At 39.0% G+C, this 72,089-nt stretch overlaps 1 protein-coding gene and 1 pseudogene across 1 annotated transcript; both read right to left on the minus strand.

Moving 5' to 3' along the window:
- Nucleotides 1–5,211: 5,211 nt before the first annotated feature.
- LOC129644521 (gamma-enolase-like) lies at nucleotides 5,212–37,851 on the minus strand (annotated as a pseudogene).
- A 3,625-nt stretch (nucleotides 37,852–41,476) lies between these two features.
- Nucleotides 41,477–42,279, minus strand: LOC129644986 (craniofacial development protein 2-like; the record flags this gene model as incomplete). Its single annotated transcript, XM_055570361.1, is given in 2 exon segments — nucleotides 41,477–41,844; nucleotides 41,847–42,279. Coding segments are annotated over 2 exon segments (801 nt in total), but the record flags the coding sequence as incomplete, so codon positions are not given.
- Between the last annotated feature and the right edge of the window lie 29,810 nt (nucleotides 42,280–72,089).

Here is a 72,089-nt window from a genome sequence, read left to right on the forward strand (position 1 = left end):
TTTGCTTCTCTTCTTTTCACAGCTATTTGTAAGGCCTCCCCAGACAGCCATTGTGCTTTTTTGCATTTCTTTTCCATGGGCATGGTCTTGATCCCTGTCTCCCGTACAATGTCACGAACCTCCGTCCATAGTTTATCAGGCACTCCATCTGTCAGATCTAGTCCCTTAAATCTAGTTCTCACTTCCACTGTATAATCATAAGGGATTTGATTTTGGTCATACCTGGTCTAGTGGTTTTCCCTACTTTCCTCAATTTCAGTCTGAATTTGGTAATAAGGAGTTCATGATCTTAGCCACAGTCAGCTCCCGGTCTTGTTTTTGTTGACTGTTTAGAGCTTCTCCATCTTCGGCTGCAAAGAACATAATCAATCTGATTTCAGTGTTGACCATCTGATGATGTCCATGTGTAGAGTCTTCTTTTGTGTTGTTGGAAGAGGGTGTTTGCTATGACCAATGCATTTTCTTGGCAAAACTCTATTCATCTTTGCCCTGCTTCATTCCGTATTCCAAGGCCAAATTTGCCTGTTACTCCAGGTGTTTCTTGACTTCTTGCGTTTGCATTCCAGTCCCCTATAATGAAAAGGACATCTCTTTTGGGTGTTAGTTCTAAAAGGTCTTGTAGGTCTGCATAGAACCATTCAACTTCAGCTTCTTCAGCATTACTGGTTGGGGCATAGACTTGGATTACTGTGATATTGAATGGTTTGCCTTGGAAACGAACAGAGATCATTCTGTTGTTTTTGAGATTTCATCCAAGTACTGCATTACGGACTCTTTTGTTGACCATGATGGCTACTCCATTTCTTATGAGGGTTTCCTGTCCGCAGTAGTAGATATAACGGTCACCTGAGTTAAATTCACCCATTCCAGTCCATTTGAGTTCACTGATTCCTAGAATGTCGACGTTCACTCTTGCCATCTCCTGTTTGACCACTTCCAATTTGCTTTGATTCATGGACTTGACATTCCAGGTTCCTATGCAATATTGCTCTTTACAGCATCGGACCTTGCTTCTATCACCAGTCACATCCACAGCTGGGTATAGTTTTTGCTTTGGCTCCATCCTTATGTTCACTGAACACAATTTACAACAGCCAAATCATAGAAGGAACTTAAATCCATTGGCAGAGAAATAGATTAAAAAAAAAAAGATTTGGTATATATACACAATAGAATATTATGCAGTCATTAGAAAGAACCAAATAATGTCACTTGCAGCAACATGGATAAACCTAGGGATTATTATGCTGAGTAAATAAGTCAGACAGAGAAAGACAAATATCATATAATATTACTTATATGTGGAATCTAAAAAAAAAAATAGTACAAATAAACTTACAAAACAGAAACAGAATCACAGATATAGCAAACAGACGTGATTACCAGGCAGGGAATGGGGGAGGAATAAATTGGGAAATTGGGGTAGTTTTCTTTACCGCAGGCTAGACCCGTTATTTTGGACTTTCCATTGGGTCCTAGGTACTTTAAAACTACTATATATAAAATATATAACTAATAAGGACCTGGACTTTCCAGGTGGTACAGTGGTAAAGAATCCACCTATAAATAACAGAAGATGAAAGAGACATGAGTTTGATCCCTGGTTTGCAAAGATTCCCTGGAGAAGGAAATGGCAACCAACCCCAGTATTCCTGTCTGAAATATTCCATGGACAGAGGAGCCTGGCAGGCTACAGTCCAATGGGACACAAAGAGTCGGACATGACTAAGAGACTAAACACAGACACACAAGAAGGACCTACCGTATAGCACATAGAACTCTTCTGTATAGTCTGTAATGACCTGTATGGGAAAAGGATCTTAAAAAGTGTGTGTGTGTGTGTGTGTATATATATATATATATGCATATAACTGATTCACTTTGCTATACAGCAGAAATTAACACAACATTGTAAATCAACTATACTCAAAAAAAATTAATAAAAAAGAAAGAAAAACAGGAAAGGATAAAACCAAGGTTAGAATTCTTTCCACATTATCCTTCTGCCTCCCTTAGTAAAATTCTACTATAAAGACAAAAAAAAAAAGAAGAGTCCATGATTCATGACTCAATGATGAGGGACCATCAAAAGGAAAAGTTAAATTGGAGAAACAACATCTCCCATCCATTGAACTGAAAATTCTCCTTTCCCATACTCAATACAACAAGATTCACTAAATAAAAGAAGATAAGAGAGAGATGCTCCAAATTGCCAGATATTTTCCTTTGATAAGGGGTATTTTTAGATAAGTGGAAAAGGACAGGGATGTTTGGGGCATAGAAGTGGAGACCCTGAGGGCAGGGAGGTCAGGTTAGAAGAAAAAGGAAATGTCACCAGGACACCCCCTCACACACACACACACACACACACACACATACACACACACACATGTTTTAAAGTACCTAGGACCCAGAGCAAAGTCCAAAATAACTGGTCTAGTGATTCCTGGGTTGGGAAGTTCCTCTAGAGAAGGGAATGGCAATCCACTCCAGTATTCTTGCCTGGAGAATCCCATGGACAGAGAAGTCTGGTGGGCTGTAGTCCGTGGGGTCGCAAAGAGTCAGACACGACTGAGCGACTAACACATACACACACTGTCTGCAGTAAAGAAAACTACCTATATCTACCAACTGTGGAATGCCAATTTTGGAGAGACTAAAGATACCAGCAAGGAGATCAAACCAGTCAATTCTAAGGGAACCCTGAATACTCATTGGAATGACTGATGCTGAAGCTGAAGCTCCAATACTTTGGCCACCTGATTCGAACAGCCGACTCACTGGAAAAGACCCTGACACTAGGAAAGATTGAAGGCAAAAGGAGAAGAGGGCAGCAAAGGATGAGATGGTTGGATGGCATCACCAGTTCAATGGACATGAACTTGGATGCACTCCAGGAGATGGCGAGGGACTGGGAGGCCTGGCGGGCTACAGTCCCTGGGGTCACAAAGAGTCAGACACAACTAAGCGACTGAACAACAACAAAAGATACCAGGTGGAAAGGGGAAGGAAAGTGTCCTGTTTTGTCCTATTTCCTCCCAAGCTGAGAGGCAGCAACAAAAAAATCAAGTGAAATGCATTTTAAAATTCCACATAGAGATCAATGGTATGGGCTAATGAGGCCAGGAAAATCAGCAAAGTCAGGACAGACTCCATGAGACAGAGAAACATTAATGTGACAGGTGGAGAGGGTAGAAAGTAGGAAAGCTGAGATAAAATAATAACCACTAAAGAAATCAAATTAGAGAGCAAAAGTTTCCCCCACCTAAAGATAGGCTTAGACAATTACAGGAAATTACCTCAGCAGTTTTACTAAAACTTCGAGTAACTAATAGTATAAATCTTACAGAAATTGCCTCAGTGATGAGAAAAAGTGAAGAAGCTCCCTGACTCATTTTGGAATGCCAATATAACCTAGAGGGCACAACTGGATAGTAAGAGTACAACAAAGAAAATTTATATCTGTTTCTCTTATGAGCACAGCTTCAAAATAGGAAGTAAATAATAGTACATCAAATTCAGTAGCTTCTGTTCAAAAATGAATGAGAAGGGTTATCTTACTGTTAAAGTTTCAGGTTTTTGTCAAAAGAAAGCAGCTATAATTTTAAAAAGAAATCAGAGGAGAAATTACAGTGTTTTTTTTTGTTTTTGTTTTTGTTTGCCAAACTGGCCCCAAACTCCATTTCATAATACCAAGATTCAAAGAATGCTTAAAGTGCATTTAAACAGGATTTTAAAGTATTGCCCAATGCTTCAATCACCATGATCTTATCGCAGCCAACAGGAAGGAGAAAAAGGGAAAGGGGGGCATGACCTCCTCATTGAAAGACACTCCTCAAAGTCTCACAGAACACATTCACTTACATATATTTTGCTGGAGTTTAATGAAATGTCCACCCTCAGCTGCAAATGCAGCAGGGACATGTGGCCTTTGTTCCAGGCAACCCCGTTCCCACTTAAGGGAGGAGATCTCCTCCTAAAATAGTTCTGTTTTTGAGTCACTCAGTTGTGTCCAATTCTTTGTGACCCCTATAGACTGTAGCCCGCCAGCCTCCTCTGTGCATGGGATTTTCCAGGCAAGAATACTGGAGAGGGTTGTCATGCCCTCCTCCGGGGGATTTTCTCAACCCAGGGATCAAATCTGTGTTTCCTAAATTACAGGCAGATTCTTTACCGTAAGCCACCAGGACTTCCCTCCTAATATAGATGATAGATAGATAGATGGATAGGAAGAACAGGAAAGCTAGGATTGGGAAGAGAGGGACAAATGTAGAGCCCCTAGGCACATATCTCCACCTCTGGACTGACCCAGGTTGCAGTGAAGGCTTTCAACACACACAGGAACCACCATCGAGGCCCTTTCTGTTACTCTTCTCATTTCAGCAAGATCCCCACCTCAAGCCATCTAGTAACCCATAGTCACAAGAAAACACAGACACACGGTCCCCTGGACTTATGCGGAAGTGATTTATTAACTAACAGGATGAATAAAAATAAATAAAAACATACATTTATTTGGAAAAAGAATTGGCAACCCACTCCAGTATTCTTGCCTGGCGAATCCCACGGACAGAGGAGCTTGGGAGTCCACAGGGTCGCAAGAGTTGGATACGACTTAGCGACTAAACCACCACCACCAAACACATACATAATCTTCGGCCAGGCTGATGCACACAGTCAGCACCTGCCTTCATTCTGCACTGTAAAGGTCCTGCATTCCATGCCACCTGGAGCCCAGAGAGCGGAGAGTGGAGGCAGTAGTGGTTGAAGCAGCCCATGAGCAGTGCAACAGGGCAGCCTGGGTGTCTGGAATGAAATTGCAAGCAGGATTGAAAGGAAGAAGTTCCAGGAGGATGAGCCAGGGGTTCCAAGTCTCCGACCAGGTAGAAGGATCACAGTATGCTGGGACATTACGTCCTGGAAACCAAGCTTCAGGCCCCAGCTCTTCTATGATTCTCATTCATGAGCAGATTGTACTTAGCCAGGTGCACCAGGCACCAGTATTGATCTGGCCTGTGAACAGTTCCCCCACCATATTGGCAATGAACGTGTCTTCAGTCTCTCCCAAACGGTGACTCATCATGACCCTCAGCCATTCTCCTGGGCTTGCACACTTGGATGGCTTTGGTGATCAAACTGATCTGCCTAAACTTCAGCCTCAAGAGAGACAACAAGATAGGCCCTAACAAAGTCCTGGTCCCCAGTGATGTATCAGTAAGACTTAAAGTCTCAAAGTCATATCTACTACCATGATAAAACTCTGAGGTGGCAATATTCATGCTGATGACAATCTTTTTGGTATAGCCAGCCTTGTCATTGGCTGCATTTACCAGCTCCAGGGCTTTGCTTGGAAGCTTCTGATCTCCAGAATTCAGGGGGCAAAGCCATGTTCATCTCCCACATTGGTGGCATCTTTGCCATACTATTCCTAGATGAGTGTGTGATAGACCTCCACCTTGAGTTGCATGACATCCTGAAAGCTCTCAGCACCCATGGGGAGGATCTAAACTCCTGTGTGGTCAGCTTGTTCCCAGCATGAGAGCCACCACTGATCATGTTGAAGGCACAGGCAGGAAAAGATCTGAGTTCTTGGCCAGCTGAGCAATGTGGTGGTGAAGGGGCAATTCCTGTTCAGCTGCCCCTGCTTTACACATGGCCAAGGGCACATCCAAGATGGCTTTGCCCACAAACTTGGCCTTGTCCTCAATCTCATCCAAGTTCAACATCAGGTTGTCCAGCTTCTTGAGTTCCATCACAGAGGGACGCAAGCTGAGGAGGGTGCAGATGATGGCAATGTTGACGTGGTCCATTGCCTTCAGAACACCATTGCTTTGCAGTTTGTCCCTATCCCTTAGATCCAGGGCCTCAGAGGTAACAGTGGAGGCTCCATTGGGTACTGCTGCCTGGAAAAGACCTGAGAGGGGAACGTGGAATGAGGAGGAAGACGGAGGACACTACAGTGACCAGAGCCTCCTTCAGCCTTCTAGCTCTGCACTCCTGTAGCCACATCCAGCCTTCTCCACATACTCTCCTTAATACCCACCCCTCCCCCACACACACACGGAGGCAGATGCACAAGCAGTGGCCTCCTCATCTGCCCAGTTGGAGCCCCACATGCACAAACAGGAACCCGAAGAAATGAGCTATGCAGGCAGCACACACAGTCCACACACACAGCACACACAGGGGGAAGAGGCAGGATGCATCTCCAAAAACCTGCTATTGTTTAGGGAAAGTTGAAGATGCATTTCAAACCATCAGTCCCATTCTTGGAACTAGAGAAACTCCCCTGCTTATGAACAAGAAACATAAGGAAGGAGAACCACACTAGCATTGTTTGTCATTGTGAAAATTAGAAACAACCTCATACGTGTCAAGGAGAATGGATTCTTTACACGAGGTATATTCAATAGTCATTCAATATCATATTACATAATGCTAAAATGAATGATCTCTAGATCATGTGTAAGGCAATATGTATCAAAACAGATACATCTCAGAAATGTAATGTAAAATCTGGTAGTATCTACACAAGCTTTGAAAATATAACACTTTAATGATTACCTAGGAGTCTGTTGAGGGGTGGGGAAGAGTATGTACATGTATATAAATGGAATAAAGTGTGAAAATGTACTTGAGAATGATAAATACAAGATTCATGATGGAGGTAACTTCTTAAAAATGAAGAAGGGAAATGGGATCTGGGAGTGTTACAAGAAGTACTTCAACTATATTAATGGGTACCCAGGGGTCTTTTTTGCTACTGTACTTGTCTGCTATCATTTAAATATGTCAGAATTACATATATTAAGAATTTACTGCAGCTGAATTTACTAGTAACCTGTAATTTTAAAGCTGCCTCTCTCACAAAAAGGCCAATACAATATTTGTTTCAAAAACATAATTTTTTGGATAGAGTATTATACATGTAAAGAGGTTTCCTGACTTATGAAACAGCTTCCTTTTAACAAACTCCAAAGAATATCCTTAAATTTCATTATGTAGCAATTCTGTTTAACCCCACCTACTTGCAAATTCTTGGGAAATACTTCCGTTGATATGAATTTAAAGATTTGTCAGTCGATAGTAATATGTAAATTATTAAAGGAAGAGTTAAATACTTACCCAAATTGTTCAGACAACTGGAAGAAAAAAATATGGTTAGTTCTTTTAACAAAAGTTTACCAAAATGTAATCATTTCAACTGTGCACACATTAACTGCTCTAACTGGCATGTTTATGTAATAACAGTTTGCTAATATAGTATTATTCCCAGGGGATGTGTTCCAAAAGCACCAGTGGATGCCTGAAACCACAGATAGTACCAAACTGTAAAAATACTGCTTTTTCTATATATACATCCCTTTGTTAAATTTACTGTTTAGGCACAGAAAGAAATTAACAATACTAACTAATAATAAAACAAAATAATTATATACTGTAATAAAGTTATGTGAATGTGCTCCGTCACTCAGTCAGGTCTGACTCTTTGCAACCCCATGGACTGTAGCCCACCAGGCTCTCTGTCCATGGAATTCTCCAGGCAAGAAAAATGGAATGGGTAGCCATCCCTTCTTCAGGGGATCTTCCCAACATAGGGATCCAGCCTGTGTCCCCTGCGTCTCCTGCATTAGTAGGCAGGTACTTTACCACTGAGCCACTTGGGAGCCAAAAAGTTATGTGAATCCCACTTCTCCCTCCAAATATCCTGTCCAAATTTAATGTCTTTTCCATCTTCACTAAGCACTTATCACACACGCCTGTGCCATAACTTCTGCAGTTTAAAGCACAACAGCAAAACTAGCACAAATTTCTTTTTCCTCCTTTCCACAATTTCATGGAGAATTGTTCTTACCATAGATTTCAGCAATCTCAGCATATGATTTTTTTTCTTTCCTTATTAGCTCAGAAACTTTTGCCTTTTCACTTGAAGAAATCACTTTACAGCTCCCCTTTGGCAAATCTGATACCAGCATCACTACTCTTGTGCTTGGGGGCCATAATTATCAATAAAGGAAGGGTTATTTGAACATCAGCACTGAGAAACTGCAACAGTTGACCTGATAACCCAGACTGCCTCTAAGTGACTGACTGATGGGAAGCATTGAACAAAGGGATGGAGCAGGTGGGATGGAGTGGGCTGGCGCAAGATTTCATCATGCTAGAAAAAAATGGGTACCATTTAAAACTTACAAATTGTTTACTTTGGGAATTTGTCATTTAGTATTTTCAAACTGTGATTGACAAGGGTTAACTGGAACCATAGAAAGTGAAACTGAGGATATGAGGAATATCTCTGTAACTCCAGTTAAATTCTACAGAGATTGCTACTTTCAACTTTACAATATTTGAGTAAAGGAAGACTCAATAAAATTTATCTCCTCCCCTCCTCATTTCTTGTGTGGACGTTAAGTTTTAATCTGTGCATGTACTAAGTTTTATGAAAATTATCAAACAAGGCATCTTAGCCAGTGGAAAAACCCCAGACTGAGGAGTGAGTAAGACTTGGATTTCATTCCAAGCCCTGCCACTCTCTAAATGTTTGACCTAACTTGAGAAGTTTCTCTATACTGAGTTTCAGCTTCCTTGTCTATTGAATTAAGATAACAATATCTTCCTTATAAAGTGAAGGATCAATGCATACACTCATGTGTAAAATGTAAACAATAGTCATACAACACATACCAGCAAAGTGGATTTTTAATCTAGAATATGCATTAATTATATTTTATGGGCTTCCCTTGTAGCTCAGTTAGTAGAGTCTGCCTGGAATGCAGGAGACCCGGGTTCGATTCCTGGGTCAGGAAGATCCCCTAGAGAAGGAAATGGCAACCCACCCCAGTATTCTTGCCTGGAGAATCCCATAGACAGAGGAGCCTGGCAGGCAGTCTATGGGACTGACAGTCTATGGGTTTGCAAGAGTCGGACACTACTAGGCACACACAGCAGCAATTATAGAAATATGTACATTTTATTTTTATTTTTAATTGAAGTATAATTGATTTACAATGTTTAAGATATACAGCAAAGTGATTCAGTTATACTTGAGACTCAGCTGGTAAAGAATCTGCCTGCAGTGTGGGAGACCTGGGTTCGATCCCTGGGTTGGGAAGATCCCCTGGAAAAGGGAAATGCTCCCCACTCCAGTATTCCGGCCTGAAGAGTTCCATGGACTGCTTAGTCAATGGGGTCACAAAGAGTCAGACATGACTGAGTGACTTTCACTTTCACTTTCGTGTATATATAATATATATTCTTTTTCAGATTCTTTTCCATTATAGGTTATTACAAGATATTAAATATAGTTCCCTGTGCTATACAGTAGACCTTTATTGTTTATCTATTTTATACCTAGCAGTGTGGGTATCCGTTATCAAGCTCCTAACTTATCCTCCCCACCTTCCCTCTTTGTTAACTGTAACTTTGTTTCCTATGTCTGTGAGTCTATTTCTGTTTTTAAATAAGCTCATTTGTATCATTTTTTTTCAGGTTCCATGGGAAATATGTAAAATTTAAAAGTACATTATTATTAGTCTACTGTAAGGTAAGTAATTATAGCTTACCCCTCCCACAAAGATAATTGATTTAATAGATAAATTTCTTAGGGTCTTATTGTTCTGCTATGCTGTCCTAGAAGCAAATGGTACAGAGGTGGAAAGTGATTCAGAAAAAAAAGGTCCAACTTTTAATTACTGAATTCTCTAGCAAGAATAGCCTGTTACTCCGACCAACACTACTGGACACCAATGAAACCCTTTCCTTTTTAAAGAATTATGGCACGTGATTGACTCCTTGCTTTTCAACTCTGAAAGATCATTCTGGAGATTTATTAGTGGCTGCTTGAGTTGACACAAGTACAAACAAGTAAGCTGTAAAACTGTTTAGGAAAAATATGACAAAATATCCAATGTATTTATTCTACAAATACTATGGGCAAGGCTCAGTGTCAGTGTCTGCACTGCTGGAGAGCTATAACAATGAAGCAAATATGAATATTCCCTTAAAACTTTAGATGATAGGAAAATGAAGACCATTTAGGTATTGCCATTTTTAAAGGCATACTTACAAATTTAGAAATATTTAAAAAGCAGGAGAAAGCAACTGGAAGAAAAATGCATTTTAAAAGATGGAGATAAATCAAAGGCATCGATTTGTTAAAGAGCCAAAGATAAAATGTTCCAGGAGTTCAGAATAAGGAGTATTACTTCCAGCAGAGTTGAGAACAGAGAAAGGAGGTATCATGGAAAATGTCACCAGGAAGATGGAATTGGAGACAGGAGAGGCAGAATTTGGACTTCAAACACAAGGTAAGCCATGACCTGCAAAAAGAAGCAAGTAGCACTGGGAGGTGAACAGAGCATCAGGGACATGGAGAGGTCATGTGTAAGAAGGATATTGAATCAGGCTTGCTGGCACAGAGGATAAATCAAGAGAATCTGTCAGAAATGGGGTCAGAGAGGTAAACTGAGGATGGATTTGGAGGTCCTCCAGTGCTACACAGAAGGGTCTTATTTTATATCACATACACAACTAACAGAAAGAGGATAATGCAAAGCAAAAATGGACAGGTGTGTTCTTTTACTGTGTCAGCACTAAATGCAAATATCAGAATCATCTTTGATTTCAATGTCACAAAGAAGCAAAACTTTTCCATGCATTTTGAAAAATCATTACAACAAAGGACAGGTGACTTAGCCTGCTTGAAATGTGATCAGGATAAAGAATTTTGCATTTTATTTTAACTTTTTATTTAGTTTTTTAAGCTTCTTAAACACATATTTTTATGCTTTTAATCCAGGGTGGAAAAGTTTTCCAGTATCTTTCTCCATGAAAATGATAAGATTTTCATACCTGATGTCTATCTGTAAAGAACACAATGTATTCAAAACTTCACTTAGCTTGGAGTGGGAAGGTTTAAGTACTGGGCTGTATCAATATTGAAAAGCTTTCAGTTGCAAGTGATAGAAAACTTCAATAAAACTAGCATAAAAAAGTAAATAAGGGGCCAGAAATGGACCAACCACCTCCACCCCGACCCTCTGCAGGTCTGTGGGTTTAAGAGGTGCAGAAAACAGCAAGGATAAACCCAGGAGTTTATCCTGGGTTTATCCTTGCTAGGTTTTTGGCGTCCAAAAAGAAACAAGCAGTAAAAAAAAAAAAAAAAAAAAACAAAAACTGACTGTGGAAAATGCCAACCAGGAGAATGAAATAAAGGGTGAAAAAGAGCAAGATGCTAATAAAGAGCCCTTTATCCATCCGTTTGTAAGCTGGTGGCTATTGCATACCTGGAGGAAATCATAGGCGTTCCCTGTTAAGCAGCGCATCCTACAGTACAGATGCATGACTCAGAGGCTTGGAGAGCCACAGGCAAGAATGAGAAAGAATTTGGAAAGGACTGGGGAGAAGGTGAGATGGCTGAAGGAAAAGCAGTTGAGTCATAGTTTGTGGGCAGTTAGCACCGATCCCACCCCCACCACACCCCCCAAACCCCACCCACCACATGTCACCATGACCATCTTAATTAGTTTTGCCACATGGCTTAAATACTGATGTTTTTCCTGAGGTTAATAGGGAGACACATCTGCTTCCTAAATATACATATCTGTGATGTGCTTTTCTTGTAAGACTTTGGAGTTACTTGTTTCTTGTAGGTCTCCTATTACCAACTTCTAATTGACTGTTGTGTTGTTGACCCAACCTGTAAGTTTCTGTTAGCAGGAGAGCTTTACCTATTGCATGGAGAGATCTTCATTGTATATTGCGAAGTCAATAAAGCAGTTTAATAAAGTAAATAAATAAGACCAACAAGGAGCTACTGTATAACACAGGGAACTATATTCAGTATTTTGCAATAACCTATAATGGAAAATGAGATATATATATATATATATATATATATATATATATATCTGAATCATGGCACTGTACACCTGAAACTAACATAATATTATAAATCAACTGTACTTCAATAAAAAGATTTAATTAAAAATTTTTTTAATTTTATTTTATTTTTAAACTTTACAAATTGTATTAATTTGCCAAATATCAAAATGAATCCACCACAGGTATACATGTGTTCCCCATCCTGAACCCTCCTCCCTCCTCCCTCCCCATTCCATCCCTCTGGGTTGTCCCAGTGCACTAGCCCCAAGCATCCAGTATCGTGCATCGAACCTGGACTGGCAACTCTTTTCATACATGATATTATACATGTTTCAATGCCATTCTCCCAAATCTTCCCACTCTCTCCCTCTCCCACAGAGTCCATAAGACTGTTCTATACATCAGTGTCTCTTTTGCTGTCTCGAGATGAGTTGGGCACGTACCGAAAAACTAGAAACAAATGAGGAAAATAACCAACTTTTAACCCCAAAAGCCATTGGTAAGTAACACAGGTATATATTTGCATGTTGAGTTTTCCCATGCTTGAGAAGATAACTGAAGTCATGAGCTGGGAGGAGGGGATAGGAGAGAAAAGCAGAGACTAATTAAGGGCACAGGAGAAGATGACATTGACAATCTTAAGCTCACAGAAGCAGCTGAGTTGTCCTCACTTCTTCCATTGTCAGGCATCAAGTAAAGAGTGGAAACAGAATAAAAGAATTACTTGCAAAAATAAAAAATAAACAGACATATAAGAATGAATGCATCCTATAACTAGAACTCCAAGGCAGACCATTTCTAAAATTGGTTAATTCAGCAACTCAACAGCATCATCCAAAGCCCCAGTGATTTCCCTTTCTGCTCTGTATCCTCAGCATGCCACTGGCCTTAGGGCTAATGCCCTTCATGGTGACAAGGTGGCTGCCTCAGTTCTAGGCAGCAAATCTCAATCAGCAAAGCCCAGCTGAAAAAAAGGAGGGCATCAGTCCTGTGTGGCTGATTTCATGAGCCATAAAAACTTTACACAAACCCTCTCAACAGACTTTCCCTCTCATTTCACTGGCTAATTGCCAGGAAGAATTCAACGCCTCTTCTTAAGGCTGAGACCAATCAGGATTAGGTCTGGGTTAATGAATCAGAGGTAAAAACCTAAAAAATTAGGATCAGCCACCAAGGAAGAGTGAATGGCCTTGCGTTGGCAACCAACTATGCATGCCGTATAGTCTACCACTCCATCCTGGATGACTGTGTGTATATAATGTTTAACTTGACATCCTCATCTGTAAAATAAGGAACTTTATTAGTTCTCTATGTTACTTTTCAACTTCCTGTTAATTATCTTGCAGGAAATGTTATTTTCCTCTTCCAAATTTTCTTCTCTTTATTTGTATTACTTGCTTTTTGTTGAAATTTAGGAAGTTGGTGGTTTAACGTTGCAAAGGCATTTCAGATAAGATTAAGATGAACAGAAAACAAAAAGGTAAAAAAATTTGCCATTTATACAGAAAAATGGCTAATTTTAAATATATTATATATATATATATATTCATATATACATAACTGACACTTTTACTTTTTATATATATAGATGAATATATATATATAGTTATATATGTTGTTGTTGTTTAGTCACTAAGTCTTATCTGACTCTTTGCAACCCCATAAACTGTAGAACCACCAGGCTCCTCTGTCCATGGGGTTTCCCAGGCTAGATTACTGGCATGGGTTATCATTTCCTTCTCCAGGGCATCTTCCCAACTCAGGGATCGAACCCGTGTCTCCTGCATAAACTACACTGGCAGGTGGGTGCTTTACCAATGAGTCACCTGGGAAGCTCATATATATGTGTGTATGTATATATATACGAAAAAAAATCCCTTCAAATTGGAAAGAAAAAGTCAAATTAAAAAATGGATAACGTTCATAGAGACACAGATCCTGAAAGAAGAAATACAAATGATTCTGAAGTACATGAAAATGACACAGTTTAGTTATAGTGAGAGCAATTCACATTAAAACTGCACTGCAACACAATTTTTTACCTGTTAGACTGGGCAAGAGTCAAAAACTTGGTAATGTCTTCTATGGGCAAAACTTCAAGAAAGCAGGAGCTGCATGTGATTCCTATAGAAATGGAGATGGAGAGACCTCTCTGGAGGGTAAGGAACTAATAGTACTCCACAAGACAAATACACATGCCCTCTAAGCCAGTGAAGAGTCACCTGATGCTAAGAGCCAATGCATTGGAAAAGACCTTGAGGCTGGGAAAGATTGAGGGCAGCAGAAGAAAGGGGCAACAGAAACGAAATGGTTGTATGGCATCATCAATTCATTGGACATGAGTTTGAGCAAACTCCAGGAGATAGTAAAGGACAGGGGAGTCTGGTGTGCCGCAGTCCATTGGGTTGCAAAGAGTCAGACACAACTGACTGACTGAACAACACCAACAGGTGAGCCAACAAAGTCAGTTTTAAAATATTGTCCCATATTGTATCTCTGGTAACAAGATGATTCATGGCAAAGTTATTTTTAAAACAAAATACTTGACTGAAAAGTAACCATACTCCAATAGAAATGAATAAAAAATTAACAAAACAAAATGCCTTTAACAAAAACAGATATACAACTTATAAGATTTAAAAACTTACTGTAGACAGCAAGGAAATGTAAAAAAATTCCAAACTAAGATGCTCTTTAGAAATTGGTTGACTTTTATCTTACCAGTAACATTAAAAATATTCACTCTAGAATAAAAAATACTTTTCTCAAACTAATAAAAATTAATAACCCCAAGTCATAAATAGACTACTGGACTCTCCTCTAATTCACACATCGCATCAACATGGCTTGTGAAATTCAAGAAAAACATTGACTTATAGAGATTTGGTTTAAAAATGAATGTAAAGCCCTTACCCCTGGTGATGTTAAAATATTGTCAGAAAAGCTTAATATCACCACAGTCAAGGGTCTCTGTTCTTGTGGTATCAGCAATGTTCAAAAACTTCCACTGAGTCTTACTTCTGTCCCAATGTACCTTCTCATCTTTGAAAAGTGATACCAAATAAACTAACAAGCATACATGTACTGTGAAAAAAATACTAGAAACATCTAAATATCTGTCAATAGAGGGCTGATTTAATGAATTAAATATACTGCATGGGTGCTTTAGTCACTAAGTCATGTCCGACTCTTGGGACCCCATGGACTGCAGCCTGCCACGCTCCTCTGTTCATGGGATTTTCCAGGCAAGTTTATTGGAGTGGGTTGACATTTCCTTCTTCAGGGGATCATCCTGACCCAGGGATCGAACCCAGGTCTCTTGCACTGCAGGCAGATTCTTTACCAACTGAGCTCCCAGGGAATACCTAATATACTGCATACATACAGAGAAATAATATGTCTGAGGAAAAGCAAAAAAAGGAAGACTGAGGTGCTAATATACTAATGTGTGTGTGTGTGTGTGTGTATATATATATAGTGAAAATATCTTAAAAGATGTACAGTTCAAAAGAATGCACATAATATAATATTTGCTCAAGAAAAGTAGAATGATATATACTATTTTTGTTTATATCTATTTATTTTAATTTTTATTTATTATTTTTGCTCATGAATAGTTTAAAAATGAATCATGTTGATTCCCAGTGTGAAGGAAAAGGACAGCTGAGATACAGAGCTGAGAGAAAACTTTTTTCACTGTAAGTTATTTTATATTTTTGAATATTTAACTATATAGATATATTGCCCATTCAAAGTTAAATAAAATGCTTTAAAATTATTTTGATAGAGGCCTCATAAAACTAAGTTTGCTTCAACATCTATCTCACAAAATATAACAATATTCATGATAAGTTGAAAAAACCTACAATATAAATTTCTATTCATGGAAAAGTAGACTTTTTAATTTAAAAAATATATATAAGTAGGGAGTTCCTTGGCAGTGCAGCAGTTAAGACTTCATGCTCCCAAGGCAGGCAACACAGGGTCAATCCCTGGGTCAGGGAACTAGATCCTACATGCTGCAACTAAGACCAGGCCAAATAAATAAATAAAGGCAACAACCAAAGAATATATAAGTAGATTTTTAAAAAATATTTGCTCAATGATTATTATTGCCTGTTCCTAAAAATTATGCTTCTGGGGCAGTTGATAGTTTATAATTGTGAGCATCTGGAAACTGATTATGTATAGAAAATCCAAACTTTGGTATCCTGCAATCAGCTGCTGTGGCGATCATGTAGTTCACTCTCAAGGAGCCACTTCAGGGCAGGAGATGAGCCAATACATTTCCTTATTTCCTAATTCATCTGTTACAAACCAACAGAATATGACTGCTGCTGCTGCTCCTGCTGCTAAGTCGCTTCAGTCGTGTCCGACTCTGCGACCCCATAGACGGCAGCCCACCAGCTGTCCGGGGATTCTCCAGGCAAGAACAGTGGAGTGGGTTGCCATTTCCTTCTCCAATGCATGAAAGTGAAAAGTGAAAGTGAAGTGGCTCAGTCGGGCCCGACTGTTAGTGACCCCATAGACTGCAGCCCACGAGGCTCCTCCATCCATGGGATTTTCCAGGCAAGAGTACTGGAGTGGGGTGCCACCACCTTCTCCTAACAGAATATGACAAGGCCCATGATAAAGATCAAACCTCAGCTTCACCTGTATCATTATGGAGATTGGACTTTCTTTAAAGATGAGAATCAGGACCAAAATTTAAGCAGTGCATATATCTATTTTGAACACTGGGCAATAAGAAACTTCCATGATTTTAGCTACAGTAAGCTATTTGAGGAAACTATGATAGCAGGAAGACTGTCCAGAATAGCCAGCCACTGCCAGAAATGAAACTCCTCCTGTACATTTCTGATTGCATCCCATGGAAATAATTTTTTGACTTCATAGCTTCCCATACATCCGTCATATCCTATTTACAATAAGTTCATTTCTAAATTATATACACTGACTTCTTTAGTAATAAACTATGTATAAAACCTATGAAAGAAATAGCAAAACTTTTTAAAAACCAAAAGATAAACACCTATAAAAGTTTTAATATTTCCTTCCTACACTCCAGGATCATGTACTCCTTGTGGTACACACAATCTAACATAGAATATAAAAATATTAAAACTCAGTAATTTTCTCATATTTTTCACACTATGAGAATTTTTCCTTGTGAATATAATTATAATTAATATCTGTACCCCATCTATTTGCCATGAAGTGATAGGACCAGATGCCATGATCCTAGTTTTCTGAATGTTGAGCTTTAAGCCAACTTTTTCACTCTCCACTTTCACTTTCATCAAGAGGCTTTTTAGCTCCTCTTCACTTTCTGCCATAAGGGTGGTGTCATCTGCATATCTGAGGTTACTGATATTTCTCCCGGCAATCTTGATTCCAACACGTGTGCTTCTTCCAGCCCAGCGTTTCTCATGATGTACTCTGCATATAAGTTAAATAAGCAGGGTGACAATATACAGCCTTGACATACTCCTTTTCCTATTTGGAACCAGTCTGTTGTTCCATGTCCAGTTCTAACTGTTGGTTCCTGACCTGCATATAGGTTTCTCAAAAGGCAGGTCAGGTGGTCTGGTATTCCCATCTCTTTCAGAATTTTCCACAGTTTATTGTGATCCACACATGGCAAATAGATGGGGAAACAGTGGAAACAGTGTCAGACTTTATTTTTTTGGGCTCCAAAATCACTGCAGATGGTGATTGCAGCCATGAAATTAAAAGACGCTTACTCCTTGGAAGGAAAGTTATGACCAACCTAGATAGCATATTCAAAAGCAGAGATACTACTTTGCCAACAAAGGTCTGTCTAGTCAAGGCTATGGTTTTTCCAGTGGTCATGTATGGATGAGAGAGTTGGACTGTGAAGAAAGCTGAGTGCAGAAGAATTGATGCTTTTGAACTGTGGTGTTGGAGAAGACTCTTGAGAGTCCCTTGGACTGCAAGGAGATCCAACCAAGTCCATTCTAAAGGAGATCAGCCCTGGGATTTCTTTGGAAGGAATGATGCTAAAGCTGAAACTCCAGTACTTTGGCCACCTCATGCAAAGAGTTGACTCATTGGAAAAGACTCTGATGCTGGGAGGGATTGGGGGCAGGAGGAGAAGGGGATGACAGAGGATGAGATGGCTGGATGGCATCACCAACTCGATGGACATGAGTTTGGGTGAACTCCAGGAGTTGGTGATGGACAGGGAGGCCTGGCGTGCTGCAATTCATGCGGTTGCAAAGAGTCGGACACGACTGAGCGACTGAACTGAACTGAACTGAATATCTGTACCTGAACCAATAAGATGACTTATTTACTACCACCCCCCACAAAAAAAGAAAAAGATTTCACGGGACTTCCCTGGAAGTCTAGGGGTTAACATTTTGCATTTCCAAAGCAAGGGGAAGGGTTCAGTCCCTGGTCTATGAACTAAGATCTGACATACAGCACAGTTCAGTTCAGTTCAGTTCAGTCACTCAGCCGCGTCGAACTCTTTGAGACCCCATAGACTGCAACACATCAGGCCTCCTTGTCCATAACCAACTTGCAGAGTTTACTCAAATTCGTGTGCATTGAATCGGTGATGCCACCCAACCATCTCATCCTCTGTTGTCCCCTTCTCCTCCAACCTTCAATCTTTCCCAACATCAGGGTGTTTTCAAATGAGTCAGCTCTTCAGGTGGCCAAACTATTGGAGTTTCAGCTTCAACATCAGTCCTTCCAATGAACACTCAGGACCGATATCCTTAAGAATGAACTGGTTGGACCTCCTTGCAGTCCCAGGGACACTCAAGAGTCTTCTCCAACCCCACAATTGAAAGTATCAATTCTTTGGCACTCAGCTCTCTTTATAGTCCAGCTCTCACATCCATACATGACTACTGGAAAGACCATAGCCTTGATGAGACAGACTTTTGTTGGCAAAGTAATATCTATGCTTTATAATATACTGTCTAGGTTGGTCATAACTTTCCTTCCAAGGAGTAAACGTCTTTTAATTTCATGGCTGCAGTCACCATCTGCAGTGATTTTGGAGTCCAAAAAAATAAAGTTAGCCACTGTTTCCCCATTTATTTGCCATGAAGTGGTGGGACTGGATGCCATGACCTTTGTTTTCTGATTGTTGAGCATTAAGCCAACTTTTTCACTCTCCTCTTTCACTTTCACCAAGAGTCTCTTTAATTCTTTTCATTTTCTGCCATAAGGGTGGTGTCATCTGCATATCTGAGGTTATTGATATTTCTCCCAGAAATCTTTATTCCAGCTTGTGTTTTATCCAGCCCAGCATTTCTCATGATGTACTCTGCATATAAGTTAAATAAGCAGAGTGACAGTACATAGACTTATTGTACTCCTTTTCCTATTTGGAACCAGGCTGTTGTTCCATGTACAGTTCTAACTGTTGCTTCCTGACCTGCATACAGGTTTCTCAAGAGGCAGGTCAGGTGGTCTGGTATTCCCATCTCTTTAAGAATTTTCCACAGGTTATTGTGATCTACCCAGTCAAAGGCTTTGGCATAGTCAATAAAGCAGAAATAGATGTTTTTCTGGAACTCCCTTGCTTTTTCCATGATCCAGCAAATGTTGGCAATTTGATCTCTGGTTCCTCTGCCTTTTCTAAATCTAGCTTAAACATCTGAAAGTTCATGGTTCATGTATTGTTGAAGCCTGGCTTGGAGAATTTTGAGCATTACTTTACTAGCATGTGAGATGAGTGCAATTGTGCAGTAATTTGAGCATTCTTTGGCATTGCCTTTCTTTGGGATTGGAATGAAAACTGACCTTTTCCAGTCCTGTGGCCACTGCTGAGTTTTCCAAATTTGCTGGCATATTGAGTGCAGCATTTTCACAGCTTCATCTTTTAGGATTTGAAATAGCTCAACTGGAATTCCATTGCCTCCACTAGCTTTGTTTGTAGTGATGCAGCACAGAGTGACCAAAAAAATTTTTTAATTCATTAAAAAAAAAATGATTTCATGATTCTGAACCACACAGAAGGCTGTCTTCTATGTGTTTTGAATGAAGCAATGATTAAGAACTCATTATTTTTTGTCCTTAAGGAGCATGGAACTCAGAAGGGATGTTGCAATCTATCCTTTTATGTAAAATCTACATTGCCAGGAACTGACAACTACCATACACTCAAATTATTTGTAGAGGGCAAATTAAAAGTTATTTCAACAGGAATCTTCTAGAAAGACATGACTGAAGAGGCTAGGTTACACCTTGGCTTTGAATAACAAGGAGCTTCTCAACAAATGGAGATGAGTTTGGGCTGGTCATGGTAGGCTGTGACTCTGTTCTACTTGGGGAGAAATGCAAGAGCAATATGGCAGAAGGATGTGGAATATTCAAAGGACAAGGAGAGGTGAGCTGAAAGTGTGAACTGGGAGTCATATTGTGAAGGACCTTGAATTGCTGGCTAAGGATGTTGGTGTTTACTTAACACTCATTAAAAAGCTCTGGAGAAGATGTGACAGAAAGAATTTTAAAACAAGAGTTAGGAAGCCCAGTTCTAACTTTACTTACAGTTATTTGAGATCAAGAAAATTAATCATTCTAAACCTAGTTTTCTTTCCTAGATGAAAGCTTCTTTCATCTTTAATATTTTATGATTCCTCAAGGACTTATGAGTTTGCTTTGCTGTGATCTGGAATCCGGTTAAAAGTTCAGTTCAATTCAGTCACTCACTCGTGTCCAACTCTTTGTGACCCCATGGACTGCAGCATGCCAGGCCTCACTGTCCATCACCAACTCCCAGAGTTTTCTCAAACTCATGTCCATTGAGTCAGTGATGCCATTCAACCATTGCATCCTCTGTCGTCCCCTTCTTTCATTCCCTTCCGAGAACCCCATGAACAGTATGAAAAGGTTAAAAGTATATCTTAATCCAGAGGAGAGTAATGGTGGCCTACACTAGGGAGGTGGCAATGGAAGAAGGCCGTGGTGTCCACAACACTGGAACAATCACTACTCTGCTCTAGGCTTTACTTCAGAAATTTTCCAAATGACACTAGGAAGGAAGAAAGAATATGAATGTCATTGCCAAGATCATACCCTAGGGCATAATGAGTAATTGGAAACAAGTGGATAGGACAGAGAAATGCAAGAGGATTCAAAACTTGTTAGCCTACATTACCAAGAGAATTTCAGGACCATTAACAGAGAAATTTGCATTTTAAAAGGAAACTATTTTAGGAGAAGGAGATGAGGACACTTTACAGCCTTTTGAGGTTAAATATATAGGAGATTGTCCAGGTCAAGATGTCCAGTAAAAGGACTTCCCTGGTGGTCCAGTGGTTAAGACGCTGCTCCCATGCAGATGGTCCACGTTCATCCTTCGTTGGGGAACTAGATCCTGTGTGCCACAATTAAGACCTGGTCAAATGAATTAAAAAAGAAAAATAAATAAATAAACCGGGGCAACTTTATTAAAAAAAAAAAATCTACCAAGAAGTTGCTAACTTGACATTGAAATGATAGATTTGAGAGTCATGCCCCCAAAAAGGAAAATTCAAGATGAGAATTACAAGTAAATGTTTTCAAAGGGTTCATGAAGACATAAGAAAATGCCCAGGAAACTATTCTCAAGTGGAAAAAAAGTAATATATATATTTCGGTTGCAATGTATTTAAATATATGTTCCTAGATAAAAGGTAAAAACAAAATGATCAATATATTATCATTCCATCAACATTATTAATATATGAATGAATTTTATCCATTTTCTTCCAGTGTTCTATAATGAACATGTTATTCTTATAAACAGAAAAGAAAAACAGTAAAAAAGAAAATGCAAAAATAGAAGTGATAATCAAATTTTCTGTTAAACCTTGATAAGATTTTTAACATAAATATCTCTTAAAAAAGAGCTCTGTTTCAAAAATCCTTCTACTGACTAAAAAATCACACTTTACAAAAGTCCAATGGACACAATGCAAGAATCAATTTTCTCAAGGCTACCTGGTTCCAGTTATAAACAATAAGCTGGGAGGGATTGGGGGCAGGAGGAGAAGGGGACGACAGAGGATGAGATGGCTGGATGGCATCACTGACTCGATGGACGTGAGTCTGAGTGAACTCCGGGAGTCGGTGATGGACAGGGAGGCCTGGCGTGCTGAGATTCATGGGGTCGCAAAGAGTCGGACACAACTGAGTGACTGAACTGAACTGAATGACAGCTCTCCCAGGGCCACGTGGATATAAATAAAAACAGAATTTATCCATGTGATGTCATGACTAAAGAGACCAGACAGTGACAGAAGCAAAGAAGAGGTCACTCCTTACGTATCATTTAGGTGAAATTAACTCAGGTACCAGGTGCTTATCTGTAATTTCTTCACCCAGTGAGAGTGATCCCTGGGTCAGCCTAGACTGCTGATCCCACATCAGAGGCACTAGAGAGTAATGTCCAGCTGAGTACTGGACCTAGCCTAGAACAGGCCTCCAAAAAGAACTGGAGTTGCACCGCAATTGACTTTCTAATATCCTCTCTTGTGATCTCTCCAGTGTTCTGGAAAAAAAAACATAGCCTATGTAAAGGATCACAGGCTTTGAAACTACAAAGACTTGGATTTAAATTCCAATGCCACCATGTGACACTTATTATATGCCCTTGGACAAGTCATTTAACCACTTGAAACTGGATTTTTGCATCTGTGGAAATAAGGAGAGGGAATTCCCTGGTTGCTCAGTGTTAAAGGATCTGCCTGCCAATGTAGGAGACACAGGTTCAATCCCTGATCCTGGAAGATCCCACACACCGCAGAGCAACTAAGCCCATGCACCACAGCTACTGAGCACGTACTCTAAGGTCGGGAGCCTCAACTACTGAAGCCTGTGCACCCTGGAGCCACAAGAGAAGAGAGGCCACTGCAATGAGAAGCCTGCACACCTCAGCTAGAGAGCAGCCCCTGCTCTCCACAACTAGAGAAAGGCCCGAGCAGCAGCAAAGATGCAGCACAGGCAAAAATTAAATGTATATATATTTTTAATGAGGGGAGAAAATTTTACCACAGGAGATAATCATGATAATTAACTGAGATAACTACATATTGATACAAATATAACTGTATCAACTCAGTGCTAGTATACAAAGAAGTCTTGTATTTAGGTTCTCTAAAGAAGCAGAACCAACATGAGACAGATGATTGATAGATTCTTACATACATACATACATGCATACATAGTTAGATACATAGATACAAGGATAAATACATAGATATCAATACATAGATAAATACATAGATAGATAAACATATAATCAACAGATATATTCATGGAGAGAGAAAGAGTATGAAGATTATGGAGACTCAGAAGAGCTGATGGTATAGCTCCAGTCAAAACGCCAACAGACTTCAGACTCAGGAAGAGCCAATGTTTCAGTTTGAGTCCAAAGGCAGGAAAAGACTGATGTTCCAGCTCAAGCATCAGGTAGGAAGAGATCTATCTTAATTGTCAGGGTGTTAGCCCTTTTGTTTGATCCAGGTCTTCAACTGATTGGATGAGGCCCACCCACACTGGAAGGACAATCTCCTTCACTGAGTCCAAAGATTCACATGTCAATCTCATCCAGAAATACCTTCTCTCACACACCCAGAATAATATTTGACCAAATATCTGGGCACCTCATAGGCCAGTCAGGTCAACACATAAAGTTAACCATCACTGCAAGATCTTAGTGGTTCACAAGGAGTATTCATTCTTCTTAGACAATGGCTACCACAAGCATGATCTGACAGCAGTGGCAGACATGCATGAGAACATGCCTATTTCATGTACAAGTCATATAAGCATCCGTTCACATCACATCTGCTAATATCTGAGTAGTTCAAGCAAGCCACATGGCAAGCCCAACATTCATAGAGCTTGGAAATATACCCACCTCTGGTAGGAGAAACTGCAAAGTCACAGAACAAAGGGCTTGAATGCAGAGAATAGAAAAATTGTGGGCAAATGATATGATTTACTATGATAACCCAGTGCCAGGCACATGTTAGATATCCAGTAAATTTTATTTGTATGTCTTTCCCATTTCCTCCATCCCAGTTCCACTTGCTGTTTCCCAAGAATTTTCTCATTCCTCTTTGCAATGTTCCATACTGAATAAAAATATAATATTTTAAAGAATTAGGATAATGGTATTAATAAGAAAATGCTCGTTCACTCTATGGAAAGTTCCATGTACTAGCCAAGATGCTTCCTTAACTGACCCACAGTATCTGTTAGTTCACGGCCCTGAGAGATTGTACAATCAATTAGGAATGTATCACGTGTATAAGTAGTTTACATCCAATTCTTCAATGTGCCCTACTTTGCACTTGCCTGTTTCAAATTTCACCTGCTGTTATTTTGCTCATTTAACTATGTTTGTTCCACAATTATCTAATCTTTTTAATATGTTCTGGGAGTCTTTAAAGCTCTGTTCTCATCTTTGCCCTGACTAAATAATTTATCATCTGGCACGTCAACAGTCTGGCCATTCTGCCCAGCTTGTCAGAAACTTCTTTGAAAATATGAACATTTCAAGTCCCAGTGTAGAAGGCATGGATGTTGTACAACTAATTTTGTTGCAAGCTGTGACCTGCCTTTTTCTCTTCCTTGTTTTACTAATCTCTCAGCTCATTTTTAAATCCATAATAGAATTTTACATCTCATCACAATGCTGCCCGTTTCTTTGTGTACTTCTTTCTGGAACAAATATGAAGATCTTATCAAGATGTCAACAGTCACAGTGAATAACTTAGAGCAACATGAAAATCATTCATAAAGAACTGAAAGTTTCAGGTGGAATTTTAATCTTTAGAATCCAATGTTTAACGTGAAGATGGGTATTTAACCCTTAAGATATGTTCTTTCAAAGGAAGAACATTATATTTGTTGCCTCTTCTAGGATCTCTCAGGGCTTCCCAGGTGGCTCAGTGGTAAAGAATCTCCTGCCAATGCAGGAGCCACAGGAGACACAGGTTCTATCCCTGGGGTGGGATGATCCCCTGGAGGAGGGTGAGGCAACCCACTCCAGTGTTCTTCCATGGAGAGAAGAGCCTGGTGGGTTATAGCCCATGGAAAGAGTTGGACATGACTAAGCAACTGAGCAGGCACACTGAATCTATCAGGATGTATAGACATGCTCAGGCACTTCATTTTATTTTAATTCTCACCACAACCTTACTAGATTTTTACTGCTATATCTTGTTTACAGATAAAAGAAATGAGTTAACCACAAGGACTTGACCAGAGTGGTCAGCAAAAATGTGAAACTCCCAATGGTGGATTCTGAAGTCTATCTTTCCTCTAAACCTCATTTAATGCACTTAATAACTCTTTCTCATTTGTCCGTCTATGACTTTTAGTGATAAAAATTCTCACCATCCCACAGATATATTGGGTATTAAATTTCAAAAATGAATTCAAGCAAGAAGACAGAACACAAGTTGTTTCAAACTATACTCTTCCCATTAAAAAGAATATATGCATATATATGTATATATATACAATATATATGTACACACACACACACACACACACACACACACACACGTATATATGGCTTCCCTTATGGCTCAGAGGGTAAACAATCTGACTGCAATGCAAGAGACACAGAAGATGTGGGATTGATCCCTGGGTTGGGAAGATCCCCTGGGGGAGGAAAATGGCAACCCATTCCAGTATTCTTGCCTGAAAAATCCACAGACAGAGGAGCCTGGAGGGCTACAGTCCAAAGGGTCACAAAGAGTTGGACATAACTGAGTGACTAAGCATGCACACAATATATATATCTGTAAAAGTGAAAGTCGCTCAGTCCTATCTGACTCTTTGAGACCCCATGGACTATACAGTCCATGGAATTCTCCAGGCCAGAATACTGGAGTATTCTTATCCCTTCTCCAGGAGAGATATATATATATAGATATAGATATAGATATAGATAGATAGATATAGATATAGATAGATATAGATATATATATAATGATCTACTATGGGAGTCTTTCCCTCCCAATTTGAAAATCAATCATTTATAATATTAAAATCTATTCAGGAAAACTATCAGCTTGATGCTGCTGCTGCTGCTGCTAAGTTGCTTCAGTTGTGTCCAACTCTGTGCAACCCCATAGATGGCAGCCCACCAGGCACCCCCATCCCTGGGATTCTCCAGGCAAGAACACTGGAGTGGGTTGCCATTTCCTTCTCCAATGCATGAAAGTGAAAAGTGAAAGTGAAGTCGCTCAGTCATGTCCGACTCTTAGCAATCCCATGGACTGCAGCCTACCAGGCTCCTCCATCCATGGGATTTTCCAGGCAGGAGTATTGGAGTGGGGTGCCATTGCCTTCTCCGATCACCTTGATATCAATCTCCAAATTCACTAGGCTATTTCTTGTTCTCATTGTATACTATCTCCAGATATTTTTAGTCATACATTCTTATTAGTAAAAATTTTTGCATATCTATCTTCAAAACAAGTTTATTGATTTACACATCATTTACCTGGACTACTTTGATCCACATGTTATATGTTTCACAAAGCTGATGTTTTTCTTATTTTTAGAGAACACATGTAACAAAGTTTTAGTATCTTTTCCTCCACCATTAAGTGAGACGAAAGATAGTTAGAGACCAGTGCTAAATTGTAAGCTTCTTGAGGTCCTCAATAGAATCTTATTTGCCTCTGACTTTGCGAGACTGCATGGCCCAGAGGATATGTCCAAGGTCAGTAGCAGCAACCTTGAGGAGATACCCTACGTTCAAGGTAAGAGAAACCTCAGTAAGATGGTAGGTGCTAAAAGAGGGCATCAGAGGGCAGACGACTGAAAGCACAATCACAGAAAACTAACCAATTAATCACATGGATACAACCTTGTCTAACTCAATGAAACTAAGCCATGCTGTGTAGGATCACCCAAGACGGACGGGTCTTGGTGGAGATTTCTGACAAATGGTGGTCCACTGGAGAAGGCAATGGCAAACCACTTCAGTATTCTTGCCTTGAGAACCCTATGAACAGTATGAAAAGGCAAAAAGATAGGACACTGAAAGATGAACTCCCCAGGTTGTAGGTGCCCAATATGCTACTGGAGATCAGTGGAGAAATAACTCCAGAAAGAATGAAGAGATGGAGCCAAAGCAAAAACACCACCCAGTTGTGGATGGGACTGGTGATAGAAGCAAGGTCTGAAGCTGTAAAGAGAAATATAGCATAGGAACCTGGAATGTCAGGTCCATGAATAAAGGCAAATTGGAAGAGGTCAAACAAGAGATGGCAAGAGTGAACATCAACATTCTAGGAATCAGCGAACTAAAATGGAATGGAATGGGTGAATTTAACACAGATGACCATTATATTTACTATTGTGGGCAAGAATCCCTTAGAAGAAATGGAGTAGCCATCATGGTCAACAAGAGAGACCGAAATGCAGTACTTGGCTGCAGCCTCAAAAACAGCAGAATGATCTCTGTTCGCTTCCAAGGCAAACCATTCGATATCACAGTAATCCAAGTCTATGCCCCAACCAGTAATGCTGAAGAAGCTGAAGTTGAATGGTTCTATGAAGACGTACAACACCTTCTAGAACTAACACCCAAAAAAGATGTCCTTTTCATTATAGGGGACCAGAATGCAAAAGTAGGAAGTCAAGAAACACCTACAGTAACAGGCAAATTTGGCCTTGGAGTACAGAATGAAGTAGGGCAAAGGCTAACAGGATTTTTCCAAGCGAACGCACTGGGCATTGCAAACACCATCTTTCAACAACACAAGAGAAGACTCTATACATGGACATCACCAGATGTCCAACAGCAAAATCAGATTGATTATATTCTTTGCAGCCAAAGATGGAGAAACTCTATACAGTCAGCAAAAACAAGACCAGGAGCTGACTGTGGCTCAGATCATGAACTCCTTATTGCCAAATTCAGAATGAAATTGAAGAAAGAAGGGAAAACCACTAGACCATTCAGGTATGACCTAAATCAAATCCCTTATGACTATACAGTGGAAGTGAGAAATAGATTTAAGGGCCTAGATCTGATAGACAGAGTGCCTGATGAACTATGGACAAAAGTTCATGACACTATACAGGAGACAGAGATCAAGACCATCCCCAAGAAAATGAAATGTAAAAAAAGCAAAATGGCTGTCTAAGGAGGTCTTACAGATAGCTGTGGAAAGAAGTGAAAATAAAAGCAAAGGAGAAAAGGAAAGATATACCCATTTGAATGCAGAGTTCCAAAGAATAGCAAGGAGAGATAAGAAAGCCTTCCTCAGTGATCAATGCAAGGAAATAGAGGAAAAGAATAGAATGGGAAAGACCAGGGATCTCTTCAAAATATCAGAGACACCAAGGGAACATTTCATGCAAAGATGGGCTTGATAAAGGACAGAAATGGTATGGACCTAACAGAAGCAGAAGATATTAAGAAGAGGTGGCAAGAATACACAGAACAACTGTACAAAAGAGATCTTCATGACCCAGATAATCACGATGGTGTGATCACTGACCTAGAGCCAGACATCCTGGAATGTGAAGTCAAGTGGGCCTTAGAAACCATCACTACGAACAAAACTAGTGGAGGTGATGGAATTCCAGTTGAGCTATTTCAAATCCTGAAAGATGATACTGTGAAAGTGCTCCACTCAATATGCCAGCAAATTTGGAAAACTCAGCAATGGCCACAGGACTAGAAAAGGTTAGTTTTCATTCCAATCCCAAAGAAAGGCAATGCCAAAGAATGCTCAAACTACCACACAACTGCACTCATTTCACATGCTAGTAAAGTGATGCTCAAAATTCTCCAAGCCAGGCTTCAACAGTACATAAAACATGAACTTTTAGATGCTCAAGCTGGATCTAGCAAAGGCAGAGGAACCAGAGATCAAATTGCCAACATCCCCTGGATCATTGAAAAAGCAAGAGAGTTCCAGAAAAATATCTATTTCTGCTTTATTGACTATGCCAAAGCCTTTGACTGTGTGGATCACAATAAACTGTGGAAAATTCTGAAAGAGATGGTAATACCAGACCACCTGACCTGCCTCCTGAGAAGTCTGTATGCAGGTCAGAAAGCAGCAGTAGGAACTGGACGTGGAACAACAAACTGGTTCCAAATAGGAAAAGGATTACATTAAGGCTGTATACTGTCACTCTGCTTATTTAACTTCTATTCAGAGTACATCATGAGAAACACTGGGCTGGATGAAACACAAGCTGAAATCAAGATTGCCAGGAGAAATATCAATAACCTCAGATATGCAGATGACACCACCCTTATGGCAGAAAGTGAAGAGGAACTGAAAAGCCTCTTGTGGAAAGTGAAGGTGGAGAGTGAAAAAGTTGGCTTAAAGCTCAACATTCAGAAAACTAAGATCACGGCACCCGGTCCCATCACTTCATGGCAAATAGATGGGAAAACAGTAGAAACAGTGGCTGACTTTATTTTGCGGGGCTTCAAAATCACTGCAGATGGTGACTTCAGCCATGAAATTAAAAGATGCTTACTCCTTGGAAGAAAAGTTTTGACCAACCTAGACAGCATATTAAAAAGCAAGAGACAATACTTTGCCAACAAAGGTCCGTCTCGTCGAGGCTATGGTTTTTCCAGTAGTCATGTATGGATGTTAAAGTTGGACTATAAAGAAAGCTGAGCTCCAAAGAACTGATGCTTTTGAATTGTGGTGTTGGAGAAGACTCTTGAGAGTCCCCTGGACTGCAAGGAGATCAAACCAGTCCATCGTAAAAGAGATCAATCCTGACTGTTCATTGGAAGGACTGATGTTGAAGCTGAAACTCCAATATTTTGGCCACCTAATGCAAAGAGCTGACTCATTTGAAAAGACCCTAATGCTGGGAAAGATTGAAGATGGGAGGAGAAGGGGACCACAGAGGATGAGATGGTTGGATGGCATCACCAACTCAATGGAGCTGAGTTTGAGTATCTCTGGGAGTTGGTGATGGGCAGGGAGGCCTGGCGTGCTGCAGTCCATGGGGTCATGAAGAGTCGGACACAACTGAGTGACTGAACTGAACTGAACTGTGAGACTGAGCACAGACCTGGACCATGTTAGGCATAGAATTGAAGCTTGTAGGATTAACAATGGATAAGAGAGCTAATATTTTAGGAAAACATCAGAGCCAAGCCTTTCTTACACTTCTCTAGCTTCAGAAAGCTAGAGACAAATATCTGTTCAGAAAGCTAGACAACAAATATCTGTTGTCAAGGACATATGAGACCTTACATTCTTTCCCCAAATATGAATTTTCTCATGAAATGAATCTGTCTTGACACCATAACGGTCAGATCTCCATTTTAAGATAAAATGGTTTCTAGGAAGGGGGACTGACCTGAGACTTTGACATTTAATTTCAGCCTTTTTACTGGCTTAATTCATGCCTTTGCACAGGTCTCTCCATCCCTCTGAATCCCTTTTGTATCAACTATTAGAGAAGCTTAGAATATATAATTGTGAATATCTTTCCAGCTATACCCAACTAAGAAGCTGCTTGTAATTATTTTCTTGAAGAGGAGTTATATAGCATTTTTCAAAGATTTATGTAAATACTTAAAAAAATAAAGTTAATTGAACCAGTCTAATACTGAGAAAAGTTGTTCTTTCTTCTTTATATTCTTAAGTAAAAAAGGAGATAAAGCCCAGAGACAAGAAAGGATGTGGCTAGGTACAAACATATGTGTTGTAAGAGATACCATCCTTCAGCAACTCCCACGTAAACACAATGTGTATAGATTCCCAACTCTGTTTCCCCACGAGGCTTACCTTTTTGGTAGAATCTCTAAGGAGAGATAAAGACAATCAATTTAAGGCTAATGAGTGATGCAGTAAGAAACAAGTCATAAATTTCTTTATGCTGATCTGTTTCTGTTCAAGAAATGGATGCAAGTTGATTAAATTAAAAAATGCTATTATAAGAAAAGACCAAGAAGGGTGGAGGTTGGGAGAGAGACTTTTTCTTAGAATAGTTGAAAATTTCCATATTCAAAGAAATAACATTTTATTTATATAATTAAATATATCATGTAATTCCTTCTGCCAAACGTACACTGTATCTAAAAATTGTCTCTTGGCATTTTGTCAGACTCTGATGTTTCAAAGACTACACTAATGTGAAAGGATGAAATAAGTTATACTGAATGAATGGAAAATTCTACCATCAGATGGCAATTTTCTGTCAGAGATCTGCCCTTTATCTCCTAAATTAGATCTAGTTGCCTTCCTAGAAATGGCAACCCACTCCAGTGTTCTTGCCTGGAGAATCCCAGGGACGGGGGAGCCTGATGGTCTGCTGTCTAAGGGGTCGCACAGAGTCAGACACGACTGAAGTGACTTAGCAGCAGCAGTAGCCTTCCTAGAAATAAGCATTCTTATCAGAGACTAAAGCAGTCCCAAAACAAAAGAGAACGTTTAAATACTCTAGAGTTTAATGAAGCAATCTTCTGACTTCCCAATATTTATTACTTTGACAGAAAGCAAAGCACATATGGAATATAGATGAAGTAAAAGAGTGTACATTTTTAAAATCCTGTTTTTTATTCTCCATGCAATGGTTTGCATAAGGAAACTCCACAGTCAAATGTTCTCTCTAAAAAAGGCTGCTCTTTTACAGTCTCCTGGCAAATAAAGTGGATTGGGGAAGTTTTTCCTGGTTTAAATGTTGCATCCTTCACAGGAGCAGTTCTATGACTTTTCTTCCCATTCTACAATGTTTCCCACCAAGGATGTAAAACTCAGAGCAAGAAATTTCCAAAGCCAGCTTTTGAACTTCTACTAATAGCCATAGGCTCTCAGGACATCATTTGAGCATGGATAAGACAAAATTATCCTGTCTTTATATACTCCCTAGTAGCTCAGTCAGTAAAGAACCTGCCTGCATTGCAGGAAACCCAGGTTTGATCCCTGGGTTGGGAAAATCCTCTAGAGAAGGAAATGACAGAGGAGCCTGGCAGGCTATAATTCATGGGTGGCAAAGAGTCAGACATGATTTAGTGACTAAACCACCACCATAACATCTCCTTTGTATAGCTGAGTATACTGAAGCTCAAAAAAGTTACATAACTTGCCCAAACGCAGACAGACAGCAAATGACCACCATCTGTTTACCCCAAAGCTCACTATGTCATAATAGTATGTGGACAGCCTGCTTATCTTCTGGGTTTCCAGCCTTGTTTTCACCTTAACAGTGACAGAATAAAACATAATTTCTCTAGACACTCCTCTTATTTCATACAAGATAAATACTTTATTGTTGTTGTTGTTTTGTTTTTTTTTATTTTGGCCATGCTGGGTCTTCACTGCAGCACACAGGTTTTCTCTAGTTGCAGCACGTGGGCGTCTCGTGTTGTGGTGCGAAGGCACGATAGCATTCAGGTTCAGCAGCTGTGGCGTACAGGCTCACCAGTCGTGGCACATGGGCTTAGCTGTCCTGCAGCATGTGGGATCGTAGTTCCCTGACCAGAGATCGAACCTGCATCCCCTACACTGGAAGGTGTATTCTCAACCACCAGACCTCCAGGGAAGTCCCAAGATTAATCCTTTACTCTTGATTTGACTTTACATTGTGGGCTTTTTTAAAATATTTTAAATTAAACACAACTCTTTTTCCTCTAAAAACAAATCAAGCAAAGCCATGCTTCCTTAATGAATCCCACACCCACAAAATGTTGAAACCAGGAAGTAAGCTACCCAGATGTATAAAGAAACCCACTCTAGCAATAACTTTCTCCTTAAGAATTTATGGTGTTTTCATATCTATCATCTCATTCCTTACAACATCTTTCTATAAAACTTAATTACTGCATTTCATGATTAGTCATAGTTTCCAAAGACTGCTATTTCTAAACTAGCTCATCCAAAGAACCTCCAGGAGGAGAGAAAGATTTATTTCATCATCTTAGATTTAGCACAGTTTTTTCCTAAATAAAAACAACTGAAGGGTGGAGAGTATACATTCTAGTCGAATATAATTCTAACCCATACTTACAGCCCAGTGGCTTTTTACAAAGGAGTGCTTCTTTCCATTCTGACACTACTGCCTGCTCTCTCCTCTCCCTCATTTTCCTTAAAGAAAAGTTGGGGAGATTCTAGAATCATGATCAAGTGAATTTCTCCATAATGTTTACAGCATGCAATGCATATACACGTGCACATGTGCCTATTTGTTTATTTATTAGAAAAGCTACAATATTATGTCATAATTACAATATTGTGCTCAGGTGCTCAGTTGTTCAGTCGTGTCCAACTCCTTGTGATCCTATGGACTATAGATCACCAGGTTCCTCTGTCCTTGGGATTTTTCAGGCAAGAATACTGGAATGGGTTGCCATTTCCTCCTCCAGGGTATCTTCCCAACCCATTGATGGAACCTGCATCTCCTGAATTGCAATATTATGTCTTCTTTATTAACGCCTGGTGATTCTGCAAGCCCAGGCAAAAAGAATTTGTGTCATTTTCACTGGGATTCCACAAGATGTTAATTTCTCACAATTTTCTTTTCTTAAAAACTGGTGACTAGGGACTTCCTTAGCAGTTCAGTGGCTAGGACTTTGCACTTTCACTAGTGAGGGCCCAGATCCCACAAGCTGCACAGTGCAGCCAAAAAAAAATTTTTTAATCCCCCCAAAAATTAGTAAGCAAAGCAACACTTGCAATTATACAGAAAGAAATACTGATACCATACCTTTAAACATAACTAGGCCAGTAATTAGACTCCAAGTTTGATAATGAAATTAGCCTCGGGTGGTTTCACAGGTACCCATCTCATTCAACATGTCTTTAACCAGTGCCGGCATTAATTTTCGTGGCATTTGCTAGCTATTCACTGCAGCAAGGGAAAGCAATGGAAAGAGGTATCTTCAGAATCTCAAAAGTAAAAGGACACTAAAACTTACCCAAAATGCACAATTGTGGCCCCCTTTGTGGATCAGACTTACCTGGAATAAGAGGTCTTATTATGGTGTCCAAATATCCCCTTTAACTACCTGAAAGCTTTCACTTTTGTACAAAGGATGAGTAAAAAATAGATTTTCACCACTCATTATTTAACCTTATTATCATGCAGAAGATCACACTGATGCAAATTACCCACACTGGTACCAACTCATCAAGCAATGTTGCTCTTACTATGAAACACATATTCCACCCCTTTGCCAAAAAGCTGTCCCTGTGATTAAAAAGGATTCTTAGAAAAAGGAACGCAATCCACATTGAAAACGAGAACTATCACTGAGTCTCCAACCTTTTCTTTTTCTCAGATGAGAAAGATATGAATTGAGAAATATCTTTATTTTCTTCCAGACAACTATCAAACAGGGCATCAGGGAGAAGATGCATAGAGGCCTCACATGGAGAACTTCTTTAATTTGTATTGAACATTGTGATTATCACCAATGAGTTCACAGGTGATACACAATTTCTCTCTGTATGTAACAAGCGGTGCTGGGCAACAAACACTCTGTCGTCCTAAGACATGTATTAGTTTGCTTGAGCTGCCATAACAAAGCATTACAGATTGGGTGACTTAAACAGCAGAAATGTGTTGGCTCACAGTTATGGAGGCTAGAAATCCAAACTTAAGATGTCACCAGGGTTGATTCCATTGGAGAAGCAAATGGCAACCCACTCCAGTATTCTTGCCTGGAGAATCCCAGGGACGGGGGAGCCTGGTGGGCTGTCGTCTATGGGGTCGCACAGAGTCAGACACAACTGACACGACTTAGCAGCAGCAGCAGCAGCAGCAGCAGGGTTGATTCCATCTGAGGGCTCCAAGGGAGAATATGTCCCAGGCCTCTTTCCTTGGTTTTAGATGGCTGTATTCTCCCTACATCTCTTCATATTTTTTTACCTTTATGTGCACTTCCATGTCCAAATTTCCCCTTCTTAAGAGGACACCAGTCATGTTGCATTAGGGCTCACTCTAATGACCTCATTTCAACTTGATTATCTCCATAAAGATTCTATCTCCACATACAGTCACATTCTGAAATGACAGGGAGTTGGGACTTCAACATATGAATTTAGAGTGGACATGGCTTAGCCCATAATGAGACACTGCTAGCTAAATATCATGCACAATTTAGGGGAACTGTGCCATGTCTTATGCAGCAAGTTATTGATTTTGATCATCACCTAATTTTAATAAGAATCTGGTACAGATTGTTGTTCAGTCGCTAAGCTGTGTCCAACTCTTTGGGACTCCGTGGACTATAGCCCATCAGTCTCCTCTGTTCATGGAATTCTCCAGGCAAGAAGACTGGAGTGGGTAGCCATTCCCTTCTCCAGGTACAGATAGAGGAGTTCTAAATAGCATAAGATCCCAAATTCTGCCCTCAAACACTAACCAATTTAATTTAGAAACTGGATACACACACAAAATAAATAACAATACAATGTACTTGTGATGAAGAGTAAGATAAAATTTTATAAACTGAATGATACTTTCATTTCCTTTTTATTTTAGTTATACATTTATCAGCACAACCAAATGTTTGAGCAACAGCCATCACAGCCATGACTTAATCAGAATGATTAGACACCAAGTACAAATGGAAAAACCACCTGGAAATTGCCTTTAAGTCTAATAGGCCAGTATCAGAGATCAACGTACAATAATATATCAATAGAACCTTTATGTCTTGTTTACCCACTCTGAATGCCAGTTTCTACACTTGTGCTAGCAAGTGATACAGCTGCCAGCTGTTATACAGGTCATTTTATTTGGTTTTCCAACACCAAAACGTGTATTATACATTTACAAATATTGATGATGAAGTCCAGGAACCTTTAGTTGACATGGTCAAGGTTTTACCACAACTTGGCACTGAAAACAGGTCAAGATTTTGGGTTCTTTCTGCTTCTGCGCACTGCCCTGCTTCTCATAAAGTTGTAAGGACTGCAACTGTAGGAAATTCATAAAGAGATGGGAAAACCAGACCACCTTACTTGCCTCCCTGGAAACCTGTATGCAAGACAAAAAGCAACAGTGTGAATCGGACACGGAACAATGAACTGGTTCAAAATTGAGAAAGGAATATGTCAAGGCTCTATAACATTATCATGAGAAATGCTAGGCAGGATGTAGCACAAGCTAGAATCAAGATTGCCAGGAGAAATATCAGTAACATCAGAGATGCAGATGACACCACCCTAATGGTAGAAAGAGACATCAGTTTGCCAACAAAGGTCCATAGAGTCAAAGCTATGGTTTTTCCAGTAGTCATGTATGCATGTGAGAGTTGGTCCATAAAGAAGGCTGAACACTGAAGAGCTGATGCTTTTGAACTGTGGTGCTGGAAAAGACTCTTGAGAGTCCCTTGGACAACAAGGAGATCAAACCAGTCAACCTAAAGGAAATCAACCCTGAATATTCATTGGAAGGACTGATGCTGAAGCTGAAGCTCCAATACTTTGGCCACCTGACACAAAGAGCTGACTCTTTGGAAAAGAACCTGATGATGGGAAAGATTGGGGGCAGAAGGAGAAGGGGGTGACAGAGGATGAGATGGTTGGATGGCATCATAGACTTAATGAACGTAAGTTTGAGCAAACTCTGGGGGCTGGTGAAGGACAGGGCAGGCCAGTGTGCTGCTTCCACAGGGTTGCAAAGAGTCAGATATGACTGAGCGACTGAACAACAGCAGCAAGGACTGCAAACCTTGCATGGATAACATTGCTTTGTAAAGTATCTCAGCCCATCTGTACCTGATCCAGGCAGCTGTCTCATAAATGTGTTTTGTGGGCCACAAGGCCAATCAGTGAAAGGTTGTGACTGAATCAATAACAACTCAAAATGAATCTTCTACCAATGTTGGGTCAGGAGCTATCTACCCATCTTCTTACATGAAAAATGTACTTGTAAATTATATTATAGACAGCCCACTGAAAATACAAACAAGAATAAAAATATTGTATTCTTTGGAACCACTTCTGTTTCCATAGCCTTGATGCCATGTTTACAAACCTGTTGCTATAGTTTCGTAAACTTGAACAACAGGTTCCTACATGTATGGGTCTTGTTGCTACTAACTGTAATTGGCAAAACTAATACAATTATGTAAAGTTTAAAAACAAAATAAAATTTAAAAAAAATAAAATAAAAAAATAAAAGCAGACAACTTAAAAAAAAAAAAAAAAAGAAAGAACCTAAAAAAGAAAAGAAATAGACACGGAATTGAACAGTCATGGAGGAGAGAGAGAAATACAACAAAACAGTTATTGGAGTAGTTGATCTTACGTACTAGTGATTCTCAAACCAGAGTCGTCCTGTCCCTAGGGAGACCTCAGAATCACCTGCCACTATATATTATGTCCTAGGATGATGACAATGATCCCTCACAGCCTTGTGCTCTTTCACTAATGTATTTTTTCACTAGTGTAATTTTTCTTATCAAGAGTTGGGCTTCCCAGGTGGCGCTAATGGTAAAGCATCCACCTACAATACAGGAGATAGAAGAGATGCGTGTTCAGTCCCTGGGTTGGGAAGATCCCCTGGAGAAGGGCATAGCAGTTCACTTCAGTATTTGTCTGGAGAATTCCATGGACAGAGGAGCCTGGCAGGCTACATTCCATAGGGTCAAAAAGAGTCAGACACGACCAGAGTGACTTAGCACGAATGCATGCTTATCACGAGGTGTGCCTATTTCCACTCCACTTAAAGCTGGGCTGTCCCTCTGACTTATTTTGACTTTGGCGCCTTCTGAGTTTTGGACCTACATCCTAAGAGAACTTACAACATCTGTTTTTACCTTCTTGGAAGCCAGATACCATGGAAAAAAGCTGAGGTGGAATGATGAAGTACCATGTGGACAGAGAATGCTCCCAGCCCCCTAGGCATCTTTAACAAGGCCCCAGATATGATGGTTTGACTGAAGTCATCTTGGACCTTCCTACCTCCCAGCTGCCGGCTGAACGCACAGCTGAGTGCAGCAACCTGAGCGAGCTCAGGGAACACTAACAGAAGATCCATTACGCCAAACCACACGATCATGAGAAATTAAATGGTTGTTGCTTAAAACCACTCAGTTTGGGAATGATTTGCAACAAGAATAAATACCCATAACACCTGAGAGCTTTTCTGAAAAACCCACGCACCCCTAACTTCCTCCCTTGAACTCTGTTGTACTACTTACCTTCCTAGGAACTTGAGATTTATCAAGTAAGAATCAATAACATGACCTTTTCTTGCTCTCAGTTTGTTCAAGCGAAGATAATTAGCCATAGTACAAGCCACCTTGCGGTAAGTGCCGAAGTATAAATGTGCAAGAATTTTGTTCTTTATCAGAAGTGACCTTCACCCCTGTCAAAAAAGTTGAGAATTTCTGCTTCAAAGAACCACTGAAAATTATTCTCATTCAACAATATTAAAAAAAAAATCAAACCGATTTTAAAAATGGGCAAAAGACTTGACATTTCTCCAAAGAACATAATCAAATGGCCAAAAAGCATGTGACAAGATGATTAACATTGCTAGTTATAAGGGAAATGTGCATTAAAACCATAATAAAATGCCACCTCACATCCATTAAGATAGCTACTATCAAAAAAAAGAAAAGAAAAGAACAAGTGTTGACAAGGATGTGGAAAAATTGGATCTCTTGAGTATAGTTGGTGGGAATATAGGATGATGCATGTAATGTGGAAGTATGGTGGTTCTGAAAAAATTAAATACAGAACTTCCATATGACCCAGCAATTCTCCTTCTAGGTATATATCTGGAAAAAAAATGAAAACACTAATTTGAAAAGACTGGTGCACCATGAGGTTCATAGTAGCACTACTTACAATAGCCAAGATTATGGAAGTAAGCCCAAGGGGCCATCCCAGACAATGAATAAAAAATATGTGATATATAAATATAGATACATACATAATAGAATATTCTTCAGCCATAAAAATAATTAAATTATATCATTTGAAACAACATGGATAGACTTAAAGAATAATATGCTTAGTCAAATAAGACAAATACTGTATGGTATCACTTATATGTGGAATCTAAAAAATAAACAGCAAATATATGTAGTAAAACTGAAACAGACTCATAGATATACAAAGTAAACTAGTGGTTACCAGAGTGGAGATAGTGGAAGAGGAAAGTTAGGATATGGGATTAAGAGATACAAATTACTCTGTGTTAAACAGATAAGCAACAAGAAAATGGCTGTAAGTTCATTTCCTGTGCTGTTTATATATGCTATGTATACAGATAGCACAGGGAATTACAGCACTATCAGGTGATAACTTTTCAGTTCAGTTCAGTCGCTCAGTCCTGTCCAACTCTTTGTGACCCCATGGATTGCAGCACAATAGGCTTCCCTGTCCATCACCAAATCCTGGAGCTCATTCAAATTAATGTCCATCGAGGTAGTGATGACATCCAACTATCTCATCCTCTGTCATCCCCTATTCCTTCGGCCTTCAATCTTTCACAACCTCAGGGTCTTTTCAAATGAGTCAGTTCTTTGCATCAGGTGGCCAAAGTATTGGAGTTTCAGCTTCAGCATCAGTCCTTCCAATGAATACTCAGGACTGATTTCCTTTAGGATAGACTGGTTGGATATCCTTGCAGTCTAAGGGACTCTCAAGAGACTTCTCCAACACCATAGTTCAAAAGCATCAATTCTTTGGCACTCAGCTTTCTTTATGGTCCAACTCTCACATCCATACCTGACTACTGGAAAAACCATAGCTTTGCCTAGATGGACCTTTGTTGGCAAAGTAATGTCTCTGTTTTCTAATATGCTATCTAGGTTGGTCATAGCTTTTCTTCCAAGGAGCAAGTGTCTTAATTTAATGGCTGCAGTCACCATCTGCAGTAATTTTGGAGCCCAAAATTATAAAGTCTCTCACTGTTTCCATTGTTTCCACAACTATTTGCCATGAAGTGATGGGACCAGATGCCCTGATCTTAGTTTTCTGAATGTTGAGTTTTAAGCCAACTTTTTCACTCTCCTCTTTCACTTTCACAAGAGGCTCTTTAGTTCTTCTTAGCTTTCTGCAATAAGGGTGGTGTCATCTGCATATCTGCTGCTGCTGCTGCTGCTGCTAAGTCACTTCAGTCGTGTCCGACTCTGTGCGACCCCAGAGATGGCAGCCCACCAGGCTCCCCCGTCCCTGGGATTCTCCAGGCAAGAACACTGGAGTGGGTTGCCACTTCCTTCTCCAATGCGTGAAAGTGAAAAGTGAAAAGTGAAAGTGAAATCGCTCAGTCTGTCCAATTCCTAGCGACCCCATGGACTGTAGCCCACCAGGCTCCTCTGTCCATGGGATTTTCCAGGCAAGAGTACTGGAGTGGGGTGCCATTGCCTTCTCTGCTGCATATCTGAGGTTATTGATATTTCTCCCAGAAATCTTGATTCCAGCTTGTGCTTCATCCAGCCCAGCATTTCGCAAGATGTACTCTACATATAAGTTAAATAAGCAGGGTGACAATATGCAGCCTTTCCTGATTTGGAACCAGTCTGTTGTTCCATGTCCAGTTCTAACTGTGGCTCCTTGACTTGTAGACAGATTTCTCAGGTGGCAGGTCAGGTGGTCTGGTATTCCCATCTCTTGAAGAATTTTCCACAGTTTGTTGTGATCCAGACAGTCAAAGGCTTTGGCATAGTCAATAAAGGAGAAGATGTTTTTCTGGAACTCTCTTGCTTTTTCGATGATCCAACAGATGTTGGCAATTCGATCTCTGGTTCCTCTGTTTTATCTAGATACAGCTTGAACATCTGGAAGTTCACAGCTCACATACTGTTGAAGCCTGGCTTGGAGAATGTTGAGCATTACTTTGCTAGCATGTGAGATGAGTGCAATTGTGTGGTAATTTAAACATGCTTTGGCATTGCCTTTTTTGGGGATTGGAATGAAAAATGACCTTTTCCAGTCCTGTGGTCACTGCTGAGTTGTCCAAATTTCCTGGCATATTGAGTGCAGCACTTTCACAACATCATCTTTAGGATTTGAAATAACTGGAATTCCATCACCTCTACTAGCTTTGTTCGTAGTGATGCTTTCTAAGGCACACTTGACTTCACATTCCAGGATATCTGGCTCTAGGTGAGTGATCACACCATCTTGATTATCTGGGTCATGAAAATCTTTTTTGTATAGTTCTTCTGTATAATCTTGCCACCTCTTCTTAATATCTTCTGCTTCTGTTAGGTCCATACCATTTCTGTCCTTTATCGAGCCCATCTTTGCATGAAATGTTCCCTTGGTATCTCTAATTTTCTTGAAGAGATCTCTAGTCTTTCCCATTCTGTTGTTTTCCTCTATTTCTTTGCATTGATCGCTGAGAAAGGCTTTCTTCTCTCTTATTGCTATTCTTTGGAACTCTGCATTCAGATGCTTATATCTTTCCTTTTCTCCTTTGCTTTTGGCTTCTCTTCTTTTCACAGCTATTTGTAAGGCCTCCTCAGACAGCCATTTTGCTTTTTTGCATTTCTTTTTATGGGGATGGTCTTGATCCTTGTCTCCTGTACAATGTCACGAACCTCAGTCCATAGTTCCTCAGGCACTCTATCTGTCAGATCTAGTCCCTTAAACCTATTTCTCACTTCCACTGTATAATCATAAGGGATTTGATTTAGGTCATACCTGAATGGTCTAATGGTTTTCCCTTCTTTCTTCAATTTCATTCTGAATTTGGCAATAAGGAGTTCACGATCTAAGCCACAGTCAGCTCCTGGTCTTGTTTTTGTTGACTGTATAGAGCTTCTCCATCTTTGACTGCAAAGAATATAATCAATCTGATTTCGGTGTTGACCATCTGGTGATGTCCATGTACAGAGTCTTCTCTTGTGTTGTTGGAAGAGGGTGTTTGTTATGACCAATGCATTTTCTTGGCAAAACTCTATTAGTCTTTGCCCTGCTTCATTCTGTATTCCAAGGCCAAATTTGCCTATTACTCCAGGTGTTTCTTGACTTCCTACTTTTGCATTCCAGTCCCCTATAATGAAAAGGACATCTTTTTGGGTGTTAGTTCTAAAAGGTCTTGTAGGTCTTCATAGAACTGTTCAACTTCAGCTTCTTCAGCGTTACTGGTTGGGGCATAGACTTGGACTACTGTGATATTGAATGGTTTGCCTTGGAAACGAACAGAGATCATTCTGTTGTTTTTGAGACTGCATCCAAGTACTGCATTTCTAACTCTTTTGTTGACCATGATGGCTACTCCATTTCTTCTGAGGGATTCCAGCCCGCAGTAGTAGATATAATGGTCATCTGAGTTAAATTCACCCATTCCAGTCCATTTCAGTTCACTGATTCCTAAAATGTCGATGTTCACTCTTGCCGTCTCTTGTTTGGCCACTTCCAATTTGCCTTTATTCATGGACCTGACATTCCAGGTTCCTATGCAATATTGCTCTTTACAGCATCGGACCTTGCTTCTATCTCCAGACACATCCACAACTGCATATTGTTTTTGCTTTGGCTCCATCCCTTCATTTTTTCTGGAGTTAGTTCTCCACTGATCTCCAGTAGCATCAACAAATGAATGGATAAAGAAAATACTGGGTATATGTATATAAATTTGTACATATATATGGAAAGCTACTTAGACATAAAAAGAATGAAGTAATGCCATTTGGAGCAACATGGATGGAACTAGAGATTATCAGGAAGTCAGAAAGAGAAAGACAAAAATCATTTATATGTAGAATCTAAAATATGACCCAGGGGCTTCCCTGGTGGCTTAGTGGTAAAGAATCTGCTTGCCAATGCAGGAGACATGAGTCCAATCCCTTGTCCAGGAGGATCCCACATGCTGCAGAACAACTAAGTCTATGCACCGCAACTACTGAGCCCATGCTTTAGAGCCTGGGAACTGCAGCTATTAATCCCTCGCACCACAACTACTGAACCCTGGCACCACAGCTACTGAACCCGCACACCTTAGAGCCTGGGCTGCACAAGAGAAGCCACCACAATGAGAAGCCCGTGCACTGCAACTAGAGAGTAACTCCTGTTTGCCACAACTACAGAAAAGCCTGCACAGTCAAAATTAAATAAATAAATAAAATTATTTTTTAAAAAGAAAGCATTCCTTAAAAAATAAATAAAGTAACATTTGGCACAAATGAACTTATCTACAAAACAGAAACGGACCCACAGGCATAGAGAACAGATTTGTGGTTGCCAAGGGGGAGGGGTGGTGGGAGGGATGGATTGGGAGTTTAGGATTAGTAGATGCAAGCTAGTATACAGGGGATGGATAAACAACAAGGTCCTTCTATATAGCCCAGGGAGCTATATTCAATATCCTATTAAACCATAATGGAAAAGGTTGTATAATTATAATTGGATCACTTTGCTCTATGACAAAAATTAACACAACATTGTAAATCAACTATACTTTCATTAAAAAAAAAAAGACATTTAGGGGTATGTGTGTCTGAACCATAGTGACTCTAGTGTGTCAGCTCCATCTTAGACCCACAATCCTACCACTCACTTCTCTATGTAACTGAACTTTAGCCTATTCACAAGGAATGAGCCCAAGCCCGATAAGTTCCCCATCTATTTTCACCCTTGCCTTTGTCTGATATGAAACCTGGAAGAGTGCCTTTTTCTGATACAGATGTTAATGGTCATGAGACACCTGTGAGGGAAGGAAAAAATCTCAGTTCCAGTCGGTACAGACATGTTTCTCACTTTATAACCAAATACTACTTTCAGTTTTGTTCCTTTTAAATCTTCCAATACCCATTTCGGTGCTGCACAGTACAGCTGCCAATGCTTCTGGATCTTCAATCTTCCTGCCCGATCTTTCCTGCCTGTACGTAATCTACCCACAACAAACTTCATAATTGTACTTCTTGGAGTTGTACACTTAGTTTTTCAGTCTCAAAGTTCCTTCTCAGTTCAGAGAATATTATTTAATATCTCTGTCTCTCAACAAGATGAGAGGGAAGCCTTTATGAATGGACTTACAAAACAAAAACTCTCAGCAGCCTCCTTCACCTCCTTTCTCCATATGATAAAACAGTGAAAAGACAGCCATCCGCAACCCTGAAGATATTTCTTATCAGAACCCAACCCTGTGGGCAATCTGACCTCACACTTCCAGCTTCTGGAACTGCAATTAGCCTCTGCTGCTCGTGAGCCACTCAGGCTTTGGTGTTTTCTCACAGCAGCTCACACTGACTAGGTCAGAAATTGGTACTCAGAGGTGAGGGTGTGCTGCTGTAAGGAATACCTGAAAGTGGGAAAGGAGCTTTGGAACTGGGTAACAGGTGGAATCTGGAAGAGCGTGGAGGTACATGCTAGAAAAAGCCTCTATTGCCACAAGCAGACTATTAAGGGCAGTGGTGCTGAGAGCTCACAAAGCAGAGGAGATCTCCAGGGAAAGCTCCAGCCTTCTGAGAGATGACCTAACTAGCCACAAACAGAGTGCTGGCAGAGGTGGACAGTCAAGGCTATCCTAATGAGGTCTCAGACAGAAACGAGGAACATGTTATTGAACAACGGATGAAAGGCAATCCTTGTTAAACAAAGTGGCAAAGAACTTGGCTCCATTGTGAAAGGCAGAGTTTGTGAGTGATGACATCGGATAGTTAGCTGAAGTGATTTCTAAGCAGAGTGTTTAAGGCAGAGACTTCTGAAAAGAATTGTTAAGCAAAAAGAAACTAAGTTCTAGTTTTAAGATTTGGAAAACTCTCAGCCTGTGGATATTACAAAAGATGAGAGCCCATTAGGAAAGGAACACTGGAGTGTGGTCAAGTGACCACTTGATAAAGATTTTAGTCTGAGTATGAACCATGGACCTAGTCAGCTATCTCAACAGAAGTCGGGCACTGTTCTCCAAGCAAGTGGAAGAATGACCCCAAAGGCAATTCAGAAAGCATCCGAGCTGCCAGTCCACAACAATTCCAGAACAACAGAGAAGGGTTAGAGTGCAGAAGGGATTGAATGATTCCAAAGTCAAAAGACTGGTGCCTGTGGGCCCCCTTACAGCATAGGCTGCTCTGGCTGCCCCTCCAGGGGGTTTAAGAGCAAATTTTAGCAGTCTCCCTGTGGGCCTCAGATGATGAAGAATCTGCTTGCAATGTGGGAGACCTGGGTTCGATCCCTGGGTCGGGAAGATCCCCTGGAGAAGGGAATGGCAACCCACTCCAGTATTCTTGACTGGAGAATTCCACAGACAGAGGAGTCTGGTAGGCTACAGTCCATGGTGTCTCAAAGAGTCGGAAACAACTGAGAGACTAACACTTTCACTTTCATGTGGGCTGAATGGACTGCCTCCACCTGGGTTTCAAAGGATGAGACTGTCTAGCAGAGTCTCTGGCACAGGACCACAACGTGGCAGAGCCCCAGGATCCAAGCAGAAAGCTGCTTCAGGGCTGGTCCACTGTGCCCATGGGTAACCCTGCCATCACAGTGGCCCTGGAAGGCACAGCACTGAGCCAAAGAGAACTATTCACAAACCTTAAGATCTCATGGAGTTTGCACTTACTCGGAATCAGTTGCCCCTCTTTTTTCTTATTTCTCCCTCTTGGGAAGGAATGTCTATCCTATGCCTGTCCCACCTTTATATTTTAGAAGCACATAACTTGTTTGGTTTCACAGAGTCACAGCTGGAGAGGAGCTGGCCTCAAAATGATTGTACCGTGAGTCTCATCCATATCTGATTTAGATGATATTCAGACAGACTTTGAACTTTATGCTTTAGTTGATGCCAGACTGAGTTAAGACTTGAGGGAGCCAGCAGTGAGTGGACTGTTGTAGATTAAATGTTTTTGTATCCCAAAATTCACATGCTGAAGTATTAACCTCCGTATGATGACATTAGAAATGAGGAGGCCTTTGAAAGGCGATTAGGTCATAAGGGCAAAGCTCCAGTGAATGAGATTGGTGCCCTTATAGAAAAGAACTCAGAGTTTTCTTTGCCCCTGGATCCATGTGAGGATAATGAGAAGTAACTAATCTATGAGGTAGGAAGTCGACCCTCATCGGGCACTAAATCTATTGGCACTCAGATTCTAGAATTCTCAGACTTCATAACTGTGAAAAGTAAATTTCTATTGTTTATATGCTATCTAGCTATGGCATTCTATTATAGTAAACCAAACAAAATAAAACACAGGTGTTTTCTCCAATAAATTTCTTTCAATCTAGTCCCATCTTGACATCTGCTTCTCAGAGAACCCAAAATAAATAGAGGAAAGGAGATAAAAACAACGGTTCTTATTCCTTTAGCCTAGTTTGTTGTTTTATTAATTGGAATTCAACATTCATTCAACAAACATTTTTGAGCACCTAAGCAATGATCCGTAGAGTAACCAAAATCAAATATCACAAAGGATTTCTTGGTTATGGTTCTTTTCCCAAGGTCTGTGGTTTTGTATTGCATATGAATGACCCAGACTTGGTTCAGTATATTTTTTATAGAGAAATATTAGTTCTCATATAAAAATAAACATTATATGATACTAAAGGAACAAAAATAAAGTTAACCTTTAAGGTTGTCCCAAATATTTCAAATATATTCATGTACAAAGAAAGAGAAAAGACTAAAAAAAAAAAAACCCAAGAAAATGAACGTTGATTTCTTAGAGGTAGAAATTATGAATTAGAATTTTGAGTTATTTTCCATGTTTATATGGAATATGTAAACTCTCCATTATATTTTCTAATTATCAAAAACTTATGCAATAAACATTTTGGTAATGTGCAAGATTTCTGTTTTTGAGGTTACTGTAGAAAGAGCTAAATTCTTTGAGGCAGATAAGAAAAGGTTACTTTCCAGTTTCAAAGACCTTGGCTAGACTCTTTTAGTGTGTTGCCATGGGAATAAAATAAAAATAAGAATTCCTATGACTTTTTTTTAAGTCTAGAAAGATTCATATACAGTGCTGAATCTCCTAGATTATCTGAATCATCCTTCTTCAATTTGATGTTAATGTTCCCATAAGTCTTACTGTTAAAACCACGTTTAAGAGCTCTTTCTTACAAACTGTACTATAAACTATGAGAGGCCACTCTCTTATATATAAAAATAAACACACCCCCAATGCTCATTAACATTGGAAAATGTTTAAATTCAATATAATTCTCAAAAAAAAGAAAAATTCTGTGACAGCAATGTCTGCGTTTGAGGTGCAGTTCTGTTCCCTTTCCACTACACTCTCACTTTTTTTCCTTCTTGGTCTTTCTTCATAAAAACTCACCTCTTCACCCTGGCTGCTTTTTTGCCCACAGCAATAAAGTCAGATGTGGCACAAGCCTGTACCTAAAAGATAAAAAGTAAAGGACATTACACTTTTATCCTTGGGAGATTTCATTTTGCTTGCTTCATTATGTCTACAGCAAGCTAGTCTTTCAACATTTGTGCCATTCAATTTCTCAACCAGAATCCAGTCAAGAAAGAAATATAAATTCTTTATAACTCTTGCCAACACCCTGAACAACCACTCAACTGGAGCTCCAGATTAAAAGACCCACTAGATATGGAAAAACATGAAGGTTACCATTAAAGAACTTTGGCACAAAGAAGTCATCAAGTAAGAAACAATAGTGTTATTAGAACAATGAAATAATTTTCTTTTCTTTAAGAAGACAAATTTCACTGCCTAGAGGACTACACAATATTTAATTTCAAATAAAGAGCTCTGGGCCAAAATCTCCAGCTGTAAACCCTTGCTATAATAGACTGGACCAAGATTGCTGTGTCCAGGTAGCTCTCAGCGAATGGTAAGAACCATTTGATTTTGTGAGAAGGGAAGTACATTTGGAAAATACAGAGTCAATTTTGGAGGAACTAAGTAATTTTTTATGCATTTCTATGAATTTGACTAGTGTGCCCAGTCTCAAATTAATACATTAAAAAAAGAAATAACTGCTTTAATTACACAAAACCAACTAGACTTTAAATGCAAGCAATCTCATTTCACAATACAGAGTAACAAAGGCAAAACTAAAGGAGGTCATTATTACAAGGTTCTATATTAATTACTCACTTGTAATATAACAAAACTGGACTAAGAATTAAAGAAAGCAAAATACTAATCTCAGCTCCATCCGCTAGCAGCTGTACGAATTAGAGCAAGCAAACTGAAATTCCTTGTCAGTTTCCTCATCTACAAAATGGTTTTTTTATACCTTTTCTGTCAACATCAAGGAATAATTTGATATCTGAATAAGAAAATGGCATAAAAGTGCTTTGAATATCATAAAGCAAGGAGATAGAATGATATAATGCTCTCTCCATCTCTCTTTCACACACACACACAGATCTCAGTTCAGTTCCATTGCTCAGTTGTGTCCGACTCTTTGTGACCCCGTAGACTTAGGCATACCAGGCTTCCCTGTCCATCACCAATTTATCAAAGCCAGCTATGAAGTGTAACTTGGGTGAAAAAAGAAATTAAAATATTTAAAAGAAAATTTAAGATATTTGTTATCTAATTAAAGAAAATATATCTGTGTTTTATGTTATTAATATTTAATATGATTTCAATAGAGAAACTATTTTATTTACTATGCATATATGATAAAAATAATAAAATTAGAACTTTACCATATACCATTCACCAAAATAAAATCTATTTGACAAAAACAATGAATTTTTTTTTTAAATTTAAACTAACCAGAAAAAAAAAAATAACTAATCTCTCATATGAAAAGGAAAGCCTTCTAAACATAAAAGGAAAAGTAAAAACTGTAAAACAAATCATTGTTAAAATATAATAATAAAAATTTAAAATGTCTGCATATCATAACAATATCATAAAAAATTAAAAGGCAAATGACAACATGTGGCAATATCTATAATATGCTAACAAAAGATTGGCATTCTTAACATATAAATAACTCAAAATCAATTAATATAAAGATTACAATCAAAAATTTGATGACAGTTCACAAAAGAATATAGTTAATAAACATATCTTTTAACTGTCAATTTTCACCATAAGAAAAACTGTAAATTAAAATAAAGCATAATCATTTTTCTCCTATGAACTTACAATTTCAAGAAACCCAGCACAATTATAAATGGCTGATGAGAGTTTAATTTGTTAAAGCATTTCTGAAAGGTCATTTGGCCATATAAATTATTTTACGTGTTTAAGACATTTGCTGAGTGCCAAATTAAAGTCAGATACTCTGCTGCAGACTGGAGAGACAGCAAGATGTGAAAAATTTCCCTTATGATCTGACAGGGAGAATCCATCATTAAATCGTTTTACAAATAGTTACAGTAATGTAGTAACAGTGTGAGATGACAACTGGAAAAAGGAAATGGACTTGAGATCTATTCTGGATGCAGAAGTCATAGACCTTGACGTGAGATGTGAGGTGTCTGCTATCAAGAACAAGTTTCTAACGAGCAATTGATCAACAGCACAACTGAGTAGATGGTGGCCCTTTCACTGGACAGGGTAAGGAGGAAAAGGCTGAGGAGGGAAAAGTTGACCAGGTGTGAAAATGTTGGGTGTGACACTCTTGGGAGAATTTCAAAGATGTGAGGAACAGGTCAGAAAAGAGATCTGTTTGGGAAATAGAAATTTGTGAGTTGTCAACCTAGAGTTTATATTTAAGGCCATTAGTATAGAAAGATAGGCTAAGAAAAGAGAACAGAGGGAGAAAGGGATACTGCTGTTGGAACTGCTGCGTTGTGAAGAAAAAGAATTTTGTGGATGTAACACTTGTGAGAAGTCAAGTGAATGTAAGAATGAAAAGCATTTTGGGGGCACTTCCCTGGTGGTCCAGTGGTTAAGGCTCCACATTCCCAATGCGAGGGACCAGGCTTCGATCCCTGGTCGGGAACTAGATCTCACATGCCCCAGTGAAGCTGCAAGATTCCTGTGTGCCATCACTAAGACCTGGTGCAGTCTAATTAATTAAAAATTTTAGAAAATAAAATGATTTATTAAAAAATAACTTTAAAGTACCCTTGGGATTTTGCAGCCTGGGGATCATTGGTATTTCAGTAAAAAAGTTTCAATTACTCTATTTCTAGGAATTTATTCTCAAGAAATAATTAGAAGATTACAGAATATATTAGGTAAAAAGGTGTCACAGAATTTTTTATAACAGGAAAACACAGAAAGCAACCTAAATGACTGAAAATAATTAATTAAATTATGCTTCTAAAAATAGAATGCTATTAAGTCACTTAAAATGTTTCTGAAGATATATAAGTGTACAGGAAACTTTTCAGGATATTTTTAGAAAAGTAGAATACAAAAGAATATAGCATAATTTCAAATTTTGTAAAAAAAAGTCACAAATACAGAATGCCACATAAAATATATTTAAAGAGAATATATCAAACTTATCTCTGTGTAAAGTTATGAATGATTTCTATTGTTTTTTACATTTTCCTAATATTTCTACTGTGACTGTGTATTACTTTAATAGGGAAGAAACTATAAATTATATATGTTTCAATAAGAGGTTGCCTATGTACCTCTGAGCATCCTACAGTTTTAGTGATATTAAAATCATTTTTCACAATTCAAGTATCTTTCAAATGATGTGTCTGACCAATCAAAGATGTTTTTCATTTTTATAGTAAAGGTAGAAAGTATTGATCCAATATTTTTTCATATGTCAAAAATTCAGAAATAACAAAATTAAAGCCACCAAATCAAAAAATGGTATTTAGTAATAGTTTATTGTATATATAAGAACAGTTTGCAAGGTGGGAGCTTTCTGTTTTTTAATTGAAGTATAATTGATTTACACTGTTGTGCCAATCTCTGCTGTACAACAAAGTGACTCAGTTATACACAAATGTGCGTGCATGCGTGCTCACATTCTTTTCTTTTTTTATCCTCTCTCCCATTATGGTTTATCACAGGATCTTGAATATAGTTCCCTGTTCTATACATTCGGAACTCGTGGTTTACCCATTCTAAATGTAATAAGTTTGCTTCTACCAATCCCAGACTCCCAGTCCATCCCTCTCCCTCCCCACCACCCCCTTGGCAGCGCCACGTCTGTTCTCTATGTCTATGAGTTTGTTTCTGTTTTGCAAATAAGTTCATCTGTGCCATATTAATTTCAAGACTGACATGAAGCTCAGGGGCATGAAGTTAAAAGATGGCTTATAAAGTGAAAATGAGAAAGTTGCTAACCTTTACAGTGAGGGTTTTCAGGAAGCAGGGTATTGGTTAAAAGGGATTATTTAAAAAAAATTTAAGGAAGACAACTTGTTGCTTTTATGATGGACAGGGGCATTTATAAGAAATAACCTAAATTAAGGTTTGCCTATGTTCATGAAACAAACTAGATTCACTTAGTTTAAATGGCTTAAATGGTTTTGTCTGTTTGGGGATGTCTCAAGTTCAGTCTCCATTTTGTACTGAACACACAGAATAAATTTAGGTTATGAGGGAAATGGGAGAGAATGAATGATCCATGGGACAATCAAGGAGAAAGACTAGAAAATAAACGGTCTCCAAGATTTCTTACAAGTACCAAACCCTACACTTAGTAAGGCCAGCCCCTCACAGGAAGGGTTGCATAGAGATGAAGCTTCACTTCTTCTAAAGCCAGGACACCTGAATCTCTACTTCTTTAGAGGATTTTCCTGCTGACACTGCTAACTGGATAAAAAAGACCTTAAATTCCCTCCCAAGAGTTAAATTGCTACATCAATTTCTTTCCAAAGTGGAATGTTGTTATTGTTGTTTGGTCACCAAGTCGTGTCCAACTCTCTGTGACCCCATGAACTGCAGCACGCCGGCTTCTCTGTCCTTCATCATCTCCCAGAGTTTGCTCAGACTCCTGCCCATTGAGTTGGTGATGCCATCCAACCATCTCATCCTCTGTCGCCCCCTTCTCCTCCTGCCTGCAATCTTTCTCAGCATCAGGGTCTTCACCAATGAGTCGGCTCTTCACATCAAGTGGCCCAAGATGGAGCTTCAGCTTCAGCATGAGTCCTTCCAATGAATATTCACGGTTGATTTCCTTTAGGATTGAGTGCCTTGATCTCTTAGCTATCCAAGGGACTCTCAGGAGTCTTCTCCAACATCACAGTTCGAAAGCATAAATTCTTTGGTGCTCTGCCTTCTTTTTTATAAATTTCACTTTTTTATTTCACTTCCTTATTCTTATTTCACTTCTTTATTTTTCTTTATTTTATTTCACTTTTCCATTATTTTATTTCACTTCTTTATTTTTTATTTCACTTTCTTTCTAAAGAGGAATAAATGAAACTAAAACACAACCACTGAAAGAAAAGAACAGTAACTGATCTAGATTCTTAGTTTCAGAATCCAATGTTCAAACCCATTCATTACCTGTCAGAATGATACTTAGGCAGGAGGCTTAGAGATCTAGATAAGATCTTCCAGCTAAAAAACAAGAGAGCAGGTTTTGAAAGGATCATTGAGTTTCTGGCCTAGAGCAAATCATTCTGGAAAAAAAAAAAATAAAATCTGTCTCTCACAATGTTACCATGCTTTCAAAATCAGAACTTAGGGAAAGTTTATAATACAAAACAATACCTACTTGCAAAAAAATTCATAGTAAAATAATTATAGATAATAAAGGTATTGCCCCCACAATACACACATACCCCTCAAATAGATGCCTACCTTTGCATTACAGGACTGAAGCCTTGGTGGCAAAAATTACTGCAGGTATACAAACAAATTCTTGAGGTAAGGAAACTCAAACTCGATATTTTGTTTTTGAGATTAAGAAGGATTCACAAGTGCCATACTTTTGGAGCATGTTCATATGCACTTTTCTCTTTTCCATTCAGCTACATGTCCTCAAAAGTTCTCTAGCACTACTTAGTACAATTAAAAACATCTTGCTTTTACTTCATTTAGGCTTCCCTGGTGGCTCAGAGGGTCTCTCCACAATGCGGGAGACCTGGGTTCGATTTCCAGGTTGGAAAGATCCCCTGGAGAAGGAAATGGCAACCCACTCCAGTACTCTTGTATAGTCCATGGGATCACGAAGAGTCACACACGACTAAGCAACTTCCCTTCTACTTCAATCTACCTTAAACAAAGGTTGTCTTTTTTTAATTTGTTTTACTTGCTTCAAAATAAATTCTGTATTGAAACAAAGAACTTAATTTACAGTTATAAATTCATCTTTAACAATGTGAGGGCTTCCCTTATAGTTCAGTTGGTAAAGAATCTGCCTGCAATGCAGGAGACCCTGGGTCGATTCCTGGGTCGGGAAGATTCACTGCAGAAGGGATAGGCTATCCACTCCAGTACTTGTGGACTTCCCTGTGGCTCAGCTGGTAAAAAATTGGCCTTCAATGTGGGAGACCTGGGTTCGATCCCTGGGTTGGGACTGGAGAAGGGAAAGGCTAACCACTCCAATATTCTGGCCTGGAGAAGTCCATGAACAGTATAGTCCATGGGGTCACAAAGAGTCAAACATAATTGAGTGACTTTCAGTTTAATAACTTTAAAAATAAATACTAATAAGATACATCTTATTTTCCTTACTAGTATTTATGATTAAATACTAATTTCTTTATTTTCTTGGGCTCCAAAATTACTGCAGATGGTGACTGCAGTCATCAAATTAAAAGACGCTTACTTCTTGGAAGAAAAGCTATGACCAACCTAGACAGCATATTAAAAAGCAGAGATATTATTTTGCCAACAAAAGTCCATATAGTCAAAACTGTGGTTTTTCCAGTATTCATGTATGGATGTGAGAGCTGGACCATAAAGAAGTCTGAGCTCTGAAGAATTGATGCTTTCAAACTGTGATGTCAGAGAAGACTCCTGAGAATCCCTTGGCCTACAAGGAAATAAAAACCAGTCAGTCCTAAAGGAAATCTACCCTGAATATTCATTAGAATATGAATTAGATGCTGAAGCTGAAGCTTCAATACTTTGGCCACTTGATGTGAAGAGTCAACTCCGTGGAAAAGACCCTGATGCTGGGAAGGGGCATCATGAAGGCAGGAGAAGGGGATGATAGAGGACGAGATTGTTGGATGGCATCACCAACTCAGTGGACATGAGTTTGAACAAACTCCGGGAGATGGTGAAGGACAGGAAAGACTGGTATGCTGTAGTTCATGGAGTTGCAAAGAGTCAGACATGACTGAGTGACTGAACAACAACAATAAGGAAATGTAGTTTTTTAATGGAAAGCATCCATTAGTATAACTAAGTTTGTAATGTGTTAAGAATATCTTGCTTATTAACCTTACTGTCTCCCTTACTAAAAGCCTATCATTTTTTAGTTATACTTGACTTTCTGCCTCAATTCTTAAGAGATATTAAAAATCTACCTTCCATTTTGGCAGATTAATTTTCCTAACTTCCAACTTTTAGAGTTTCAGAAGTTTTCATTAAGGTGAAATGTTATTAGAGTTTTGTTAAAATAATTTAGTCAACATCTCTTTTTATTACTATGGGCTCAGTTTCCAAAAGGCCTCTAAATTACATCTGCAAAGTACGATAGCCTTCTCAACAGACAAAATTGCTTATTTTCTACATAATGGTTAATTTCAACCACAGTAATATGAGAACTTATCTGAGATTTTAGAAGAGTTTGCCAACTTATTAAATCCAAATGAATCTTTCTCTTATTATTCACGAACTGATAGCTATGTAAAACCTTAGCTTGATGTCCAAGAGGCAGACTGTTTAATTTATTCTTTCATTTTACTTGCTCACTAAATCTATACTAGCTCCCATACACAGACTAACTAGACCAGGATTTCCAAATACAATGACTACCAGTGTCAGGAAAGTTGGGAATTTATGAGGAAAGCAGAACTACCCTGCACAGTAAGAGTATATAACCCATTCAAAGCAGGCAAGTGCCACTAGGCATCAGCCAACTTTTTCTAGGAGAGAGTATTGACCAGATGAAATCAGAGCTTTTGGTTCATCAAAAGAAGCCAGAAATTTGGATTTATATTAATATATCTATTAGCAACAAATATTAAAAAAAAAAACTCTTGAGAATTAAATCACAAATAAAAAATGTTTGTGCCCCATATTTTGTTGGGGCATCCCAGCTACCATTTTGTTATTTCTGGAGTAGGAAATCCCTAATGCGAAGTGAAATTCTATCTGCACCTGCTCCTTTAAAGGTATAAACCATAGTGTTTAAGTGTAATTATACTATCTGAAAGAAGAAATATTAATAATCACAGTTACAGTTTTATAAAATCAGAAAAAAGATTTAATCTACAACTAACAGAAATGAAACATGAAACGGCTGGGTTTTTATAATGGAGATTAAGGAGAGCCTGGTTAAGAAAAGGGCAATGGGTTATAAGATGAGAAAGCCCAGATGCAGATTAAACAATGGTCAGGGATTTTTTTTTTTTAATGCAACTAAACTAGATGTACTTGAGAAGCTATGAAGTTCTAGAGGTTCTTCAACAGTCCCAGGAAATAAGGATGAGGCTGCAAAAGCATTATCAATTTCTCAAAGTTGGAAGAGGCCAGCTGTTTTGAACAACTACTTCTATTGGCAACTTGGTGTAATAAGCCCCTAATCAATCAATCAACTAAGTACAGTATATGGGGAAAGTTGCTAATTTTCCTTTCATTTACCATGTAATATTAAATGTTATGCAAAGCATTGAAACATTTAAGAATCATATTAAACTGCCATCAAATCTTGGCAACCAAGAAGGAATCAAAGCAAAAGAGGAATTGTAATAGAACAGCAGCTGGTCTTTTTTGCAAGCCAGTTTGTTTATGGGTGTTGGGTAGCAAGCAGGATTCAAAAGAGGGCCAAGTACCGAGGCAAGGGCCCTGCCAGGTTCTAAATTATATATCCCAAGTACCACGAGGCCAGAACACCTCACACTTCAATTACATCTACTCTGACCACATTCACTCTTTGTTTCTTTTGATAATGTACAATGTTCTTATTCTCCTTCATTACCATAAGCTGGCTTGTACTATAGATAATGGTCTACACTTGAACAACTGGAGGACAGGAAATTGTTATGCCATTATCACTAACATATCTAGCAGGGTCCTGATAGACAGTACCCAGCTTCATAAACTCTGATGTGAATTTGATGGGTGGTGGTGTTTCCCTAGTGCTTCCTGGTAGCTCCTTCTTCTCTGGCTATACCCAGTGAACATCTGGCTACCTTCTTATCTGGCTCTGCTGCCAGCTTTATCAAGAACAATCTCTCTCTTCTCCCATCAGAATCTGTCATCCAGAAAGTCTTTACAAAGTTTGCTTTTCATAGGACCCTTATGCAAGCTCCAAATTTGTGTCTTGGTATTGAAAATGGTCTTTTTATAAACTAGCTTTTTCTTCACCTTTCACAAATTATTCCTGATGCAAAATCCTTCCAATTTCTTATAAAACCTGAAAACTATTCTAATGTAGTCAATAACCTTCCTAAGACTTTATGATGATAAAGACTTGAACTCTGTCACTTCTGAAGCTTCTGGGATTGCAAATTCTTGCCTCTTCAGGATTACTATTTAATTCCCTCTTATGGCATCATTTGGTCCTTAATAGGTATTGACTCTTCTTTCTGGCACTTCAAAGACACCTTCATCCTTATAGCAATAGACAAGGTTTAATTTCCTTTCTTTCTGATAGAATAGCTGCCAAGAGAAATGGCACTGCTGAAAAGTGAACCTGATTCAATTCTCCATTTAGCTGGTGAATCCATGTGCTCAAGAGGGCATCCTGAATGTCTATCAGGGATCTCAGGAGAATACAGAATCTACCTTATTTGAACAGGCCCTTGACAAAAAGAGACCAGTGCTTCTCAAACTTTGGTGTGCATATGAATTACCTGGGGATCTGGTTAAATGCCCGTTCTGAGTCAGGCATTTCTAAACACCTCCCAGATGCTATTGCTACTGCTGGTCCACACAGACACTATTCTGAGCACTAATGATCCACACAAGATGTCTTTTGAACTCTTCCTCTGACACTTTTTTCAGTTTTCCGTTTCTCCAAAGCACGCAGCCAATTGCTACATCTACTCTGGGCCACACTGCAACAACCCACCCAAGCCTGCCTCGCAGGTACTGGCCCACCTCAGTTCCTCATTACTTTTTGTGTAATTCCTATAGGGACCTGTCCTCAGCAGGTCGCAACACTGCAAGAGAAAGCTAGTCAACTGACTGACATGAAAGAGTCATAGCTGCTTTCTGAGCTATGCTTTATTTTATGAATCTCTACTTGGTCTAAGGGCAATGAGAGGAAAATTCTAGAGCAAGGGTAAGGGCTCTCTCTGGACTCCTTAAATCTCAACCCACTGAAGCTACCTAAATTCACCTGTGCCAGTTGCCTCACTTCTCTCTTGAATGTTATTACTATACTAGAAATCTCCTTTATCTGGCACCTCTCAAGTTCACCTGCCTAGAGTGACTCTGATTTTCCTTTTTACCTCCTAACCCCCAGGTGGAGATGCTGTGACAGGTAACTCAGGAACTGAGACCATTAAAAATGTTGAAGTGATTCTGAAATGCTATCAGGCTTGGCAATATTACAGGGATGAATCAGACACAGAAATATGTTTAACTTTGAGTTGAAATGAGAATATCTTTATCGAAATTCCATTAAACCTGGCACTTTTCAGAGAGTTCCCCGACAAGAACAAAATTCAAACACAGTGTCTGCAAGCCTGCCAAGTTCTCTGTATCTGAATAACCTTCAATTTAGGGCTGGCCTGTATCACTGACTTCAGAAAATTACCTGTCATTCCAGTTTTGCTGCTTGTGTAATTTGGGTTTTGTTATAGTCAAGTTCAAGTATCATTTACAACATAAAATTAAGATTCCTTTATGGTCATTATGTTAACCTCCATAAGCATACATGCCCATGGGTGGGAAAGAGAAGAGATTTTAAATTTGAAAATTTTTAAATATTGCATGATCAACTGCTCATGTACCAACAAATAAGAACCACCAACAAGAACCTCAATTTTAGATGTATTTGTCCCTGAAAAATGTTTTTAAGCGGAGTCAAAGGTTGGGACATCGGTAAGCTGGATGAGTGTGCCCTGTCTCTTTCATAGATTAGCCATCAACAGAAACAGAAAGGAGAGGTCAAGTCAACAAGAGGTGAACCATAACGTTAGGCAATGAAAAATAAGAGGATTACCAGGATGGGAATCAGAGACAGGAAGATATTTGTCTAGGATTTCCTCCATAACCCACAGCATGATTATGATTACACCTTTTATATTTGCTTCTTTAAACAAAGATTATCCCGATTGTCCTCATGATGTTTTCAACAATTACTTAGAAAAGCACTGCCTTGCTTTCCTAATTAGGCATTAGGCAAACAAAAATAGGATCTGATTTTACAGTATTGACAGAATGAACTCAGCCACAACCCAGAGTCAACAGAGCAGAGTATTGACAGACACAGACCAAGAGCCTCCTCTCCTGAACCCCAAAAGGTACATTAAGTGTTTCTTAGCATTTCTTATTTTGGAACTCACCATTTCCTTTGAGTACAAAAAAGGTTAATGCTAAAAAATCTGCCTGAAAGGACATGTACTATGCAAGACAGAGCAATGTGAGAGACCTCCAGTAGTTGGGAATATGTCTAAAGCCGAACAGTCTAAAAAGCTTGGTATACTTAGGACTTCCCTGGTGGTCCAGTGGTTAAGACTTCACCTTTCAATGTAGGGGGGAGGGGTATGGGTTTGATCGTTGATCAGGGAGCTAAGATCCCATGTACCTTGCAACCAGAAAAGAAAAAGAAAAGAAAACAGAAGCAATATTGTAACAAATTATATAAAGGCTTTTTAAAAAATGGTCCACATTAAAAAAAAAAATGCTGGTATGCTCAATCTCACAAAATTTCTGTCACCTATGTGACTTGGATTTATCAAGAAAACTCCCAGCTAACTTCTAGGCTCTGGCTTAGAAGGAATGAGCAGGAAATCATTAATTATGAAGCATAGAAAGCAAGCACGTGCTGGAAAGTTATATAAATCCAACTAACTCTCAAGATCCAGATTTAAAGCCAGAATCCTGGGATAGTCTCTTAATCCCTTCCACCAGCAGCCTGGGTAGGATATGAACAAAAGGAACAATGGAGCCAACACAGGTTGTAAATCTATTGTGATGGATTTCTCAGCAGCCTTGGAGGCTAGAGAGAGAACTCAATGGTAAGAAGACTGGAAGTCTGCACCTGTCTGCACCTTTTTCCACCTAGCAGCTGGAAAAAGTAATCCCAGAGTCATCAGCAGCCTCTGCCTTTTGCTTTATGTGAATTGTCTGCAGGTGCTCACTTATCATGCTTAATAAGTATCTGTGAGGTGTCTGTCACGTGCAGGGTCTGGTCAGACAGAAAGAAACAGCTGTACAGCAAGGTCCTTTCCCTGTCACGCCCTAGTTTCCTTTATCTCTAACACCATTCAACCCCTTGGCCTCCTGAAAATCCCCAGTGAGCATCTGTTAAAAAGGCACACAGACCAGAACTGAGAAAGGGAACATTTCAATAGATTAAAGGACAGGAGCCAACAGATTCACTTATGAATTAAAAATGGAAGAAAGAATCATACACAGAGGTTGGTTTAGTGAGTTTGGAAACTAATCAAGCTACCATCAGTATTATCTGGATTTTAAAGACTTGGCATTTTCAGAAATTGCCATCTCTTAATTATATGATGCCCAAAGCTTTCCTTTCTGAAAATTACTAATTCATGAAGTAAAAGATGCTCTATATGTAATAAATGAAAAGATGTACTTCTCCTTTAATTGTGCACTAACATGAAATCTGATATCTTCTGTTTGGAAACACACTTATCAAAATGCAGTTTTATAAATATTACCCAAAATATATTACTTTCTGTCATTTCATCAGACAGTGGGCCTAGAGTAAAATGACAGAAGTATTTTATCTGCTTCGTTCAGCAAAGGCCATTATACACCCAAGGCAAGCAATTATTTGCCAGACTAAACTATTAAACTATCTTACGACTCAGAATCAACTGTCAACAGTAAAATGCAAATATTTTAGAAAGTTTGATTGCATAAGACTAGCTCACAAATGAGAAGTTCAAAGTATATTTATTTAATAAATGTAATAAATATGTATGTTGATCAATAAAATATTAGATTAGGCTTTTAAGTATTTCCACTGCAAAACATAAAAGCAGCTGTTGCTATTATATTTTGCTGTTCAAAGTCCTCTGTTAGTAAAGGAGAACAATTACCCAAGTATGATGGAAAGTCCTATCCTAGAAGAAGTAAACCCAAGAGTTGAAAACATTATTCTGTTAGAAGTCATATAGCAAATACTTTAGGATTTGCAGGCCACATGGTCTCTGTTACAACTATCCAACTCTGCAGTTATACCATAAAAACCGCCATCGACGACACTTTGAAGAATGAACACGGCTGTGGGCCAATAAAATTTCATTAACTAAAACAAGTGACACACTCGGTTTGACCCATAGAATATAGTTTGTTAACACCTGAGTAAAGCAAAACCCCAGTATAAAAATTGGATCCAACAATGTTGTCAAATTTTACCTAATAATTCTAGCATTTGGCATTTATTCCAACTGCATTTTCTAACTGTACTAAATTCATATTTCCACAAGTATGTAGGAAATGAAAAGTTCTGATTATATAATCAGGTTAACCTTCTTTTCAATGAATAAGTATTCATTAAACTAGAATATGTCACATAATATTGTACTACTAGACTGTATAGAAAATTCCATGAAAAGAAAATAATATTCAGCCAAAACATCATAATCAAAGCACCTTTCAGGATCTTAAAGTGGTGCTGAAATGTCAATATAAACAACCTTCATTATATAATATTGTTAAAATATAATTTCAAAATGGCAAATCATGGCTCTCAAGCCACATGCTAAAGATTTTATTTAACTCATTATTTAATGAGAGAAATGGTTCAAAGAACATTTGAAAAAGTATGCGTAAGCAATTTAACAAGAAAATATTAGGATAAGATCACTGGGTTAGATTTAAAACTGGTTAATGACCAACAGCTGAGGTTATCTATTCCACTGGACAGAAACTATCCACATATTACCTGACATAAATTTACAAGTTAACTTTTGTCCCACAGAATTATACAAGGCCCAGTTAATAAGAGCCCAGCACGAAACTGAAAGAATACCCAGTAATCTATTTTACCTATTTCCAAGTGTCAAGGACTTCCCTTGTGGCTCAGTTGGTAAAGAACCTGCTTGCAATGTAGGACACCTGGGTTCGATCCCTGTGTTGGGAAGATCCCCTGGAGAAGGGAAAGGCTACCCACTCCAGTATTCTGGCCTGGAGAATTCCATGGACTGTATAGTCCATGGGGTCGCAAAGAGTCGGACATGACTGAGCGACTTTCACTTCACTTTCAAGTGTCAAACAGTTTTTCTGGCAATATTGGAGATTAGCTTATATCTGCTCTGCATGTATGAAATATCTTAAAATGTATTAAATGCATTCTATGTATTACTTTGGTGTCTTATTTTTTGTTTTCCCACAAAAGTAGAAGATAGAATTAGGAAATAGGTGAGCTTCTCTGTGTCACAGCACAGTGAAGACTCAAAAAAATATGACAACAAGCCTTCTCCCAAGTTGTTCTGCACTAAGCCGTTGGTTGTGAGGAAGGCACACCCGTGTCCTTGGGCTTTACTGTTCCCAGAGTCCACATTCACACAACCAACAATGGACAGCTGAATGGATGATGGTACATTAGCACCATGGAATAACTGCAGCTGTTGCCATCATGCTGGAGAAACATTTTTTGGCATGAAAATATTTTCATAGTTCATTCATAGGTGAAAAAATTTAAGCTACTGAATGGTGTGTACAGGCATGTCTTTCTGTGTGTGCATTTTCCTGACTTTTGCATTTTACATAGCTTCTAAAATTTAAGATTTTCTCTGTATTCCTTAAGTGTAGTCTGTGCATAACGACTTTTTCCCAAAGTACAGAATGGGAAGGGGGAAGAAGTCACTTTTACAGGGATGACACCTGACAAACACTACCTATGCCAGGTAATCATGATCAGTATCACCATCAGGGATCGTTCCTTCATGTTGACACAATGTACCCTAGATAAGATGTGATAGAATGTCACTTTACCTCGGTGGTCTTTCTCCTAAAAACTCAGGGCCCCAGTCTAATCATGAGAAAAACTTCAGAAAATTCAAATTGAGAGACATTCTACAAAATCCCGGAACTATGCTATTTAAAAGTGTCAAGGTCATCAAAAAGAAGGAATGAGAAGTTGTCATATGCCCAAGGAGTCTAAAGGAGACATGAGAACTAAATATAGTATTCTGGTTAAAAACTGAAGCAATTTGAATGAAGAATGGACTGTCGTTAATAGTAATCTATCAAAATTTGTACATTAATTGCAATGTATGTATCATACTAATGTAAGATTTTCATAATAGGGGAAACTTGCATGCACTACATATTGGAACTTTGTATTATTTCACAATTTTTTTCTATAAAGATAAAAAGTGTTTTAAATAAAAATTACATTCAACTTTTTTAAGATTTATGACTCTCTATTTTTTGCATCATTATTTTTTCACTTCCATTTCTTCAAAACCTTTCACCATGTTTCTCCTTCAAAAGTGAAGGCATATTCATTTTAAACAAGGAAGATATATTCTGTGAATTTATGCTTCTATATTTTCAAAGCTTCCATCTCAAGTCCCCAAGTCCCTTTTCTCAGAAAAAGAATTCTTCTATATTCATCATACCACAATTTTCTGCAATATTTCCCTAATCATTGCCTTTAAGACAATTCTCTGCACAAATATGAAAAACTGTAACTTTGATAAAAGGCGACTTAAAATTCTTTATACGGCTTGCGTGATTTATTTCCTATCACATAAACTATCCTTTGTAATAATATTTTACTTTATGATACCAACCTGATGTCTAAGTTAAATCAATGCAGCTGTATTGGTAAGGAGACAAATAATAAAAAATATTATATGTTTGGTTCAGTTCAGTTCAGTCCCTCAGTCATGTCCGGCTCTTCGCGACCCCATGAACCACAGCACTCCAGGCCTCCCTGTCCATCACCAACTCCAGGAGTCCACCCAAACCCATGTCCATTGAGTCAGTGTTGCCATCCAACCATTTTATCCTCTGTCGTCCCCTTCTCCTCCTGCCCTCAATCTTTCTCACCATCAGGGTCTTTTCAAATAGTCAGCTCTTCGCATCAGGTGGACAAAGTATTGGAGTTTCAGCTTCAACATCAGTCCTTCCAATGAACACCTAGGACTTATCTCCTTTAGGATGGACTGGTTGGATCTCCTTGCAGTCCAAGGGACTCTCGAGTCTTCTCCAACACCACAGTTCAAAAGCATTAATTCTTCAGTGTTCAGCTTTCTTTATAGTCCAACTCTCACATGCATACATGACCACTGGAAAAACCATAGCCTTGACTAGACAGACATTTGTTGGCAAAGTATTCTCTCTGCTTTTTAACATGCTCTCTAGGCTGGTCATAACTTTTCTACCAAGGAGTAAGCGTCTTTTAATTTCATGACTGCAATCACCATCTGCAGTGATTTTGGAGCCCCCAAAAATAAAGTCAGCCACTGTTTCCAATGTTTCCCCATCTATTTGCCATGAAGTTATGGGACCAGATGCCATGATCTTAGTTTTCTGAATGTTGAGCTTTAAGCCAACTTTTTCACTCTCCTCTTCCACTTTCATCAAGAGGCTCTTTAGTTCTTCTTCACTTTCCGCCATAACGGTGGTGTCATCCGCATATCTGAGATTATTGATATTCTCTCCTGGCAATCTTGATTCAAGCTTCTGCTTCCTCCAGCTCAGCGTTTCTCGTGATGTACTCTGCATTTAAGTTAAATAAGCAGGATGACAATATACAGCCTTGACGTACTCCTTTTCCTATTTGGAACCAGTCTGTTGTTTCATGTCCAGTTCTAACTGTTGCTTCCTGACTTGCATACAGGTTTATCAAGAGGCAGGTCAGGTGATCTGGTATTCCCATCTCTTGAAGAATTTTCCTCAGTTTCTTGTGATCCATACAGTCAAAGGCTTTGACATAGTCAATAAAGAAGAAGTAGATGTTTTTCTGGAACTCCCTTGCTTTTTCCATGATCCAGCAGATGTTGGCAATTTGATCTCTGGTTCCTCTGCCTTTTCTAAAATCATCTTGGACATCTGGAAGTTCACGGTTCAAGTATTGCTGAAGCCTGGCTTGGAGAATTTTGAGCATTTACTTTACTAGCGTGTGAGTTGAGTGCAATTGTGCAGTAGTTTGAGCATTCTTTGGCATTGCCTTTCTTTGGGATTGGAATGAAAACTGACCTTTTCCAGTCCTGTGTGGCCACTGCTGAATTTTCCAAATTTGCTGACATTTTGAGTGCAGCACTTTCACAGCATCATCTTTTAGGATTTGAAGTAGCTCAACTGGAATTCCATCACCTCCACTAGCTTTGTTCGTAGTGATGCTTCCTAAGGTCCACTTGACTTCACATTCCAGGATGTTTGGCTCTGGGTGAGTGATCACACCATTGTGATTATCTGGGTCATGAAGATCTTTTTAGTACAATTCTTCTGTGTATTCTTGCCATCTCTTCTTAATATCTTCTGCTTCTGTTAGGTCCCTACCATTTCTGTCCTTTATTGAGCCACTTCAGTATTCTTGCCTTGAGAACCCTATGAACAGTATGAAAAGGCAAAAAGATAGGACACTGAAAGATGAACTCCCCAGGTTGGTAGGTGCCCAATATGCTACTGGAGATCAGTGGAGAAATAACTCCAGAAAGAATGAAGGGATGGAGCCAAAGCAAAAACAACACCCAGTTGTGGATGGGACTGGTGACAGAAGCAAGGTTCAATGCTGTAAAGAGCAATATTGCACAGGAACCTGGAATGTTAGGTACATGAATCAAGGCAAATTGGAAGTGGTCAAACAGGAGATGGCAAGAGTGAACATTAACATTTTAGGAAATCAGCAAACTAAGAAAGACTGGAATGGGTGAATTTAACTCAGATGACTATTATATCTACGACTGTGGGCAGGAATCCCTTAGAAGAAATGGAGTAGCCATCATAGTCAACAAGAGAGTCCGAAATGCAGTACTTGGATGCAATCTCAAAAACGACAGAATGATCTCTGTTCGTTTCCAAGGCAAACCATTCAATATCATGGTAATCCAAGTCTATGCCCCAACCAGTAACGCTGAAGAAGCTGAAGTTGAACGGTTCTATGAAGACCTACAAGACCTTCTAGAACTAACACCCAAAAAAGATACTCTTTTCATTATAGGGGACTGGAATGCAAAAGTAGGAAGTCAAGAAACACCCGGAGTAACTGGCAAATTTGGCCTTGGAGTACAGAATGAAGCAGGGCAAAGGCTAATAGAGTTCTGCCAAGAGAACACACTGGTCATAGCAAACACCCTCTTCCAACAACACAAGAGAAGACTCTACACATGGACATCACCAGATGGTCGACAGCAAAATCAGACTGATTATATTCTTTGCAGCCAAAGATGGAGAAACTCTATACAGTCAGCAAAAACAAGACTGGGAGCTGACTGTGCCTCAGATCATGAACTTCTTATTGCCAAATTCAGACTGAAATTGAAGAAAGTAGGGAAAACCACTAGACCATTCAGGTATGACCTAAATTAAATCCCTTATGACTACACAGTGGAAGTGAGAAATAGATTTAAGAGACTAGATCTTATAGACAGAGTGCCTGATGAACTATGGACGGAAGTTCATGACATTGCACAGGAGACAGGAATCAAGACCATTCCTAAGAAAAACAAATGCAAAAAAGCAAAATGGCTGTCTGAGGAGGCCTTAAAAATAGCTGTGTAAAGAAGGGAAGCAAAAAGCAAAGGAGAAAAGGAAAGATATACCCATTTGAATGCAGAGTTCCGAAGAATAGCAAGGAGAGATAAGTAAGCCTTCCTCAGCAACAATGCATAGAAATAGAGGAAAACAATATTATATGTGGGCCCTGCTTTATAAATATTTCAGTATAGTCTAAACTGACAGAGGAATCTAACAGGTAATCTCGGGATCAAGACTGATCTGTGTCTTAAACTTTCTCCCATACTTAATGAGAGGTCAAGTGATCTGTGTGGTGATTTTTAAATATAAATAGTATGATGTGTGTGTATGTGCTCACTCGCTTCAGTCGTGTCCGACGCTTTGCGATCCTATGTATCCCAGCCTGTCAGGCTCCTCTGTCCATGGGATTCTCCAGGCAAGAATACTAGGGTGGGTTGCCATGGCCTCCTCCAGGGATAGAACCCACATCTCCTGCGTCTCCTGCATTGAAGGCAAATTCTTTACCACTGATCCCCAGGGGAAGCCCAAATAGTGTGTTAAAAATGTGTAAATTAACCTTAATCTATATCCCCAGATGGCTTGTTAGTGACTAGAAGATTCCAGTCAGAAATCTATATGACAGAGGTGTCTATTAAGTCCTTTAAATGCCATTATTGAAATTTGCACCAGGATATTTATTAATAAACATAGAGGATGTTTAGAAAATAAATTTCAGGTGTGAAAAAAATGGTGTTCAACAGTGTTGCTGCTGCTGCTGCTAAGTCGCTCCAGTCGTGTCCGATTCTGTGCCACCCCCATAGATGGCAGCCCAATAGGCTCCCCCGTCCCTGGGATTCTCCAGGCAAGAACACTGGAGTGGGTTGCCATTTCCTTCTCCAATGCATGAAAGAGAAAAGTGAAAGTGAAGTCGCTCAGTCGTGTCTGACTCTTAGCGACCCCAGGGACTGCAGCCTTCCATTAACCTGGACTAAAATGATTATACAGATTCTACTACCCTTGAATGAAACGAGCACAACAGTCAGCAAGCCCCACACTCTAAGCCCCTTGCCCCATTGGGTTCTGGGGTCTCCCCAATTCCCCAGTGACCTTGTGGCCTGACCACTCCAGAGTTCATGTGGGGTCACTAGAACAGAAGAACACGGCTTGGGTCCATGTCAGAGTGAACCTTGGAAGTAGGAAGAACTAAGATTTACTGATCGTTTACTGTGTGTCAGGCACTGTTCTAAGCTTCATACATGTAAACTCATGCAGTGTCTCTGAACCCTATAAGACATGCAGAGCCATGTAGCACAGATGAAGAAACAGAGGCACAGAGAGGTTACGTAAGTCACCAAAGGTCTCACTGCCAAAGGGTAACGATAATGAAAGAAGCCTTCCTAACCCATGGAACTTTATTATGTCCTATATTCTAAGCAAGGTAGTAATTCCAATAACAAAGATATCCATAAGTTGCACTTGAGTGCTCAGTTGCTTCAGTCTTGTCCGACTCTTTTCTAACCCAAGGACTGTAGCCCACCAGGTTCCTCTATCCATGGGATTCTCCAGGCAAGAATATTGGAGTGGGTTGTCATGCCCTCCTCCAGGGGATCTTCCCTAACCAGGGATTGGACCCCAGTCTCCTGCATGTTCTACACTGAAGGTGGATTCTTTTTTTTTTTTTTTTTTTCGGGTTTTATGCTTTTATTACCACAAACAAAATGTGCACACGAGCTGTCTATTCATTTTCCTCTCTGCGCAGTCTTGAAGGTGGATTCTTTACCCACCTGGGAAAGCCACCTGGGAAGGCCTTAAGGTATAATTGCCTTGAATACATTACATGACAGGAAACACTCCTTTGTTCTGAATGGACTCCCAATTGACTCCATTCTATTTCAAATGTTTATTTACTCTATTATCCTTTCTTTTTTTAAAATGCTTATTTGAATTTCTTTTCAAATGTGTATTTGATCTTTTCTTTACTGTTATCTCCTAAACTTGCAAAATAAATAATTTCTTTTAAATTGGTGTGTCAAAAACTATTGTATGATAGTCTCTGGACTCTGACTGAAATGACTGACCCATCATTTCATCCTCCAAAGTGACAAATGTTATGCTGGATTTTTCTCACCATATTTTGGTATAGTTTGGGAACAGAACAGTCACTGAAAAACAGTGGATGGGCTATAGGAAAAAGTCTTATGAAAATCTCCAGAAAACTCTCCCTGAGCAGTTTTCACTTCCAAAGTGTTAGTCACTCAGTCATGTCTGACTCTGCACTCCATGGATTGTAGCCCACCAGGCTCCTCTGTCCATGGAATTCTCCAGGCGAGAATACTGGAGTGGATTCCCATTTCCTTCTCCAAAGACTTTCATTGTTTCAGGTACATTGAGCTCGATTCCACACTTGCTTGTTCCATTCTCTGTCATCCCTCCCCACCACATAATATATTGTCTACAAAGATTCCATAAATGATTTTTTTTCTACATAGCCTATTTTCATCCTCAAGCAAGATCCACTTTTTTAAAAGATAATTTCATTTATTAATTTTTATTTTTGGCTGTGCTGGGTGTTCATTGCTGTGCTGGCTTTTCCCTAGTTGCAGAGAGCGAGGTCTACTCTGTAGTTGCAGTCCTTGGGCTTCGCACTGCAATGTCTTCTCTTGCTGCAGAGCATGCACTCTAGGGTAAACAGACTTCAGTAGCTGTGGCACGATGATTCAGTAGTTGCAGTTCTCCGGCTCCAGGGCACAGGCTCAGTAGTTGTGACACACTGGCTTAGCTGCGTGGTGGCATGTGCTATCTTCCCAAACCAGGGATCGAACCTGTGTCTCCTGCATTGGCAGATGGATTCTTTACCACTGAGCCACCAGGGAAGCCCGAGATCCACTTTTAACAGACACTCTCTGTCTAAAATTAGGAAGGTGAAGCCATGCCCTGCTCAGTTATTTTCAACCAAATGGACTACATTCTGCATAATTTGGTTTACCAGCGATGACCCACGGTATTCCCTTGATCACTTTTAGGATCATCATGACCTGAATCATCCCAGAAAAAAATAGAAAATATTTTTCTGATAGAAAAATTCCATTCTGGCCAGATAAAGTCTGGTATCTATGGGAAAAAGAAGCACACACACACACACACAAAACATAGTTTAATTAATTCCCTCTCAGATGCTCAGGAGAAGTTGAAAACCTTACTAAGTACAGAGAGAGAATGTGGGGACAAACCTTATAAATGAATCTGTTAAAAGGCCCCAGGAGTAAAAGTTCTAATCCTCCTGCCTTAGAGGGGTACAGGCCAGGTCTCACCACCAGACTATGACTGGAGACACAGACCCCTGTGAAACTCCTGGCATCGATAAATAGTGTCCAATAACCTCAATAACCTTTATACTTGGTTTCTAGGCTTATAACCACCCACACAGTGAGCCCCTACAAGCTTCCAGATTTCCTTCCTCAGGATGGCAGGAAAGTTTCTGAACAACTACTTCAGTATAAGATTAAATACTCAAAACAGTATTATTGAAGTTCCTAAACACTGAGAAGGTCACACCTTAGAAATAATGGCCAGTGGTGGTCATTCCATTTATAGTAAGTGGAACAGAAACTGATCCCCAGGAAAAGTCTCTTTTTTTTTTTTTTTCAGAAAGTAATTCCTCTGCTCTCCATTCCCTCATTTTTAAATAGTAGAAAGTAGATCAAAATAACCCCTCCCCTTAAGTAAGACTAAACTGCAAAGAATAGTAGGATAGAAAAATTATTAGTCTACCAGGAAGCAGTGAGTAGATGTTGAAATTCAATCAGGTGTAATTCTAAGCAACTCTGCTTTAGGTTGTAATGTAATCTCTCTTCCATGGATGAGAAGTATTTTCCTAAAAAATATTATCCTAAAAAAAACAAAACCTGTTTGCATAGATACACATATAAAGTTGCTGAATTACAAATGGTGTTCTGAATTCTTTAAGAATCTTAAGAACTGTCTGTTTGAAAAGGAGCACTCCAAATACATTTACCATATAAAATGTCTATTTTTAAATGAATACAGTTAAAAAGTATAAAACATATTGAATCTAAAGTAGACTATTTCATCAAATATGAGTTGATTTTTTAACCATAAAAGACAGGATGACACTGAAAAATCTGTGTATGAAATTTTAAAAATATACTAAATAATTTTGTTTACTAGAAGTGTCTATGGAGAAGGAAATAGCAACCCACTCCAGTATTCTTGCCTGGAAAATCACATGGACGGAGGAGCCTAGTAGGCTACAGTCCATGGGGTTGCAAAGAGTTGAACATGACTGAGCGACTTTACACTCAAAACAAAACCAGCTATCTTTGGTCTGATAAAGATCAGTAACAAGTACCAATAATTTATACTCTGAGTCTGAGGCCAGTCCTTGAAAGTAAATAAAAAGAGAGGAAGGAGGTGAGGAAGGATGTCAGCTTAGAATCTGGAAATGCAAACACTTCAGTTCTAGAAAATTGGGGAAGAGGTGACCTCATTACTTCCCTCTACTTTATTTATTTATTTTTTTTGCATTTTTTTTTTATTTTATTTTATTTTTAAACCTGAAACACTGTATTAGTTTTGCCTTACTTTCATTTCCAAAACATTCATTGCAAGTTTGAGGTGGTTTTGTTGGTGCTGTTGCTATTAAACCCCTGTTAGGAAAAATATATACAGTATAGGGAAAAAAGGCAAAAGGATGAGTGTATGCCCTTTCATTGTCATACTGGAACATTATCTAATAAGAGTCAGTCAACTAGGGGAGTATTCTTTTGTTTGACTCACTATCTACCATTGATTAAAGTTCAGATGCTGTAAAGTTAGCTATCAACTTGCAGAATAGAGATAAATTGCAAATGATTTTGATCTGATAGAGATGTAAATAATGTCTCCCCTACAGAAAATACCACCCAACGATTAAAGCTTTATTGTCCTGTTCTGCACCTAATTTACTGTTCTTATTTCAGCATTCTTTTTTGAATATTCATTTGGTCCAGGGTGCCACCCTGCTGGTTTCCTCTTTAATGGAGTTGAATATATCTTTGACTCATTCTATATTTATATAAGCATTATGTTTTTAACTATCTACCTACTAATCTTTGACATCTTTAAATCTCAAACCATAATTTTATTTAAAAAATTGAATAATCAAAATAAAATTTCTATTGGTGTACATGAATTGCAAGGAATATAATTTTATATTGTACCCTAGCTACAAGAGCAATTACTATGAGATATGAAGTGAGAAATCTTGGGCATAGCATATTTGTTTCCATTCAAGAATTTGAATTTATGCACTAAAACTGAAGAGCTAACATATTATGTAAAATATGACATTTCTTTCATTTGAAACGAAGTGCAATTGAAGTATGTTATAATTTTAAACCTGGGTATACTTTACAAATACAATTCTAACAAAACCCTGAGATAATGTGAAATTTATATGAATCCATGGAAAAGTTTCCACTTGAATCTTTTTGAGTATAAAATCTTCCACATTTTCTAATTATTTTTTAAATCAGTTGCATTTTATTTGGATATACTGTTGATAGATTTATAACATTCCTCATTGGATTCTTGAAGTCTGAATTTATAAATCCTAAGATATTATCGATCTGTGCTTTTCCAAGGGCTTCTATAAAACAGAATTTTTTATTAGAATTGTATTAGAATTGTTTTATTAGAATTTTATTAGATTTGTTTATTAGAATCGTTACTAAACTAAGGATACCAATAATGTATCTGAAGTAAGTATTTTTCACTTTTTATTCCAGTAAAAGCCTGAAAAGTCCATATATCCATGTTTTGCTCTTTGATAATTACATGAGTTGTAATATATGAGGTGTTGCCTTGATATCCCTGGAACAACATGGAAGACTTTGATGGTATTGGGTCAATATGATCCAAACTGGGAGATCTGGATTTGTATATTGTAAACTTGGTATAACAATGTAAGTCATGAGACGTTGATTCCTTAGGATGTTATATTGTAAAATTAAAAAAAAAAAAAAAGAATTTGTAGCTCAGAAAAGGAAGCAAAATAAATTTAAATGTTTAAAAATTAGGAGACGATTTAGCAAATTTTAAAATATATATAAGAGCTTCCTAGGGCTCAGTGGTAAAGATCTTACCTGCCAATGCGGAGATGCGGGTGATTTGGATTGGTTCAATCCCTGGATTGGGAAGATCCCCTGGAGAAAGAAGTGGCAATCCATTCCAGTATTCTTGACTGAAAAAAATCCCATGAACAGAGGAGCCTGGTGGGCAGAGCATGCATGCAAAATATATATAACTAAATATTATACAAAAAATGCATAGAGTCTAGAATATTCCAGAAATTTAAGAATATTGAAAGAAAATGAAAGTCACTCAGTCATGTCTGACTCTTTGGAATCCGATGGACTATACAGTCCTTGGAATTCTCTAGGCCAGAATATTGGAGTGGGTAGCCTTTCCCTTCTCCAGGGGATCTTCTCAGCCTAGGGATCGAACCAGGTATTCCTCATTGCAG

Source organism: Bubalus kerabau, chromosome 2, assembly GCF_029407905.1.
Source record: "Bubalus kerabau isolate K-KA32 ecotype Philippines breed swamp buffalo chromosome 2, PCC_UOA_SB_1v2, whole genome shotgun sequence".
Lineage (NCBI taxonomy): Eukaryota > Metazoa > Chordata > Mammalia > Artiodactyla > Bovidae > Bubalus > Bubalus kerabau.